The sequence below is a fragment of the Lontra canadensis genome, unplaced genomic scaffold, assembly GCF_010015895.1.
Source record: "Lontra canadensis isolate GAN:19392208 unplaced genomic scaffold, GSC_riverotter_1.0 scaffold546, whole genome shotgun sequence".
Taxonomy (NCBI): Eukaryota; Metazoa; Chordata; class Mammalia; order Carnivora; family Mustelidae; genus Lontra; species Lontra canadensis.
In genome coordinates this window covers 1-57,522 of record NW_022631536.1, presented here as the reverse complement: position 1 = coordinate 57,522, position 57,522 = coordinate 1, and the positions used below count along the sequence as shown (strand labels likewise).

General features: G+C 41.5%; 1 protein-coding gene across 1 annotated transcript; it reads right to left on the bottom strand.

Annotated features, from left to right (window-relative positions):
- Window positions 1–2,318: 2,318 nt before the first annotated feature.
- On the bottom strand, window positions 2,319–49,788 carry LOC116863111 (14-3-3 protein epsilon). The gene is made up of 4 exons (XM_032850615.1): window positions 49,604–49,788; window positions 5,877–6,076; window positions 3,390–3,496; window positions 2,319–2,548 (listed from the first exon to the last, which is right to left on the bottom strand). The coding sequence occupies exons 1-4, from the start codon at window positions 49,665–49,667 to the stop codon at window positions 2,338–2,340; spliced, it is 582 nt and encodes a 193-aa protein (XP_032706506.1). The 5' UTR covers window positions 49,668–49,788; the 3' UTR covers window positions 2,319–2,337.
- Between the last annotated feature and the right edge of the window lie 7,734 nt (window positions 49,789–57,522).

Below are 57,522 nucleotides of genomic sequence, written 5' to 3'. Positions count from 1 at the left end.
TTGGAGCACCACTACTACTACTTTTTAAAGAAAAACAAAAAAAAAAACAAAAAAACAAAAACAAAAAAAAACCCCACTCCCAATGTGGAGCTCAAACTCATGACCTCCAAGATCAAGAGTTGTACACTCTAGCAACTGACCCAGCCAAGCACCCTAGAGCACCATTTCTTACCAGGCTTTTGACAAGCCTATCAGTAAACAATACACAGACCAAATTCTATCCTGAACCACCACCAAAATATATGCATAATAAAAGTATTACCAAGTTCTAGTCAACAGCTCACTTATTTAATAAAATTTTAAGGTAAAAAGATGAAATGTTGAACAGCTCAGTTTAATTCCAAAGACTTTAATGCTAACAGAAGCAAAAAAAAAGGGGGGAGGGTATAGAACCCACAGAAATGAGGTATATAAGCCATTTTACTAGAATTTAAAAGAAACAAAATCAACATTTACTATGTATGGTGCATGATGTACACCAAGTGATGCAGGACACTAAGGAGAAACAGAAGAAAGGAAAGAAACACTCTCAGTCCACAATGAACATCTAGGAATAGAGGACTGACTGATACACAAAACTATTATAAAACAAGTATGAAGTGCTACTCTGGACAAAGTACTTAAGAAACCCTAGAGAGGGCGCCTGGGTGGCTCAGTGGGTTAAGCCTCTGCCTTCGGCTCAGGTCATGATCTCAGGGTCCTGGGATCGAGTCCTGCATCGGGCTCTCTGCTTGGCAGAGAGCCTGCTTCCTCCTCTCTCTCTCTTTCTCTCTGCCTACTTGTGATCTCTCTGTCAAATAAGTAAATAAAATCTTAAAAAAAAAGAAAAAGAAAAAAAGAAACCCTAGAGAATGAGCAAATCAGGAAGTCAAATACGAACTCATCTGAAAGGGAAGGAGAAGAGCATGAATGGAATGCTAAAAATTAAATTCACAGGGGCGCCTGGATGGCTCAGTTGGTTAAAGCGTCTCCCTTTGGCTCAGGTCAGGATCCCAGGGTCTTGGGATTGATCCCCCCATTGGGCTCCCTGCTCAGTGAGGACCCTGCTTCTCCCTCTCCCTCTACTGCTCACCCTGCTTATGTCCTGTCAAATAAATAAATAAATAAAAATCTTTAAAAAATAAGTTAAGCAAATGCTTAAGAGCAAAGGCATGGAGAAGACTTAAATCAAAGTGATGGAGAGCTACACTGGAGAATGACAATGAAAGATCCAATCAATACTATTAGCTAAACAGATAGCTATAACTTCTTCAGTTAAGACCTGTACCTCTTTGGACAAACTCAACTAGGAATTTAGAATGTTTTTAGATAGATAAATAATGGTTTGCATTCAAATGAATCCACCTCATATCAGGAAAATCTCTTTCATGGAGTATCTAGCTCCTATATACTCAGGAAGACTACATACATTATTCCAATTATATGAGGAAACTAAAATAGGTAAATTCACAAAGAAAGAAAGTAGAGATTAGTGGGGGCAGGGGTGGAGAAATCTAGAGAATTACTGGGTTGTGGTTAGTTGGTTTCAGGTGATGAAAAAGTTTTAGAAATACCTTCGTGGTGGCAATTACACAATATTGTGGGTATATTCAATGCCATTCAACTGTACAACTTAAAAATGGTTAGAATGAGGGGTGCCTAGGTGGCTCAGTTAAGCCAATTTCTGTCAACTGAGCCGATTTTTTATTTCGGCTCAGGTCATGATCAGGGTCTTGGGATCAAGTCCCACGTCTAGCTCTACGCTCAGCAGTGAGTCTGCCAGATTCTCTCCCTCTGTCCCCCCATTTACTCATTCTATAATAAATCCTTTTTAGAAGGGGTTAGAATGATAAACCTCATGTTAGAGTTTACAATAATTTTTTTTCAAGTAAAAAGCTATGTACATAAAGCTATCCTTTAAATTTTCTATCTATATCAAAAAATTGGGAATAACCTAAAATATAAATGGGGGAATCAACATACAAAGATGGAGAACTGCTCATATTAAAATAGAAAACATAAAAATACGTACACTAAGAGCCTAACTATGTGAACATGCCTACAAAGACTAAAAGCTAATATTAAAAAAAAAAATCTATTGTAATTCCACTCTCACACAAACAAGTTTAAAATGCAACCTACCAACAAAAGTTTTCCCCGTCAACATAATCCAAAACTGCTATCCTAGTGAACTGAGATAGGGTTGGTCTTAAAATCATCCAAAGCAGTTTCATTAAGAGCTAAAAGAATTCTCTGTTACATGGCCAACGCTGCAAAGGCAATCCCAGGAAACAAGACAATTCTCTTTTGTAACTTTTTTCACTTTCACAGTGAGAGCTTTTGTTTCTCTTCCATGACTTACCTGCAGGCACGGTCGGGGGAATTAAGAATTTCATAGTAGAATACGGAAAAGTTGAGAGCAAGACCTAAGCGAATTGGATGCGTTGGTGGAAGTTCTGTCATTGCAATATCACTAGCAGCTTTATAAGCCACTAGGCTGTTCTCCGCAGCCTCCTTCCTGTCATTTCCTGTGGCAAATTCAGCCAGATACCTGTGGTAGTCCCCTTTCCTAAAACAAAACAAAATAAAACAAACAGAATTAGGAAAAATACTTTTTAAATGAAAGTAAACTTAAAATTTTGTAGTCTGTAATGTGAAATGTGACAGAAATATATTTAATAATTAACATGGATACTTCAATAATTTCACAAAGTCTCTTTCAGCAAAGACTGACTATTCAGTTTTCCTCCTCAGAGTTCAGAATACCAAATATAAGCAAAAACCTAGCGAAATTAACTGCAAAACCTCAAAAATCAGTATGTTTTTCGCTGGCTAAAATTAAACACAAAAAAGTGGTTCCAAAAAAAAATGGCATGGCAGTTTCTTAATTTTGAAATAAAACTTCGACATAAAATGGTAAAACTGAACTCTGTAATACATTGCTACAGCTGGCGGGTAACTCTACACAAAAAACAAATATAAACAGGGACACCTAGGTGGCTCAGTTGGTTAAGTGGCTGCCTTCAGCTTGGGTCATGATCCCAGGGTCCTGGGATTGAGTCCCTCTTCGGAACGTGCTCAACAAGGAGCCTGCTCTGCCTGCTGCTCTCTCTGCTACTCCCTCCCTCTCTGACGGAAAAAAAAAAAAAAAAAAGCAAATAGATAAAACCTAGTACTCTTACACTAAACAGTCTAACCATCTTAAGTGCAACAATAATTGTTCATTAGCAGTGAATATGCAAATGAGCACTCAAAAATTAAGTTTTAAAAATCATCCCTCCCATGTAACTATCCTCCTAACATTAAACAACTATTCTTAAATAAAAGCTGAACACCTAACACAGAAGAAGTAGTAATTCTAAGGGGGCCAACATTTAATCTGACATTTTCCCTTCTAGTATAGAACCTACATTTTATAATAGAAAACCTTGGACTCGCCAGTGTTAGCTGCTGGAATGAGGTGTTTGTCCAGTACATCCAGAATGTCACAACAGATTAACTTTAGCTCAGTCTCAACCTGAAAAAAAAGTCAAAAATTGTTTAAATCTAAGAAACTGCATAAACTATGACATATTCTCCCTCTAGTTTTTAGGAAGAGAGTCATAGTAAACATAATACATTTCTTTATCAAACCTTCTTCCCCACTCTTGATTTTAAAAAGCAGAGAATAGTTGTCTCCAGGCTATAGAAATTATCCTCCTTCTGCATGCGGTTAGTTTAGTGCTTTAAAACAACCAACCAACCAACCACCACCACCATACGGGGCGCCTGGCTGGCTCAGCTGGTGGAGCATGTTGACTCTTGACCTCACGCTGAGTGTAGAGATTACTACTTAAAATTAAAACCCTAAAAACAAAACAAAACCCATACCAACAACCTCATGATTCAGCTACAGACCTGAAAGTAACACTAATTACTACTTACTGAGAGCTGCACACTTCTATTAATTAGCATATAAGGTAGAAACTATCATGTACATGGGGAAACAAAGATTATGGTATTTGGCCAAAAATCACCAATTTAAAGACCTTCAAGAGGGAGAGCTAGGATTTGAACCCAGACAGGCTATAGAGCCTAAGGTCACATTTTTTAAGGGATGGAATAAAAATTCAAACCCAGGCAGTTTGCCTCCAATGTTCACATTCCTAACCACTACTATGTTCAATAGGCATTCACTTTAGTGGCTGAGATCCACAGCAGTTATGGCACCAAAATCTGTATACTACAAGTAAATATTGCTACTTACCTAAAATTTATCACACTTAAAACGCATACCACCACCCAAGACACATACACATCTTGTTCTCTATTTTCCATTAATACACAGTAACACTGCTGAACCTTTCCAAGTTCTTCTTACGCCCTCTGGAACTTTCTTTCCATTGTAAAGAATTCCCCCACTCTCTCTTCTCCTAATCTCATTCTGGTGCTAGGTTAAACTAGCTCTTTCCTGAATAAACTACCTCCCTGTGGCTTTTCAAGTGGCAATTACTGTAGGACTAAGACATCTTCTGAATTCTCCTAGCTCCCCACTATGACTGGCTGCTATTATTCCAAATGGCTCCCCCGTGGAAGCTCATCCTCTACATTCGAATTTCTAAGCCTCTGTCATCAGTGGATCTCTATATGCCTTTCATCCATATTCACAGCCTACCTCACCAATTCCTAGTATCACACCAAGGTATCACACCCATGTTCCTTTCAACAGAGTTCCTTGACCTCAACTACATGACCTTTTTTGTCAATATCCCTAACTGCGTTGCTGTATCCAAGAAGTCTTAAATTATTTCACCACTGGACTGTAACTTCCTTTTTACTTCCTTTATTCCTGTTATTCCTACTTAGGGACACATTAAGACACCCAGCCACTTGAATCTTTCATCTTGCCCCAATTTATCAGTCCCTCTCTTTACTTCCTGCTTCCTTTCCTACTTAGTCCAAATCCCATTCCTGCTGAAGACACCAAACTTTTCTACTTACAATCCATATTCTTGTTCCAACATATCTGAGGTTAACGGACACATTGATATCCTTCTATGCGACCCCAGGTATGTTAATCACTCAGAACTTTAGTTTTCCCATCTATAAAGCAGAACAATAATCTAGTCTTTACAGGGTCATTTAAATAAATACCCTACCATGCACAATTACATGTACTAATAAATATCTCTCCACTCAAAACAGTGTCTAAAAGAGGTAGAGATAATTAATAAATGGAGTTTCTGCTCAGCAGGGAGACTGCTCCCCCCTCCCCGCCTGTCTCTGCCTACTTATGATCTTTGTCAAATAAATAAATAAAATCTTAAAAAGAAAATAGTTCTCTACTTGTGTGGTGTTGAAAACTAAACACCCTCTACAGCTTCCAGAGAAAAATTCTTCACACCTCTTTCCTGAAATATTGTATGGCCTACCATAATCCAGATAAGTTGAAATGAAAATTCATTAAAATAGAAAAATGTCATTACACAGGTACACAACACATGTGCATTAGGCTGTGATCCAAAATGTCCAAAACCGGGGTGGCTGGGTGGTTCAGTCAGTTAAGCATCTGCCTTCAGCTCAGGTCATGATCCCAGGATCCTGGGATGGAGTCCCATGTCACAGTCCCTGCTCAGTGGTGAGCCAGCCTCTCCCTTCCTCTCTGCCCCTCACCCGACTCATGCACTCTGACTCTCAAATAAATAAATAAATAAATAAATCTTTAAAAAGATGTCCAAAACCTGGAGCACTTGGCTGGCTTAGTCAGAAAGAGCATGTGACTCCTATCTAGGGGTCATGAGTTCAAACCCCACACTGGGTGCAGAGATTAAATAAATAAAACTTTAAAATAAAATATCCCAAACCAGATGCCAAGAAAGCATCTTTCTTTAAAGATGCCCAGGATATGATAATCTTACCATTTGCCGATATTCCCGAATCATTTTTAGTTTGTCTTCTCCTCCCTTGTTTTCTTCTTTCTGTTCAATGCTGCTGATTATTCTCCAGGAAGCTCTTCTAGCTCCAATCACATTTTTATATGCAACAGATAGGAGGTTTCTTTCTTCAACTGTCAACTCCACATCCATCCCTGCTACTTTCTTCATTGATTCCACCATTTCTATAAGGTAAAAGTAAAATCAGATCTTACACGAGTAAGTTTTGTTATACAATATTCCTTCACAATACATCTTTTTTTCCCTGTCAAGCTAGCATAAAAAGTCAAGAATCTTAACAAAAATACAATCATTGAAACTAATATGAGTAGGGGTGCCTAGGTGACTCAGTTAGGCACCTGCCTTTGACTCAGGTTATGATCCTGTGATAGAGTCCCGCACTGGGGGCTCTCCTCTTTTCCCCTGCCCCTTCTCTCAAACAAATAAACGAAATCTTTTAAAACACGAGTAAAAAACTAAAAAAACATGTCAAAGAAAACAAAAAGCCTAGAACAAGAGAATCGATAATAAAATATGTATGGAATCAAAACTTCATATACTTCAAAACTGTAATTCACAGTATGGTTTGGAAAGATTTATCTCATTAAATAAGGTGCATTAGGGGGGGCACCTGGTGGGCTCACATGGTTAAGCATCTGCCTCCGGTTCAGGTCATGATCCCAAGGTCCTGGGATTAAGCCTTGCATAGGACTCCCTGCTTGGTGGGGAGCCTGCTTCTCCCTCTCCTTCTATTGCTCCCCCTGCTTGTGCTCTCTTGCTCTGTCGAACACATAAAAAAAAATCTTTAGGGACACCTGGGTGGCTCAGATGGTTAAGCCGCTGCCTTCGGCTCATATCATGGTCCCATGATCCTGGGATCGAGTCCCACATCAGGCCCCTTGCTCGGCAGGAAGCCTGCTTCTCTCTCTGCCTCTGCCTGCCACTCTGCCTGCTTGTGCTTGCTCTCTCTCTGACAATAAACAAAATCTTAAAAAAAAAAAAAACTTTTTAAAAATAAGAGAACTAGGAAGACACCTGCCCATTTCCTAGTACAAATAATTGAGTTGGCAGTTTAGACAAAGATTAAAATGTTACAGGCTCTAGGGGCACCTGGGTGGCGCAGTTATTTGAGTGTCTGACTCTTGCTTTCAGTTCAGGTTGTGACCTCAGGGTGGTAAGACTAAGCCGAACGCTCAGTAGGGAGTCTGCTTGTGTTTCTCATTCCTCTCCTTCTGCCCCTCACCTCTGCCCAAATCACTCTCTCTCTAAAATAAATGAATCTTAAAAAAAAAAAAAAGTTACAGGCCCTGTTACAAAGTTATAATAATTTGTAAGAAAATTATTTTCTTACAAATAATTTCCCAAGTAAATACAAATAAACTGTATTTCCAAGTCATGGGAGTAAAAAGCATTCATATAGGAAGCATACACATTTGAGCATCTGGTTAGTCACAAACACAAACCAAACTTATCTTTGGTTTCCACCCCTCCTTCTTTAGAACGGCACTGTCCACCTCCTACGAATTCAGTTCATCAGCAAAACTTCTGATGGTTCCTATCTGTTACCACTAGGTGGCAACCAAAGAAAGGGGAGCAGATAAATCTTAGCCGATCCCCAAGTAAAGGAAAAAATAGGTAACACAATGAAAGTGAGCGGCTCCGTCATTAGGCGTCTGCCTTAGGCTCAGGTCATGATTCCACTGTCCTGGGATCAAGCCCCACATCTCACTTTCAGCTTGCGGGAAGCCTGCTTCTCCCTCTCCCACTGCCCCTGCTTGTGTTCCCTCTCTAGCTGTCAAATAAATAAATAGAATCTTAAACCAAACCAAACCAAACCAAACAAAAAAAAAAGGGCATCTGACTCTTGATCTCAGCTCAGGTCTTGATTTCAGGGCCATGAGTTCAAGCCCCACACTGGGCATGGGGCCCACTGAAAACAAGGGGCACTCGGTGGCTCAGTCAGTTAAGCATCTGACTCCTGATTTCAGCTCAAGTCATGATCTCAGAATCGCGAGATGGAGGTCTCTCCCTCTGCACCATCCGCTGTGTATGTGTGCACGATCTCTTTCTCTAATAAAATAAATCTTTTTTAGAAAACTTAAAAAAAAAATAAAAACAATGCATGTGAATGCAGAGGAAGAACCAAAAACAGCTCAATGAACACTAACCTATTAATGAAAACTATGCTTTTAGAAAAAACTAAGTGCTGTATTACCATATGGCTCTCCAACTTTACTGATTCAGAATCTTTAGTACTAAGACCCAAGGATCTGCATTTTAATAAGCACCCTTAGCATACTTAACACTCTAAACATAAGCAATACCTTAAGGTATGATGCAGATGGTAACTTTATGATACACTGCTGAATAGTTAAATTATGTGTAATCCCAAGGAAATATGTTTAAAAAACATCATCCTTTCGGGAATATCAGGAAACTAAGAGAAACATTAAAATGGTAAGGTCTTTGGCAAATAGTTTGGTAGTTCCTATACTGTTAGAACACCCTAAGACTCAGCAATTCCACTATAGGCATTATTCAAAAGAAATGAAAATACATCTTCACAAAGACTTTTTACACAAATGTTCACAGAAGCTTTATTCAAAATAGTTAAGATGACAACCCAAAAGTCCATGTATACAATGGAATACAACTCAAGAACAAAAAATGAACCAAGGATTCAAGTAACATGGCTGAGAGTTGCAAAATCATGCTAACTGAAAAAAGTCAGGCCAAAAAGACTGATTCACTTTAAGTTATAGAAAACGGAAAACTATAAAGACAGCAAATAAGTGATTACCAAGGTATGGAGGTGAAGTGAGGGGAGCGTGTGTGCAAAGAAAATGTAAGGAATAACAGAACTGCTCTACTGCAGTGGTTCTACAACTGAACAGATTTATCAAACACTGAATTTTAAAAACAAAACCAAAAACCCACTGAATTGTACAGCCTAAAACTTGAACAACACAGAAAAACAGAGGGAGCAGACCCACCAAGGAGTCAGTCAGAAATCCAAGCATACCTTTTGACTCCCCCTGCCAAAACTTTACTAATGATCTACTGTTGACCAGAAGTCTTGCTGATAATTAACACCTATTTTTTAATGTCATCTGTATTTGTATTATATACTGTATTCCACAATAAAGCAAACTAGGAGAAAGAAATTGTTAGAAAGAAAATCCTAAGAGAAAAAATATTCACGGTATTCACTGAAAAAAAAAAAAAAAATCTATATTTAAGTGGACCCACACAGTTCAAACCCATGTTGTTCATCAAGAGTCAACTATACAGGGACTCCTGGGTGGCTCAGTTGGTTAAGCGGCTGCCTTCGGCTCAGGTCATGATCCCAGCGTCCTGGGATCGAGTCCCACATCGGGCTCCTTGCTCGGCAGGGAGCCTGCTTCTCCCTCTGCCTCTGCCTGCCACTCTGTCTGCCTGTGCTTGCTCTCTCACTCTCTCTCTCTCTCTCTGACAAATAAATTTTTTAAAAAATCTTAAAAAAAAAAAAGAGTCAACTATACATGTAAAAGAGATCATATACAAATACTTTAATAAGGTGGATTTTTCTTTCAAGATTTTATTTATTTATTTGACAGAGAGAGAGAGCGCGAGCGTGCGCGCAGGCAGGCAGAGCAGCAGAGTGAGAGGGAGAAGCAGGCTCTCTGTTGAGCAGGGACCCTGACATGGGACTGGATCCCAGGACCCTGGGACCATGACCTGAGCCGAAGGCAGACGCTTATTTGACTGAGCCACCCAGGCGCCCCAATAAAGCAGACAGATTTTTTAATGTAGTCCTGGAACATTAAGGAAAGACATATTGCAGGCACCTGGATGGCTCAGTCATTAAGCGTCTGCCTACAGTTCAGGCCATGATCCCAAGGTCCTGGAATGGAGATCGGCCCTAAGCTCCCTGCCCACCAGGAAGCCTGCTTCTCTCTCCCTCCCCCTGGCTTGTGTTTCCTCTCTCACGGTCTGTCAAATAAACAAATAAAATCTTAAAAAAAAAAATAAAAGAAGTATTAGGAAGTACAGTAGTAAGACCATTAATTCATTTGTGGAAGCCTGAAAGCGTTCCTTTTTTTTTTTTAATAGTCATGAAAAGAAAGTCTAAATTCAGGGGCAGTGAAGTCGGAAGGTAATTTCAAGCTCACTTCCATACTAGTTTGCATTTTCAAAAACTAACAAATTAAACATTCCTCAGAAGTGAACCAGTGAACTTTTCTAAACTGGCTCTAACAAAGCAATTTAAAAAGTAACCTAGCACACCATTAATCCTTTTAAACTGTAAGACTCTGCAACATTATATATGAAAAAACTATACACAAGTATCTAATACCACCAAAAATTTAACAGTATGTCTCTGGGTACTATTCCAGATAATTTACATTTCCTTCACTTTTCTGTGCTTTAAAATTTTTCAACATTTCTGGGGATGCCTGGGTGGCTCAGTTGGTTAAACGGCTGCCTTCGGCTCAGGTCATGATCCCAGCGTCCTGGGATCAAGTCCCATATCAGGCTCCTTGCTCTGCAAGGAGCCTGCTTCTCCCTCTGCCTCTGCCTGCCACTCCATCTGCCTGTGCTCTCTCTCTCTCTGACAAATAAATAAAATCTTTAAAAAAAATTTTTTTTCAACATTTCTTTTTTTTTTTGAGAGATTTTTTTTTTGTTTGACAGCAAGCACAAGCAGGGGAAATGGTGGGCAGAGGGAGAGGAAGAAGCAGGCCACCCCCACCCCACCTGATGCAGAGGAGGGAGCCCAAGGTGGGGCTCGATCCCAGGACCCTGGGATCATGACCTGAGCCAAAGGCAGACACTTATCAACTGAGCTACCCAGGCACCCCCAAAGTTTTCAACATTCCAACAATATTTTTACAATATGGGGGAAAGAGGAGAAATATATTTAAAGCACTCAATAATACTCCATCCCAGATTAAATTCAGTATTCTCTTCATTTAGAAAGCCAAAAACAGGGCGCCTGGGTGACTCAGTGGGTTAAAGCCTCTGCCTTCGGCTCCGGTCATGATCTCAGGGTCCTGGAATTGAGCCCCACACATCCAGCTCTCTGCTCAGCGGGGAGCCTGCTTCCTCCTCTCTCTCTGCCTGCCTATTTGGGATCTCTGTCAAATAAATAAATAAATCTTTAAAAAAAAAAAAAAGGAAAGCCAAAAACAAGGCAAAAAAGACTATGGTACAACTACAGAAGCAGCAGTTGTCCAGTTTTAGTAAATAACAGCTTTACTGATCTGCAATTCACATATACAATTCACCCATTTAAAATGTAGTGATAGTTTCAGTATATTCACAAAGTTGTGCAACCATTACCACAACCAATTTTAGAATATTTTCATCACTTGAAAAAGAAATACTCCATATCCATTAGCAGTCACTCCCCATCTATCCCCAATTTCCTCAATCCTAGGTACCCACCTACTTTCATCTCTATGGATTTATGTCCATTCTGGACATTCCATATAAAAAGAACCATATACAGGCATTCGTTGTTTTATTATGCTTCACAGAATTGTATTTTTTACAAACTGAACATCTGTGGCAACCCTATGTGAAGGAAGCCTATTGGCATCTTATTTCCAATACCATTTGTTCATTTCATGTTTCTGTGTCAAATTTCAGTAATATAAATGTTGTGTTCTGACTGTTCCACTGACCTGCCTGACATTCAGTGCCATGTCATGTCTCCCCACCCTCCACTGTCCTCTCCCTCTTTTCCCTCGGGCCTCCCTATTCTGAGACTCTACAATAGTGAAATTAGCTCAATTAGTAACACTAAAATGGCCCCTAAGTCAAGTGAAAGGAAGTTTCACAGATCTTATACATCAAAAGCTAGCAATGATTAAGCTTATAGTAAGGAAGGTGTGCTGAAAGCTGAGACAAGCCAAAAGCTAGGCCTCTTAGGCCAACAATCCTCCAAGTTATGAATACAAAGTATAAGTTCTTAAAGGAAATGAAAAGTACTTCACCAGTTAACACAGGAATAGAAGCAAACAGCCCTATCATTAACAGGGAGAAAGTTTCAGTGGTCTGGACAGAAGATCACACCAGCCACAACATTCTTTTAAGACAAAACCTAATCCAGAGCAAGGCCCTAACTTTATTATATGAAGGCTAAGAGAAGTGAGGAAGCTGCAGGAGAAAAGGTCAGGACAGCAGAGGTTGATTCCTGAGGTTCAAGGGAAGAAGTCATCTCCCTAACAAGTGAAAGCAGCAAGTGCTGATGTAGAAGCTGCAACAAGTTATTCAGAAAATCTAGTTAACATCATTAATGAAGGTGGTTACACTAACAGATTCTCACTGTAATAGAAACAGCCTTATCTAAGACTTTCAGAACGGAAGAAAAGCCAACGACTGGCTTCAAAATTTCAAAGGACAGGGGTGCCTGATGGTTCAGTGGGTTAAAGCCTCTGACTTCAGCTCAGGTCGTGATCCCAGGGTTCAGGGATTGGGCCCCGCATCTGGCTCTCTGCTCAGCAGGGAGCCTGCTCCCCCCTGCCTTCTCTCTGCCTGCCTCTCTGCCTACATGTGATCTCTGTCAAATAAATAAATAAAATCTTTAAAAAAATTTTTTTTTTCAAAGGACAGGCTGACTCTCTTGTTAGGTAGGAGCTAATGCAGTTGGTGAATTTAAGTTGAAGCCAATGCTCACTGACCATTCTGAAAACCCTAGGCCCTTAAGAATTATGCTAAATCCAGGTGTCTGGCTGGCTCAATCTGTAGAGTATGCAACTCTTGATCTCAGGGTTCTGAGTTCAAGCCCCACACTGGATGTAGCAATTATTTATAAACACAATCTTTAAAAAAGGAAAAAACAAGTAAGACTAAATCTACTCTACCTGTGCTGTTTAAGGGAACAAAGCCTGGATGACAGTGCATCTGTTTACAACATGGTTTACTAAGTATTTTTAAAAAATCTATTTATTTTGGGGGGGGGAAGGGGGAAAGGGAGAGAGGGAATCCCAAGCAGACTCCCTCCCAAGTGAGGAGCCCAACATGGGGCTCAATCCCATAACCATGAGATCACAACCAGAGATAAAACCAAGAGTCAGTCGGCTTAACCAACGAAGCCACCCAGGCACACCAGTTTACCGAGTATTTTTTTTTAAGCCCACTGTTGAGACATAATGCTCAGGAAAAAAAATTTTTTTTTCCTTTCAAAATATTACTTCTCAATGAAAATGCACCTGGTCACCCAAGAGCTCTGATGGAAATGGACAAGAGTAATATTTTCACATGCCTGCTAACACAACATCCATTCTGCATCCCGAAGATCAAGGAGTAATTCTGACTTTAAAATGTTGTTATTTAAAAAATACACCTGAGGGTGCCTGGGTGGCTCAGTGGTTTAAGCTGCTGCATTTGGCTCAGGTCATGATCTCAGGATCCTGGGATCAAGTCCCACATTGGGCTCTCTGCTCAGCAGGGAGCCTGCTTCCCTCCCTCTCTCTGCCTGCCTCTCTATCTACTTGTGATCTCTCTGTCAAATAAATAAATAAAAATCTTCAAAAAAAAAAAAATACACTTGGGAAGTGCTTGGCTGGCTCAGTCAGCAGAACATGCCACTCCTGATCTTGGGGTCACGAGTTCAAGCCCCACACTGGGTGTAGAAATTACTGAGGAAGGAAGAGAGTAAGGGAGGAATTAATTTTGTAAGGCTACAGCTGCCATACATAGTCATTCCTCTGACAGATCTAGGTAAAATAAACTGAAAAACTTCTGGAAAGGAATCATAATTCTAGATGCCATTAAGAACATGACTGATGGAAGGAGGTCAATATATCAGCATTAATAGGAGTTTGTGAAGATGATGATTCCAACCCTCCTGGATGACTCTGAGGGCTTCAAGACTTCAGTGGAGGAAGTTAACTGCAGATGTGATAGAAACAGCAAAAGAACTAGAATTAGAAGTGGACCTAACCTGCGGCACCTGACTGGCTCAGTCAGTACAGCATGAGGCTCTTGATCTCGGGGTCATAAGTTCAAGACCCATGTGGGATATAGATATTACTTAAATAAATATACTTTAAAAAGTGGACCTAATTAAAACCAAAATAAGATACATCACCTGTCAGAATGGCTAGTATCAAAAACAAACAAACAAACAAAATAAGAACAAGAAATAACAAGTGTTGGTAAGCATGTGGAGAGAAAGGAACCCTAATGCACCTTTGGTGGGAAGGTAAACTGGTGCAGCCACTGTGGAAAACAGTATGGAGATTCCTCAAAACATTAAAAACTGAAATACCATGATTGAGTTATTCCACTACTGAGCATTTACTTAAAGAAAATGAAAACACTAATTTGAAAAGACACATGCACCCCTGTTTATTACATTATTATAACAGCCAAGACAGAGAAGCAACTAAATGTCCATCTACAGATGGATAAAGAAGATATATGTGTACAAATGTACATACACCCCTAAATCCTTACAATGGAATATTACTCAGCCATAAAAAAGAATGAGATCTTATCATCTGCAACAACATGAATGGACACAGAGGGTATTGTCCTAAGTGAAGTAAGACAAAGACAAATAACATGGTTTCACCGATACATGCAATCCAAAAAACAAATGAACAAAAAAGCAGAAACAGACCCATAAATACGGAGAACAAACTGGTGGTTGTCAGAGGAAAGGGATGTTGATGGATGGGCAAAAGAGTGAAGGGGAGTGGGAGGTATGGGCTTCCAATTTTGGAATGGGTTAAGTCACATGGATGAACGCTACAGCACAGGGAACACAGTCAGTGGTGCTGTAATAGTGTTGTATGGTGGGGCATCTGGGTGGCTCAGCTGGTTAAGCATCTGCTTTGGCTCAGGTGCGATCAAGCCCCACATGAGGCTCCCTGCTAAGCATTAAGTCTGCTGCTCTCTCTCCCTCTGCCCCTCCCCAACTGTGTGAACGCTCTCGAGCTCACATGCATGCTCTCTTGCTCTCAAATAAAGTATTTTTTTTGTAATATTTATTTATTAGGCAGGAAGAGCGAGCATAAGCAGGGGGAATAGTAGACAGAGAGAAGCAGGCTCTCCACTGAGCAAGGAGCCCGATGTGGGACTTGATCCCAGGACCCTAAAATCATGACCTGAGCTGAAGGCAGATGCCCTACCAACCAAGCCAAATAACAAAATTAAGTGGGCCTGAAGCTGACCTCATGATAAAACTAAAAAACAAGAAGTTAGGTTGCTTTTTATGAATAGAGCAAAGAAAGTGTTTTCTTGAGATGAATTTACTTAGACTTGGTTAATAAAGCAGCGGCAGGACTTAAGAAGCCCGGCTCCCAACTTTCAAAGGATTTCTACCCTGTGTAAAATGCCAACAGCATCCCGTACTACACAGAAACAGCTCCTAAAAGAAAGTCAATCGATGCAGAAAAACTTCATTGCTGGCACACCTGCCCTAACCTTCAGTAACCACCACCCTGATCAGTCAGCACCCATGAACACAGAGGAAAGACCTTCCATCAGCAAAACTCTGATGAAAACTCACTGAAAACTCAGATATGGTTAGCATTTTTAAGCAATAAAGTATTTTTAATGAAGGTATGTAAATTTTTTTAGACATGATGCTATTGCATACTTAAAAGACTACAGTATATTGTAAAGGTAACTTTTATAGGCACTGGCAAACCAAAAATTTCATGACTCGCTTTATTGCAATGTTCACTTTATTGCAGTAGTCTGAAACCAAACCCTCAATATCTCCAAGTATGCCTGTAATATGTTGTCTTTTATAACTGGCTTCTTTCCCTTAGCATGTCTCCATGTTCACCCAGAGTGTAGCACCTAACAATATACTTCACATTCTACATGGATATACCACATTTTATTTATACATTTACCAGCTAATGGATATTTGAACTGAATTTTCACTTTTTGGCTATTATGAATAATACTGCTATGAACGTAAATTTATGCAAGTACGCGTTCAGGTCTCTTGGTATATATGTAGAAGTGAAACTGCAGGGTCATCACAATAACTTTTTGAAGAAGGAACTGCCAAACTCTTTTTCACAAGGCATGCACTATTTTTACATTCCGACCAGCAATACAGGAAGATTCTAATTTCTCTAACTAACATTTGTTAGTTTCTTTAAAAAGGTGTGGGATAAGTGTCTGCCTCAGGCTCAGGTCCTACACCTCAGGGTCCTGGGATGGAGCCCCACATCAGGTTCCTGCTCAGCAGGGAGCCTGCTTTTCCCTCTCCCGGCTCCCCCTGCTTGTGTTCTCTCATGCTCTAATTAATAAATAACTAAAAACTAAATCAATGAATGAAATCTTTTTTTTTAAAAAATCACCTTAGTGCATGTAAAGTTATATACGTCATGATTTTGATTTCTGTGATGGCTAATGACATCAATTATCTTTTCATGTGCAATGTATTGGCCATTTGTGTGTTCTTTGGAAAATACTTGGAAAATATTCAGACATTCTGCCTTTTTAAACAATTATTTATTTGAGAGTGAGTGAGTGTGTGCATACACACGGGGGAGGGACAGAGGAGAGAGAATTACAAGCAGACTCCTCAGGAAACTGGATGTGGGACCATCCAAGGACCCGGATATGGGATCATCTCAGGACCCTGAGATCATGACCTGAGCCAAAACCAAGAGTCACCAGGCACCCTGCTTTACCAACCTTTTAATTGGCTTATTTGCCTTTTTATTACTGAGTTTTAGAAATTATTTACATTTATTTAATTAATTAATTTATTTATTTATGAAGGAAGATGCAGAAAGAGGAGGGGAGAGAATCTTATGCAGGCTCTACTCCCAGCATGGAGCGTGAGGTCATGACCCTGAGATCAAAATCAAGAGTCTGGTGCTTACCCAACTGAGCCATCCAGGGGCTTCGGGAGTTACTTACTTTTAAAACCCTAAATACTCCTCCTCTTAGTCCCTCATCTTCAGGAATTTCTCCATTCCTAAGGGTAGTAGATTAAAGGACAGGAGTAGCCTAAGTCAGAAAAGGAAAGCACTTCCTACGATCCCCTAGGAATTCTATACCAATTTGCACAAAATACAACTATAATGAAGCTCTTATGAAAACTCTGGTGTCATCCTTATTACCCTTTTAACACCAGCAACAGAAACATGATTCTAACTATAACTTATCCCAAAACTTTATATGAAAGCTCAGATTTACCCAAAACTGGCCACACCCTCAAAACCACCATCAGCAGAGGATTAATACAATTATATTCACATAAAATTCTCAACGTAACTAGTATTTCATAAAATCTTTTTTAAAAGATTTTATTTATTTATTTGACAAGAGAGGACACAATCAGGGGGAACAGCAGGCAGAGGGAGAAGCAGGCTCCTGACTAAGAAGCCCGATGCAGGGCTCGATCCCAGGACCCCAGGGGATCATGACATGATCCAAACTCAGACGCTTAACTGACTGAGCCATCCAGGCACCCCTCATAAAATCTTTACAATAACTATTTTATCAATGTAACCTAAGCATTTCTGGGATGGAGGATGGCTGTCAAATCTGTTTGCCAACAGGTATGATCACAACTTAGATGAACCAGAGAATGGAGAGTCAACGGCTACATGTGGATGCACAGGCCGTTTGTTACATAAAGTCTGTGCAATAAAATTTCACAGGGGACTTCCAATCAGTTTGGGGACAATGGGTGGCTGGTTGAAAATCACCATTTACAAGAATTCTGAAATTTATAATATCCACAACTGAAAAGACATCTTAATCAAACATACTAGTTTAGTTCCAGGTCATTTCCCCTTCACTGTGTAACAGCCCTAGTTAGACATCCATTACGTTAAACCAGCTTGCCCCTATTCATTACTGGACTATCCTGCCAGAAGGAGAGTCCCATTATTTTTCATCCTGACCTTAATTTAGCTTTGGTTCTTGGTTTTGCTCTTTGAAGCATTTGTGTAAATACATTCATTCAATAAACTCATTGAATGAGTTCAGGCACTGTTCCAAATACTTGGCATGTATCAATGCATTTACTCTTCTCAATGAAGCTTTGAAGTAGGTAGCAGTATTATCCCCACTTTATGAGGAAACTGTGGAATATGAAAATTAAACTTGTTCAAACATCACAAATTCGGGGTGCCTGGGTGGCTCAGCGGGTTAATCCTCTGCCTTCAGCTCAGGTCATGGTCTCAGGGTCCTAGGATCAAGCCCCGCATGGGGCTCTCTGCTCAGCGGGGAGCCTGCTTCCCCCTCTCTGCCTGCCTCTCTGCCTACTTGTGATCTCTCTCTGTCAAATAAATAAATAAAATCTTAAAAAAAAAAATCACAAATTCAGTAGATTACAAATCCAGACAATCTGACTCCAGAGCTGTACTCTGATTTAATCACATTACCTCAAATCAGAGTATCTGAATTCCTCTGAATGGGGGATTTTTTTTTTTTTAAATTGAAAGTGTAACTGACAGGATACTTTGCTTTTACTTTTTAAAGATTTATTTATTTATTTTTAGAGAGTGAGAGGCAGCACAGATCCAAGCAGGGGGAGGAGCAAAGGAAGAGGACCTCATGCAGATTGCCCACTGAGTGAGGTGCCTGCCATGGGGCTCCATCTCAGGACCCTGAGATCAGACCTGGGCTGAAACCAAGAGTCAACCAAGAGTCGGACACTCAACCATCTGGGACACCCACCCAGGTGCCCCAGGACCCTTTGCTTTTCTAAGAACAGATGCAATAAATGCTTGCAATGACAAGAGACACAAGCTTAGCGCATTAAAACATGGTTTAGTCCCATTTAAAGTTCCCCTTTTCCACCAAGTTAACCCTCCAGAACAACTATCTCCAAAAAACTTAATGCCAATGCCTACTAGAGCAGATACTCCCGTGCCAATAGTATTTCCACATCAACATCCCAGTAAACAAGATTCTCCCAAAACGGTCTCTGACAGCTGGTAAAGCAAGTCTCTGCTGAGACTCAATACTCTTGTAATATTATAAAGACAAAGTACAAATCTACACAGGGTTGTGTTTCCACCTATTAGACTGACTTTAAGTTACCACAAAGCCTAATTCTACAGTTCCTAATGCGACCCAGAGTCAGGATGGAAGCAAACTGTTCAGAATCAGTCGTGGGAAAATGAGCAGGCACAGTACTGGCTGACAGAATTAATGTACCTTGTACTCAAGAAGCATACAGGCTTATAACCGTAATTACATCCAACACAGAAAAAATACTGCTGTTACAAATCGTAATCCTGACTTTAAAGACAAAAAGAAAAAAATTAAGGCTGAATAACTTGCCTCAAGCGACAGAGCTAGTAAGTGGTAAAACCAATTCAAACCCAGACAATCTTTCCCAAGTGCTCACAGAAACAAATTCTTAAGTCCAAGAACACTGAGAGTAATCACCCTGAGAGAAGAAAAGAAAGGGGTCAGAGCACCAGACACTGATTTAAAAAGGTTTTATCACTCAAAGTTCTAGAGGGATCTTTGGTTTGCTTTATGTAAAGGTCAATCAGTTGGCCAATGACCCTTCCTCTGCATCTCTCTGAATCAAACTCAAACATCTTTTTCTGTAAAGCCCTCCTGTGCCTTCCAATCTGTGTTCACATTTCTCTGTATTGAGGATCAATGCTTTTCTCCCCATCAAATATTACCTTCCTAAAAAAAATTATCTAAAAGGGCATCAATAGTGTCTTCATCTGTATATTCCCAAAAGAGCACAGTATCAAATGCCACAAAAGGCACATAAACATTTGATGAAAGAATAAAGATGGTTAAGACAAATTATGTTAAATAAAAGACTGACAAATATATTCTGGTGGGGTTGAGTGAACAGGTTAGAGGTAAATGAATCTTTAAGGATTCCTCTCTGGGTAAGACCAAAGAGTCTACAGTCCTTTCTCAGCAGTTTCAACAGACCTATTTTTCCTGCACCCAGTATAATTTAGCAGAAAATTTTGTTATATTTGTCCCTAAAGAAGTCCCCTGAGACCCAAGACGACCTGAGGCCTGTCCATTAAATATATAAAGGGAAATTTAATAGTGTCCTATGTTAACACACTTTGGTAAAGTGCCTATACATTCAAATAATATCCCCAATTAACAGGGCACCGGGGTGGCTCAGTCGGTTAACCATCTGACTTGATTTCAGATCAGGTAATGGTCTCAGGATCGCGGAAGAGCACCCTGGGCATTGACCCTGAGATTCTCTCTCCTCTCCCTCTGCCTCCCCCGTCCCTCACTGTTTAAAAAAAAAAAAAAATTAACAAGACTAAACTATATACAGAGATTTGACCTTGAATCCTATACACCAAATGACTAACGGAGAACTAATACCACTTCGTAATTTACAGGAGTCAAAGCATTTAAGGATATTCCAGGAACCTGGTTCAGAAGCCTTACCAATTCCTCTGCTATGGAAGGAGTAAGAAAATAGAAGGCAGAAGGAATAGGACTGTAACTTGTCTTTTACACAGGAAAGTGACTGGCCGGTGTAAAAAAGGAGGGTGGGTGGGAAAATAAGCCCATCAATCTATAACAGAGGGTTGAAAAAATGCCACTTTTCCCAATCAAGAGCCTCATTTAGACCAAGAGAGTAAAGAAAAAATCCTAGGTCTTTCTTTAATAGACAAAGGGGGAGCCTGGGTAGCTCAGTCCTTAAGTATCTGCCTTCTGCTCAGGTAGTGATCCTGGGGTCCTCGGGTGAAGTCCTACGTTGGGCTCCCTGCTCTGCTGGAGACCTGCTTCTCCCTCTCCCACTCCCCCTACTTGTGTTCCCTCTCTCATTGTGTCTCTCTCTGTCAAATAAAATAAAATCTTTAAAACAAATAAATGACTAAGAATGCATACTGGGGCACCCACTGTGGAAGACAGTATGGAGGTTCCTCAAAAAAGGTTAAAAACAGGGGTGCCTGGGTGGCTCATTCAGTTGAGCAGCTGCCTCAGTTAAGGTCATGATCTCAGGGTCCTGGAACAGAGCCCCACTTGGGCTCCCTGCTCGGTGGGGAGTTTGCTTCTCCCCCTCCCTCTGCTATTCCCCCTGCTTGTACTCTCACTCACGCGCTCTCAAATAAATATTTTTTTTTAAATATTTTTATTTATTTATTTGACAGACAGAGATCACAAGTAGGCAGAGAGGCAGGCAGAGAGAGAGGAAGGGAAGCAGGCTCCCTGCTGAGCAGAGAGCCCGATGCGGGACTCGATCCCAGGACCCTGAGATCATGACCTGAGCCGAAGGCAGCGGCTTAACCCACTGAGCCACCCAGGCGCCCTCAAATAAATATTTTTTTAAAAAGGTCTAAAAATGGGGCGCGCCTGGGTGGCTCAGTGGGTTAAGTCTCTGCCTTTGGCTCAGGTCATGGTCTCAGGGTCCTGGGATCGAGTCCCGCATCGGGCTCTCTGCTCAGCAAGGAGCCTGCCTCCCCTTCTCTCTGCCTGCTTCTCTGCCTACTTGTGATCTCTGTCAAATTAAAAAAATAAAAAATAAAAAAAAATCTTAAAAAAAAAAAAAGAACCTTTAAAAAAAGGGAAGAGTAGGAAATGTTTGATTAGATTTATGTAAGAAGCAGTTTTCATTTTGATATTTCTGGTCTCATGAAACCAGTGAGGACACTGGTTTTGTCTTTTTTTTTTTTTTTCGGTTTGGTTTTGTTTTTTAATTGTAGCCTCCACCACACAGAGCTCTAACTCAACCCTAAGATCAAAACCGGAGCTGAGATCAAGAGTCAGACACTTAAGGGGCACTTGGGTGGCTCAGTAGGTTAAGCCTCTGCCTTTGGCTCAGGGTCCTGGGATCAAACCCCACATCGGACTCTCTGCTCAGCAGGAAGCCTGCTTCCCCGCCTCTCTCTCTGCCTGCCTCTCTGCCTACTTGTGATCTCTCTGTGTCAAATAAATAAAATCTTTAAAAAAAAAAAGTCTAAAAATAGTTTTAAAAATATAACTATCCTCCAATCCAGCAATCACACTAGTAGATATTTACCCAAAGAATATAAAAATACCAATTCAAAGGGATACCTGCACCCTGATGTTTATAACAGCATTATCTATAATAGCTAGAACATGGAAACAACCCAAGTGTCTATCACTGGATAAATGGATAATCAAAATGTAATAAATACACACAATAAAATATTATTCACCCTTAAAAAAAGGAAACTGAAATATGCTACAACGTGGATGAACCTTGACATTATGCCAAGTGAAAGAAGCCAATCACAAAAAGACAAATACTGTATGACTCTTCTTATATGAGGTACTTAGTCAGAATCATAAAGTCAGATATTAACAGAAGCTGGAGGGGAGGGAAAACAGGAAGTTATTTTATGGGTATATAGTTTCGGTTTGAAAAGATGAAAAGAGATAGGAGGATAGATGGTGGTAATGACTGCACAGAAAAGTGATGTATTTAATACCACTGAACTGTATTTTTAAAAATGGTTAAGACAGGGGCGCCTGGGTGGCTCAGTGGGTTAAAGCCTCTGCCTTTGGCTCAGGTCATGGTCCCAGGGTCCTGGGATCGAGCCCCGCATCGCGGGGGGCGGGGGGGTCTCTGCTCAGCAGGGAGCCTGCTTCCTCCTCTCTCTCTGCCGGCCTCTCTGCCTACTTGTGATCTCTGTCAAATAAAAAAATAAAATCTTAAAAAAAAAAAAATGGTTAAGACAGGTGCCTGGGTGTCTCAGTTGTTAAGTATATCTGCCTTCGGCTCAGGTCCTGATCCCAGGGTCCTGGGATCCAGCCCCCCATGAGGCTCCCTGCTTGGCAGGAAGCCTGCTTCTCCCTCTCTCATTCCGCTGCTTGTGTTCCCTCTCTTGCTATCGTCTCTATCAAATAAATAAAATCTTAAAGAAAAAAAAAAACTGGTTAAGACAGAGATGCCTGGGTGGCTCAGTCAATTCATCATCAGACTCTGATTTTGGCTCAGATCATGATCCTGGGGTCCTGGGATCAAGCTCTGTTTGGAATTCTCTCTCTCTCCCTCTCTCCATCTGCCCCTCCTCCCCCAGCCCGCAACTGTTCGCTTTCTCTCAAATAAATAAAATACTGGGGCAGCGGGATGTGGGGGGGGTGGTCTTTGTTGTTCAGTCAGTTAAGCCATCTGACTCCTGGTATCAGCTCAGGTCACTGTCCCAGGATCCTGGGGTGAGGCTATATCCTCTGCGGGGGCGGGGTGAGGGCCCTGCTTGGGATTCTCTCTCTCTCCCTCTGCCCCTACCCCCTGCTCACTCACCCTCCTAAATCAATCTATCTTTAAAAGAAATAAATAAGACCTTAAAAAAAAAAAAGTAAAAATCGGGGTGCCTGGGTGGCTCAGTTGGTTAAGCAGCTGCCTTTGGCTCCGGTCATGATCCCAGGGTCATGGGATCGGAGCACCACATCAGCACCACATTCGGCTCCCTGCTCAGCTGGAACCCTGCTTCTCCCTCTCCCACTCCTCCTACTTGTGTTCCCTCTCTCACGGTCTCTCTCTGTATGAAATAAATAAAATCTTAAAAAAAAAAAAAAGAAGAGTTAAATTTTGTTGTGTATTTTAACACAAATTAAAAAGATAAACTAAGATGAATTACACAGCTATGTCCCAAACTCTAGTCCCCTTCTCAATGAAAAGTAACTTGGATGACAGACATGATGACGACGACAGTGCAATCTTCAGCTGACTAGAGACTTGCTGAAAAGAAACTTCTCCAAAGGCTGGCTTGCATGAGGGCAAGTTTCCCAAATCACTATGTCAAATGGAAAGAATGCAAAGCTATCTCAGGGATGAGGCAGAACTACCATGGAGGGAGGGAGAAAAAAACAAGCTACCTCTGTAAATTATAAAACTGTAAAATTCACCTTGGTATAATTAAATAAAATATTTCTATTAAAAGCAGTTCTACGAAAAAAGGAAAATCTACCATACAATTTTAAGTGGCAGTTTAAGACCTGTACATTCCAATAAATCTCCAAAAATCTTGAGTTTATCATGTGAGGATTATTAATTACCACACAGACCCTTCACAAGTAACTAAAAACCTAAAAACAAGAATATAATAGAGAGGACTTACCATCACAGAAAGTCATTTGCACTAGAAGAAAACAGCAAGAAGGAAGAGAAAAAACATCTTTCCAGCATTTTCCCAGCTGCTGCAAAAAGGTATTTTATCCTCTGATGATAAAAAACAGTTGAACTTAGGAGGAAGAGTGTCAATACCTTAAATTCAGCAATGTTCCCATCTTATGATTATCAAAGATACTATTAACAATGGGAAGAGAGATCCCTGCATGAAGATGAATGTATCTTGCACCTTACATAGAAAAAATACTTCTGTCTTCTGCGCTAAAAAGGGAGTAAGTACAGTAGCAAGGGAAAACCTGATGTCTGTGTGGGGGAGTCCCAAATGAATAAAAAACATTAATCCAGACCTGTGCCAGCAAATAAATCAGAGAATTGCTAGACTGAGGGCCAATGGGAGAACTAAAAGACCTAAGAGTCTTTTAAAAGAGCTCTGGCTGGCCAGAGAACTTCAATGTGATGTCTCTTTTTAAATCTCAGTACCAAAAAATAAATAAATAAATAAATCTCAGTACATAGTTCTAAAGAGATGTAGTTTGGAAATTAAGGAATAAAAAGAAGGAACTCCACCAGAGACTTACTCTATACAGAGATTAAGTGTCATGCCCCTTTATGATTCATTCATGTTCTGAGGTTGCCATGGAAGTAAAGTATCCTTCATATAGCATGCACATATTTAACCTAAGTCAAAGGACGATTTTCATCTTCAAAGAAGCTAACACATAATTTTAAACAATCCCCTAAGATTCTGGAAAGCATAACAGCGTGAATGTAATCTATTTAGCATCTCAAAACTGAAAACACAAAACAGGCTGTAAACATGTTTTAAACCTTTTCTAAAGAACTGATAAACCTGGGGGAAGGGGAATATAACCTTAAATTGTGACTGCTAATTCTGTATTCTGAAAGGTTAGGATATGAATGCCTGAGAACCAAATTACTCCCCCAAATTTCAGAGACTTCACACAACAAAGGTTTCTTAAGTGAGGATCTATGCCTCTTGGTGTTTGAGGATTCCTCGACAAAGCAGAAGGAAAAACAAAATAATGAGGAAGGGTTTTCAAGGCCTCTATAGTTATAAAAGTTCTGCTTAAGTTTCACTGATAAGAATGGCTCATGGCCCTTCCACCTAAGTACAGAAGTTGGGAAAAGAGAGGAGGGAGCACTGCAGTGTGTCAAAAGAAAAGAAAAAGAAAAGCCAATGAAACCACACTAAAAAAAAAATGGCTGTCAAGTCAGGGTGCCTGGGTGGCACAGCCAGTTGAGCGGCAACTCTTGGTTTCAGCTTGGCTAGTGATTTCTGGGTTGTGAGACTAAGCCCTGAGTTGGGCACTGTACCAGGTGTGGAATCAGCGTGAGACCGTCTGCCCCTCCTGCTAGTGCTCACTCTTGCTATCTAATAGCCTGAGTGGCTCAGTCGTTAAGCATCTACCTCAGGTCATGATCCCAACGTCCCCATATCAGGCTCCCTGCTCAGCGGAGAGCCTGCTACTCCCTCTCCAGCTCCCTCTGCTTGTGTTCCCTCTCTTGCTATCTCTCCATCATAGATGAATAGAAAAAAAATGGGGGGGCACCTGGGTGGCTCAGTGGGTTAAAGCCTCTGCCTTCGGCTCAGGTCATGATCCCAGGGTCCTGGGATCCAGCCCCGCATCAGGCTCTCTGCTCAGTGGGGAGCCTGCTTCCCTTCCTCTCTCTCTGCCTGCCTTTCTGCCTACTTGTGATCTCTGTCAAATAAATAAAATCTTAAAAAAAAAAAGGGGGGGGCTGTCAAGTCAAACTGAACATTAGTTTAGAGATAAACACAGGAATTGTAAGCAATTAAGTCCACAAATTTTGTCTATGGTTAACAGCAATTAAAGAAACAATTTTAAACTTAGAAGTTATGGGGCGCCTAGGTGGCTTAGTCAATTAAGTGTCTGACTTTGGTTCAGGTCATGATCTCAGGGTCCTGGGTTCCAGCCCCATACCCTGCTCTCTCCTCTCTGCTCAGCAGGGAGTCTGCTTAGCCCTCTGCCCCTCCCCCGCCTGTGTTCTCTTTTTCTAAAATAAATGAAATTTGTTTAAAAAAAAAAAAAAAAGCCTGACATTAAATTGTTTTTATTTTTATCAAAATGTATGCAAATTTTCTGGGGGGGGATGTAAGAGGAACTTACCATCTGAATCTTTACTTAAAAAGGGAATAGCAGGGTGGCACCTGGGTGGCTCAGTGGGTTAAGCCTCTGCCTTCAGCTCAGGTCATGGTCTCAGAGTCCTGGGATTGAGCCCGGCATCGGACTCTCTGCTCTGCAGGGAGCCTGCCTCCCCCCTCTCTCTGCCTGCCTCTCTGCTTACTTGTGATCTCTCTCTCTGTCAAATAAATAAATAAAATATTTAAAAATTAAAAAAAAAAAAGTCAGAAGCTTAAACTAAGCCACCTGGGCACCCCAGTTAAGCATCTGACTCTTGGTATTGACTCAGGTGGTGATCTCAGGGTCGTGAGATTGAGCCCCAACTTAAGCTCCATACTCAGCAGAGTTTGCTTGGGATTCTCTCCCCCACCCCTCCCCTGCTCACAGTCTCAATCTCCCTCTTTCAAATACATTTTTAATAAATAATTTGTCTGCTCAGGTACACTCAAAGGTGGTGGTACCATCATTTTAAAGGCTATTTGCACTGGTATGAGTGTGCTTCCAAATCACTTAAGAGCTCTATGGGATGCTAAAACACAGTCTGAAATTTAACATTACTCAAAACTGTAATCTATAAAAAAAAACACTTAAAAAAAAATTTGGCGACGCCTGCGTGGCTCTGTGGGTTAAGCCTCTGCCTTCAGCTCAGGTCATGATCCCAGGGTCCTGGGATTGAGCCCCACATCCAGCTATCTGCTCAGTGGAGAGCCTGCTTCCCCCTCCCTCTCTGTCAAATAAATAAACAAAACCTTTAAAAAAAAAAAATTTGTTGGGGCGCCTGGGTGGCTCAGTGGGTTAAAGCCTCTACTTCTGGCTCAGGTCATGATCTCAGGGTCCTGGGATCGAGCCCCGCGTTGGGCTCTCTGCTCAGCGGGGAGCCTGCTTCCCTTCCTCTCTCTCTGCCTACTTGTGACCTCTGTCTGTCAAATGAACAAATAAAATCTTAAAAAAAAAAAAAAGATTGAGAGAGCAAGCATGGGGATGTGGGGTGCAGAGGGAGAGGGGGAGAGAGAATTCTCAAGTAGACTCCCCACTGAGCACAGAGTCCAATGTAGGGCTTGATCCCAGGATCCCAAGATCGTGACCTGATCTGAAATCAAGAGCTGGTCGCCTAACCAACAAGGCCACCCAGGCAACCCCCACCCCCAGAAAATAGCAAATAATGTAGAAAGGATCTAAGATTACAATGAAAACCTAAGGTAAGCTTTTTGGGGTCTTGTATCACTTATATTTTCCTGGGAAGATAAAATGCCATTGTAATAATCACTACACATGTTTAGTTAAAATCCGCAAAATATTAGGATAATATGTATGTATGTATGCATGCATTTTAAGTAGGCTCTACCCCCAACCTGAAATCAAGAGTCACATGCTGTACCAACTGAGCAAGCCAGGCACCCCAGCATATGTATCTAAGAGTCGGTTAAGAACTATAAAGCCTGGGGAGCCTGGGTGACTCAGTGGGTTAAGCCTCTGCCTTCCACTGAGGTCGGGATCTCGGGGTCCTGGGACAGAGCCCCGCATTGGGCTCTCTGCTCAGGGAGCTTGCTTCCCCCCCCCCCCCGCCCCGCCTGCCTCTCTGCCTACTTATGATCTCTCTTTGTCAAATAAATAAATAAAATCTTTATAAACAAAACAAAAAATTATAAAGCCTGGCTGGCTTACTAAAGCAAAGGATTCCTGATCTTAGGGTCGCAAGTTCGAGCCCCACACTGTATGTAAAAATTACCTTAAAAAAAGAAGAAAAAGAAGAGTTATAATGAACAATTCGGCAAGGCTTGGAAACCGCTCCTGGGATTTTTCTTTAAGCAAATTTTTTAAAAAAATATTTATTTGTCCGAGAGAGTGAGCAAGCAAGCAAGCAAGCACAAGCAGGGAGAGCTGCAGGCAGAGGGAGAAGTAGCGCTTCCCGCTGAGCAGGGAATCCCACACAGGGCTCGGGCCCAGGCCCGGGGATCCTGACCTGAAACCAAAGCAGACTCCCAACTGACGATACCCATCTCTCACTGGGTTCTTAGAGTTAAAAAGAAGAGTGCATAGGCAAATCTTCTGGCACATAAGAGAACTTGACAATATGTTAAAATGCTTTTCTTTGCTTGTCTATCTTCCAAGATTTAAAAAAAAGGAGAAGGAGGAATCCAGGAGGACGTAAGCCCTTTAGAGGAATGTTAACAATGTGCTTGATGCAGTTATGAGCTACATAAATAGTTTAGAATCTAAACCTAATACAACCTTTTGCATAATCTGACTTCATTTCTTCTTTCTAGGCCAGATACTCCATTCTTTCCTTTTGTAAGATTTTATTTATTTATTTGACAGAGAGATGCGGAGAGAACACAAGGAGACATAGGAGCAAGCAGAGGGAGAGGGAAGAAGCAGGTTCTCTGCTGAGCTGGGAGTCCGATGCCGGGCCTGATCCCAGGACCCATGACCTGAGCTGAAGGTAGCCACTTAACTAAGCCACCCAGGGAAACTCCATTCTTAAGCCTCATATGCTTAATTTCAATACTGTACTTTTGATGCTATATCTGAAAGAACCTCCTTCTCCCACTACCCAAATCTTACCCACCCCAATGAATTCATTCTATCTATTCAATTCTATTACTCAAAGCTTTCCCTGATAACCAGAGCCTGTAATGCCTTCAGTTTTCCTTTTCTGAAATTCCTGTATCACAAAGTTAGCAATAATTTTTTTTTTTTTTTTAAGATTTTCTTTATCTGGGGGCGCCTGGGTGGCTCAGTGGGTTAAAGCCTCTGCCTTCGGCTCAGGTCATGATCTCAGGGTTCTGGGATGAAGCCCCCCACCCCCGTCAGGCTCTCTGCTCAGCAAGGATCCTGCTTCCCTTCCTCTCTCTCTGCCTGCCTCTCTGCCTACTTGTGATCTGTCCCTCAAATGAATAAATAAAATCTTAAAAAAAAAAAAAAAAAAGATTTTCTTTATCTGAGAGAGACACAGAGGACATGAGCAGGGGGGAGAGACAGAGAAGCAGCAGCAGATTCCCCACCCAGCAGGTAGCCCCACAAGGCACTTGACCCCAGGACTCTGTGATCATGACCTGAGCCAAAGGCAGAAGCTTAACCAACTGAGCCACTTAAGTGTCCCTCATTGTTTTTATACACAGTTTTCCTTAAACTAGACTGTAAGCTCTTCTGCATGAGGTATAATAAATTCTTTTATCATTCTTAAGGGGAAACTCCCAAAACTCACTAAAATACCTATTGATTACAAAGCCCAAGACTGGGGGTACCTTACTGGCTTCAGTCAGGTGAGCACCCAACTTTTGATTGCCGCTCAGGTCCCATATTGCACTCACTCTACACTCAGCAAGGAGTCTCTATTCTTCTCCCTCAGCTCCTCCCCCAACTTGTTTGCAGAGGCACCAACTCTCTCCCCCACTTGCTAAAATAAGTAAAATCTTAAAAAAAAAAAAAAAAAAAAAAAAAACACAGAAGCCAGGGTGCGTGGGTGGCTCAGTCATTAAAGCGTCTGCCTTCAGCTTGGGTCCTGATCCCAGGATTCTGGGATCAAGTTCTGCATCAGGCTCCTTGGCAATGGGAAGCCTACTTCTCCCTCTCCCACTCCCCCTGCTTATGTTCCCTCTCCTGCAGTCTCTGTCAAATAAATAAATAAAAATCTTAAAGAAAAAAATACAGAAGCCAACACAGGGGAACAAAATGACAAAAATCAACAAGCTAGAGTAAAATGAAGGGAAAAAACATTAAGAAGACCATAAGGCATGCAGTGCAACCACAAAACAAGATACTATTTTTTAAGTCAGGATAAATCTGATTAGCATTTATAGCTGAACTTTAACCTAAACTTTTTTTTTTTTTAAAGATTTTGTTTATTTATTTGTCAGAGAGAGATCACAAGTAGGCAGAGAGGCAGGCAGAGAGAGAGAAGGGGGAAAGCAGGCTCCCCGCTGAGCAGAGAGCCCGACATGGGACTCGATCCCAGGACCCCGAGATCATGACCCGAGCCGCAGGCAGAGGCCCAACGCACTGAACCACCCAGGCGCCCAACTTTAACCTAAACTTATATGGAGTTGCTTGGCTGGCTCATTCAGTAGAGCACCCAACTCTCAATCCCAAGGTTGTGAGTTCAAATTCCACACTAAGCATGGAGCCTATTTTAAAAATAAAGTTATTTTTAGGGGTGCCTGGGTGGCTCAATGGGTTAAAGCCTCTGCCTTTGGTTCGGGTTATGATCCCAGGGTCCTGGGATCGAGCCCCTCGTCAGACTCTCTGCTCAGTGGGGAGCCTGCTTCCTCCTTTCTCTCTGCCTGCCTCTCTGCCTACTTATGATCCCTGTCAAATAAATAAATACAATCTTTAAAATAAATAAATAAAAATTAAAATAAATTTATTTTTAAAAATAAAAAAAAGTAAAGCTGAAGCTGTGTTAAATATTCATTCTATCATTTGCAAGGCAGTAACTAACTCTTAATACCGCACGCTTGGGCAACTATATCCATAACCATTAACCACTGTCTGTTAAAAGTTTAACAGACAAAAATTAGACAAGAAGCTATGCAGTACTACTACATAGCTTCCAATATTCTAAAACTCAATCCCTAGCAATTACTTAACTGCTGAAAAAAACAGCTGAGACAGGACAGTCTGCAGCAGGGAACATTACAAGGTCATCTAGTCAAACCCAGCTATATAACCAGGACACACATGAAATTTAGAGTACAGACCAAATGCTTAAACTTTTAATAAGCACACTCAGTGAGGCATATGAGAAATAACGATTGATTCCAGTTGTTCTCAACCCCAGCTGCACACTAAAATTCCTTAAGAAGTTTTTCTTTTTTAGAGATTAGATTGACCTTAACCTTCATGTTGTCTGGCTAAAACCATCCAATTTGTTTTTAAAGATTTTTTTTAAGAGGGGGGAGGAGTAAAGAGAATCTTTTTTTTTTTTAAGATTTTATTTATTTATTTGACAGAACGAGAGAGAGATCACGAGTAGGCAGAGAGGCAGGCAGAGAGAGGAGGAAGCAGGCTCACTGCTGAGCGAAGAGCCCGATGCAGGGCTGGATCCCAGGACCCTGAGATCATGACCCGAGCCGAAGGCAGAGGCTTAACCCACTGAGCCACCTAGGCGCCCCAAGAGAATCTTAAGCAGACTCCATGCCAAGAGTGGATCTCACAACCCTGGATCATGGCTTGAGCCAAATCAAAATTAGATGCTTAACCAACTTAGCCACCCAGTTGCCCCCAAAGAACTTTTTTTTTTTTTTTAAGATTTTATTTATTTGACAGGCAGAGATCACAAGTAGGCAGAGAGGCAGGCAGAGAGAGAAGGGGAAGCAGGCTCCCTGCTGAGCAAAGAGCATGATGTGGGGCTGGATCCCAGGAATCATGACCTGAGCCAAAGGCAGAGGCTTTAACACACTGAGGCACCCACGCACCCCCAAAGTATTTCCTTACATTCACAATGTTTGATGGAAAAAAGAAAATCCCATTTTGCTAAATAATGTGTATGTTTCCACAAAAAAATATAATACAGATGTATGCATCAGCCGTTTCAGGAAACATTTTTTCACATCAATGAAATCCAGATATTTCTTAGTGATTTTATGTCAATGGTGTGATTGGCAGCATTTTTCTTTATTAGTGTTATTTAAAATAATAATGCATGTTAAACCAATAGAATGTTGGTGTCTATAAAGTGATGTATGTTTCTGCACTTATACATGCACTGGCACTTGAGCAAAAAGAAAATTCTCAAAGTATATTCAAAACATTAACAATAACAATATTAACTACTGGCAGGGCAGAGTAGCTATCAGTATTTATTTCATGGGGCTGTACAATTTAACTTTCTTACTTTTTTTTTTTAAGATCTCATTTATTCACTTGAGAGAGCGAGGGAGGCAGAGCAGCAGAGGGAAGCAGGCTCCCCACTGAGCGGGGAGCCAAACACGGGGCTGGACCCCAGGATCCTGGGATCACCACCTCAGCCGAAGGCAGTCGCCCAACCAACTGAGCCATCCAGGCACCCTAACTTTATTACATTTTATTTTAGATTTTGTAATTCAAAAATTTAAAGTATACATTTCATATTTTAAGTAACATTTAAAATACTTCAATACATGAAGTTTTGTAGTGAAAAAATTATGCACTGCACCTTCATAAATTGGTGGTACTGTAAAATGAAAAAATCCTTTCAGAGAACAGTGAAAGCAAAGAAGCCAAAAGCTACAGGTTTATTTACTTTGACGAATAAATTCCACTCCTCAGAATCTCTCCTAAGCAAATAGCCCAAATTACAGGAAAATCTATTTTGGATAGAAGTATTTCACTACAGTTATCACTAGCAATATACTAACCAAAAACTTAAAGTAGTTTTTTAGTGGATAGATCCATAGCCAATAAAAAACATTTACAAACAGGGACTCCTGGGTGGTTCAGTCGGTTAAGTGTCCAGCTCTTGATTTCAGCTAAGGTCACTCTAAGATTGAGTCCCACGCTGGGCTCAGCACTCAGCTAGGAGTCTGCTTGAGATTCTCTCCCTCTCTCTCCACCCCTCCCCTCTTAAATGAGCACTCAGCTTGCTCGCTCTCTCTAAAATAACAAATTCTTTTTGGGGCACCTGGGTGGCTCAGTGGGTTAAAGCCTCTGCCTTCAGCTCAGGTCATGATCCCAGGGTCCTAGGATCGAGCCCCACATTGGGCTCTCTGCTCAGCAGGGAGCCTGCTTCCCCCCACTCCTCTCTCTGCCTACCTCTCTGCCTACTTGTGATCTCTGTCAAATAAATAAATAAAATCTTAAAAATAAATAAACAAAATAACAAATTCTTTTTAAAAAAACTTTACAAATAGTTCATATAAGAAAAATGTCCATGATACAAAACTAAGTAAAACCAGGGGCACCTGGGTGGCCCAGTCAGTTAAGTGGCTGCCTTTGGCTGCGGTCATGATCCCAGGGTCCTGGGATTGAGCCTCATGTCAGGCTCCTGGCTCAGTGGGGAGCCTGCTTCTCCCCTGCCTGCTGCTCCCCCTGCTTGTTGTGCTTGCACTCTCTAACAAATAAATAAAAAATAAAATACTTATTGCTAATATATAAACAATAAACAATAACTCCTTAAACTAGGTAAAACCAGTGGTACCTGGCTGGCTCAGTTGGTGGAGCATAAGCATGCAACTCTCCATCTCAGGGTTCTAAAGTCAAGCTCCACGTTGGGCATACAGCTCACTTTAAGTAAGTATTTCCAAATGTAAAAAATAGTAAGTGCAAAATTAAGTAAAACCAGACATAAAGATGTATAAAAAATAAAACAACAAAAAAAAAACCCCACAATGAAACAGAACAAAAAACTACTGTGCAGAAAACACCAGTTAATACAGGTTTTCTTCCCACCTTTGATTTTTCACAAATATATAAATACATCTAAACTGGAAAAAAAAAATACAGAAAATATTCTGAAAAGATACGTAAGCTGGAAAATATCCAAGTGGCTCAAGTTAATTTTAATGCAATTTAGCCAGCTACTATTTTTAGTAATGACTGTCCTCCTAAATTCCTCTGCTTCACAAGTGTCAGTAAACTTAAAAAAAAAAAATCAGGGGCGCCTGAGTGGCTCAGTGGGTTAAGCCTCTGCCTTCAGCTCAGGTCATGATCTCAGGGTCCTGGGATCGAGCCCCGCATCGGGCTCTCCACTCAGCATGGAGCCTGCTTCTCCCCCCTCCTCTCTGCCTGCCTCTCTGCCTACTTGTGATCTGTCTGTCAAATAAATAAATAAAACCTTAAAAAAAAAAAAAAATCAGTTTCAGATTTTTAAGCTTAAAAACCTGAACGTCAAATAAAAGAGAAAAAAGTAATTTTGATTCTTTAAATCCCATCTTGATTAGTGAAATAAATCTATATGATCTAGACTTGATCTGAAGGTCCCTAAAATAGGCATAAAGAATTCTTTTAATCTAATTATCTTCAAAGCCATACAAAACTAAAATAAAATAGACTGCTCTACATATACTAGCGTTCCAAAACTCTTTCAGCTTTTAGAAGCGGAGGACAGAAAATTGGGAAACAATGTTAATGCAGTCTGATAGGTAAGAATAAAAGGTAAAGGGCCGCCTGGGTGGATCAGATCAGCTCAGATCAAGATCTCAGGGTCCTGGGATCGAGCCCCACAGAGCCCCACATCGGGCTCTCTGCTCGGCAGGGAGCCTGCTCCCCCCCCCACCTGCCTCTCTGCCTACTTGTGATCTCTCTCTGTTAAATAAATAAAACCTTTTAAAAAAAAGAAAGACTAAAAGGTAAATTTGAAATGACTAAAGAAATATTGGTAAGGGGCACCTGTGTAGCTTAGAGTTAAGCATCTGCCTTCGGCTTGGGTCGTGGTCCAGGGGTCCTGGGATCAAGCCCCACATCAGGTTCCCTGCTCAGTGGGAAGCCTGCTTCTCCCTCTCCCACTTCCCCTGCTTATGTTCCCTCTCTCGCTGTGTTTCTGTCAAATAAATAAAAATCTTAAAAAGAAAAAAATGTTGGCCAACAGCACTCTGAAACAAGGAAGGCTAAAATCAACAAATTTCTAAGCAAGCTGCAGCAAAGATGTCTAAAAGATGAAGGTATAACGAACCATGTTAATGGTGTATTATCTGTCAATTACTGGGAAGAGGAAAAATAACAGCATCTAGTCTAGTAAAAAACCAAGGTCCTCGTTGACCATTCCCCAGCACCCCCAAATTACATGCTTTAAAAGTCACATACCGGGAGGCGCCTAGATGGCTAAGTCAGTTAAACGTCTGCCTTCAGCTCAGGTCATAATCCCAGGGTCCTGGGATAGACCCCCGCACTGGGATCCCTGTTCAGTGGAAAACCTGCTTCTCCCTCTCCCTGCCACTCCCTTTGCTTGTGCGCGCGCGCGCGCTCTCTCTCTCTCTCTCTAATAAGTAAAATCTTTAAAAAAAAGGTCACACACTGAAAAGGTACATGAGGAGAAGGTAGAGGGCCAGGGGCGCCCAGCTGGTTCAGTCAGAACACTTGATTCTTGATCTTGGGGTTCCAAGCCCTGCTTTGGGTAGAGATTACTTAAATAAATAAAACTTAAAAGAAAAAAAGAAAAAGTAAAAAGCAGAGGGCCATATTGCTGTATCATTAAGTTCCCAGAACTACTTTCCTAGCCAGCCCTTTATAAAGCTTTTGTCTTGGATATTAAAAAGTTACAAGCAGTGGTATTTTTCTTATACTCGACATTTTAATTTCTCTATGCCTTGATTAAATAACATTTGAACATATTCAATGACCATGTTGAAAGCTAGAAGGCTAAGAAACATGTCAAGGATTTCTAAGATTTCAAAGCTAGAAACAAAGAATCTCACAATGGGGGAGGGGAAAGAGGGAGAACACCAGTTATTTAAAAAGGCGGCGGGGGGGGGGAGGGGGGGGCGCGCTCCTGGGTGGCTAAGTTGGTTGAGCAGCTACCTTTGGCTCAGATCATGGTCTCAGGCTCCTGGGATGGAGGCCCACATCAGGCTCCCTGCTCAAGAGGGGGAACCTGCTTCTCCTTCTCCCCCTGCCCCTCCCCCTGCTTGTATACTCTCCCCCCTCTCTCGAATAAATAAAATCTTTTAAAAATAAATAAAATAGTAAGATAACTTCCAAACTTATAAATGAGATTCTACTGGTTACAGTCAAGGAAGCATATTACTACTGCATAATCTAATAAATCCAAATATCTTTTTACAATTGTAGTTTACCAACTGCGAAATATATCATTAAGACCAATTTTCTTCTGAAAGTGAGCACCAGGGGCGCCTGGGTGGCTCAGTGGGTTAAAGCCTCTGCCTCCGGCTCAGGTCATGATCCCAGGGTTCTGGGATCGAGCCCCACATAGGGAATCTCTGCTTGAGGGGGGGCGGGGGGATCTGCTTCCTTTCCTCTCTCTCTGCCTGCCTCTCTGCCTGCTTGTGATCTGTCAAATAAATAAATAAAATCTTAAAAAAAAAACAAAGAAAGAAACTAAGTAAGTGAGTGAGCACCATGGTCTTTTCCATTCTCTTTATTCTGACAACTAGCCAAAAAGGATAAATTCTGGGCTGCCCAGCTGGCTCAGATGGTGGAGCATGCAACTCTTGATCTCAGAGTTGAGAGTTCTAGTCCCTTCTTAGGTTCAGGGACTACTTAAAACTAAAATCTTTACAGGCACCTGGGTGGGTCAGTTGAGTCAGCATCCAACTCTTGATTTTCGCTCAGATCGTCTCAGGGTTTTGAGATCCAGCCCCAAGTCAGGCTCCCTGCTTAGAAGGGAATCTGCTACCCTCCCTCTCTCCCTCTGCCCCTACCCCAACTTGTGTACTCACTCTTTCTCAAATAATCTAAATAAATAAAAACAAAATATTTTGGGGCAACTGGGTGGCTCAGTCGTTAAGTGTCTGCCTTCGGCTCAGGTCATGATCCCAGGGTCCTGGGATTGAGCCCTGCATCGGGCTCCCTGCTCAGCAGGGAGTCTGCTTCTCCCTCTCACTCCCCATGCTTGTGTTCCCTCTCTCGCTGTGTCTCTGTCAAATAAATAAATAAAATCTTTTTTTTTTTTAAGATTTTTATTTATTTATTTGACAGAGAGAGATCACAAGTAGGCAGAGAGGCAGGCAGAGAGAGAGGAAGGGCGGGGAGAAGCAGGCTCCCTGCTGAGCAGAGAGCCCGATGCGGGACTCGATCCCAGGACCCTGAGATCATGACCTGAGCCGAAGGCAGCGGCTTAACCCACTGAGCCACCCAGGCGCCCCAATAAATAAAATTTTAAAAAATCTTTTTCTTAAAAAAATTCATTTTGAGAGGGGAAGAATTTTATGGGCCACCTTTTCTCCAAAATTTTCAAAATGTATCTGCAGTACCTGTTACACAGCTCCAGAAGTTGTACTGCACAGTGACCCTAAAAGTGATTCATCAAAAGAACTGTAGGGGCAACCCAGCAATTGCACTACTGGATATTTATCACAAAGATACCAATGTAGTGATCCAAAGGGTCATGTGCACCCCCATGTTTATAGCAGCAATGTCCACAATAGCCAAACTATGGAAAGAGCCTAGATGTCCATCGACAGATGAATGGATGAGGAAGATGTGGTGTATATTATACACTATGGAGTATCAGGCAGCCATCAAAAAAATGGAAATCTTGCCATTTACAACGTGGATGGAACTAGAGGGTATTATGCTAAGCAAAATATGTCAATCAGAGATAGACAATTATCATATGATCTCACTGATATGAGGAATCTGAGAAAAAAGACAGAGGATGAAGGAGAAGAGAGGAAAAAAGGAAGCAAGATAAAACCAGAAAAGGAGTCAAAGCATAAGACACTTAATCTCAGGAAACAAACTGAGGGTTTCTGAATGGGAGGGGAGTAGGGGAATAGGGTGGCTGGGTGATAGGCAATGGGGAGGATATGCACTGTGGTGAGCACTGTGTGTTGTATAAAATTGAAGGATCTCAAGCCTGTAGCCCTGAAAGAACAAATTATATGTTAATACTAATTAATTGTTGGGGCACCTGGATGGCTTGATCAATTAAGCATCTACCTTCAGCTCAGGTCACCATCTCAGGATCCTAGGATCCAGTTCTGGATCAGGCTCTCTGCTCAGCAGGGAGTCTGCTGCTCCCTCTCACTCTCCCTTTGTGCCCTCTCCCTCTCAAAAAATTAATAAAATCTTAAAAAAAAAAACAAAAAAACTACAAACAGGAGCGTCTGGGTGGCTCAGATGGTTAAGTGTCCAACTCATGATTTCAGCTCAGGTTGTGGTCTCATTGGTCGTGAGATGGGACTCCATGCTCAGTGGTGAGTCTGCTTGGGATTCTCTCTCTCTCTCTCTCCCCCTCCCCCCTCCCTCCCATTCCCACTCACATACACTCCTTCTCTTTCTCAAATAAATAAATAAATATTTGGGGGAAAAAACCCAGTAGCTGGGAAGTTCAGTTAAAAAACTGCCTTCAGGGCGCCTGGGTGGCTCATGGGGTTAAAGGCTCTGCCTTCAGCTCAGGTCATGATCCCAAGGGTCCTGGGATCGAGCCCCGTGTTGGGCTCTCTGCTCAGGAGGGAGCCAGCTTCCTCCGCTCTCTCTCTCTCTCTCTCTCTGCCTGCCTCTCTGTCTACTTTGATCTCTGTCAAATAAATAAATAAATAAATAAATAAATAAATAAATAAATAAAATCTTAAAAAAAAAAAGAAAACTGCCTTCAGCTCAAGTCATGAACCACGAGTCCCAGGATAGAGTCTAGCATCAGGCTCCCTGCTCAGTGGGGAGTCTGCTTCTCCCTCTTACTCTCCCCTTCTCTTGTTCTCTCAATTCTGTCAAATAAATAAAATCTTAAAAAACAAAAACAAAACAAACAAAAACCCTGCAAACAGGACAAATTTAATTATCCTGAAAAAGAAATAAAAGACAACAGACCCAGAAAACTAAAATACGTTAAAATCAATTACCAAAAAAAAATAAACCAGCCAACACAGAATTACAAAATAACAACAACAAAAAAAATTACACAATTACAAAAAAGCAAAACCAACCTCAGAAAATATTCATGTACAGTACCTCAATAACCCTGGTACTTCCTTAAAACCTTAATGTCTTTTGGGGTATATTGAGGCCTCACCTTCCAGACCTTCCAACCACTACTTAACTTAGGTTGTACCATAGAAAATGATCATTTTTGTAGGTCAAAAATGACTGAAACTGAGGTAACTTCCAGTTATAAAAAAGTCACCATGATAAAAAGTACATACAGCATAGGGAATATAGTCAAATATACTGTAATAACTTAGTATGGTTAGAGACAGTTAACTACACATGTGTGCTGAGCACTGCACAATGTACAGAATTATTGAATCACTACATTGTACACCTGTACATCATATGTTAACTACATTTCGACTAAAAAAATGATGGAAACTGGTAATTTCATATTGTTCAACCTTATAACTCATTCAACACAAGTAGAAATATAAATGCAAATTTGGAGAACGCAACTTTTCTATTCAACAAACCAGTAGCTAAATTAGCTGGAGTAGAATCAAAACTGCATAGATGTAATCCCAGAGCTGAATTTAGATTTCATAGCTCTCCATCCACTACTCACAAGGCAAATATTTTTTTAAAAAATCTACCTGCAAATTCATAAAATAACTTTCAGAAATTTCTTAATATACAGATGGGAAAAACAAGCCCTGAAAGTAACATGTCTAAAAGAAGAATAATTGAGATAAAATCTGGACATGAGAGGCGCCTGGGTACCTCAATGGGTTAAGCCTCTGTCTTTGGCCCAGGTCATGATCTCGAGGTCCTGGGATCAAGCCCCACATCAGGCTCCCTCCAGGAAGACTGCTTCCCTCCCCCCCAATACCGCCTCTCTGCCTATTTGCGATCTCTGTCAAATAAATAAATAAAATCTTTAGGGAAAAAAAAAAAATCTGGACAGGACAGACCTTCCCTAAATTTAATTACTTCTGGTCCAGTGTTTGTTCTACCATCTCTTTTTGCCTCTTCACTGGAAAATATACTCAATCTGCATACCCTTCTGTCTCCTTCGTGTGAAAGAAAATGTTACAAAGAGACATGAAGTCAAAAGACCATTCGAGGCAACTTTTAAGTTATAAAATTAAAATCTAGGGGCACCTTGGTGGCTCAATCGTTAAGCAGCTGCCTTTGGCTCAGGTCATTTCAGGGTCCTGGATCAAGCTCGGAATTGGGCTCCCCGCCCAGCAGGAACCCTGCTTCCCCCTCTCCCACTCCTCCTGCTGGTGTTCTGTCTCTCACTATGTCTCTAACAATAAATAAATAAAAATCTTTTTAAAAATTAAATCAAATTAAAATCTAAGGAACAGAAATAGAGCTTCAAAAGCAGTTTAGACTAATGTTTATTTTACACAAGTATGGAAGTCTTATCAGCCTGGGAGTAAAACAGATGCATCCCAGTGATGTTACCTATTACCTGTCACCTTTCCTAAAATTCTTAATCCTTACCTGTAAAATGGGTGTTGTATTTACTATGCAGGGTTTTGTTTTTTGGTTTTTTTGAAGATTCAGAGAAATAATAAGAACCTGGCATATATATAGTTGTTAGTAGTAATTATAGAGTTTTATAATCATAAAGTCCATGAAAAAAAATTTTTTAACTTTTTTTTTAAGATTTTATTTATTTATTTGACAGAGATCACAAGTAGGCAGAAAGGCAGGCAGAAAGAGGAGGAAGCAGGCTCCCCGCAGAGCAGAGAGCTGATGCAGGGCTCAATCCCAGGACCCTGAGATTATGACCTGAGCTGAAGGCAGAGGCTTAACCCACTGAGCCACCCAGGTGCCCCTAACTCTTCTTTTTTTAAAGATTTTATTTGACAGAGAGAAAGGGAGAGAAAGAGAGACAGATACAGCTAGAGAGGGAATACAAATAGGGGGAGTGGGAGAGGAGAGGCAGGCTTCCCACCAAGTGGGGAGCCCCATGCAGGGCTCAATCCCAGGACCCCGGGATCATGACCTGAGCCTAAGGCAGACACGTAACAACTGAGCCACCCAGGCGCCCCTAAGCATCCAACTCTTGATCTCTGCTCAGGTCTTGAGTTCAAGCCCCACGCTAGGCGTGGAGCCTATGAAAGGAGAAGAGAAGAGAAGAGAAGAGAAGAGAAGAGAAGAGAAGAGAAGAGAAGGAAAGAAAAAGAGAGAAAGAGAAAGAAAAGAGAAAACAAGCACACTTTCAAGTTTTCTATAGTCTTTGATATGGGACAGGGACCTGCATTAGGTATATATAGTGCATTATGTCCAATACCACTGTTGTTACTAATTCAAATTAACTCTATTACACATACTAACAGAAGAATAATTCTAAAGTGTTTATAACATTCACTACAATGTAAGCTCCTTGAAGAAACCCTTTGTCTATTTTGTTTAATGATGAATCCCAAGTGTCTGGAACAGTGCCTGGTACATAGTTGGATCTCAATATGTATACTTGTCAAATGCCTTTGGAACTTACTTTTAATACTCTGAATACTAAAACTTTTCAAAACACAATAATCTCGACATTCAAGCACATACTATTTTTTTCTTCTGGTACCACCCTAAACAGAACTACCTCTCACTGTAAAATTTACTTCCCTAGAAACAGGAAAAAAATTTGTTTAAGCCTTCTAAAGAACTTCCAATTATCCTGTTAGGTAAAAAACAAGACAACCTTCTACCCAGATTCTATAATTTTGACTGCAAAAATGTACCTCTCCCATCAGTCTCAATATTGGGGGAGGTGCGGAATTCCCTTACCCCATCAAAACAGGAGATTTCTCCTTTCAGAGTTTAGGACGATATTCCCTCAGGCAGTTAACATGTTTAGCTGTGCTAGAAACAAAAAGATGAGGTGTGGGGCGCCTGGGTGGCTTAGTGGGTTGGGCCTCTGCCTTCGGCTCAGGTCATAGGGTCATGATCTCCGGATCTTGGCTCAAGCCCCGCACCAGGCTCTCTGCTCAGCAGGGAGCCTGCTTCCCCCATCTCTCTGCCTGCCTCTCTGCCTATTTGTGATCTCTGCCTGTCAAATAAACAAATAAAATCTTCAAAGTAAAAAAAAATTTTTTTTAAAGATGAGGTGCAAAGAAAATAGAGGTAGAAAGTAAAAGATTGGCCAGGTAAGTTACCTAAGACACTGATATACTGGGGAAAAAGGAAAAAAGAGCTCAAGGTCTAAATTTCTTCTCATAATTTCTATAGAATTAGAAGACACAAAAAAGAAACATTAACATTTTGTTGTGAAATACATGGGGAGAGGGGAATGAACAGAAATAACCCTTGTACTGATACACTTTAAGAGGGAAGTTATACTATTTATTCAGATTTATTACCAATTTGACTTTTCCTAAGTCTCTGAACAGACAAAAAAAAAAAACATCATCAAAATTTCAACAGTTTTAAAATTGTGAGGAAGAAGTCTATACTGCACAGAAAGAAATTTCATTAATGAATTCCTTTTGGAAAATCTAAAAATAGTATCATAACTGTCAGATATTTTCTTGTCAAAGAGCACAAGATGTTTTGAAATTTTCATGGTAGTACTTTCATAAAGTTTTACTATGTAACATAAAATTTAACCTATTAACAACAACAAAATCAATTAAGGGGTGCCTCGGTGGCTGTCAGTTAAGCATCTGACTTCAGCTCAGGTCATGATCTCAGGGTCCAGCTACTTGCTCAGTGGGGAGTCTCCCAGTCCCTCTGCCCTTCCCCTCCCTCTCAAATAATTTTTTTTTAAAAAATCAACTAATGAAAGAATCAATTAATCACACAAACTTAAGCAGAACACATTTCTACAAAACAAAGGTGTTCACAATAACTTTTCCAAAGACCTCAACCGACTAACCACCAAGGATTAAGTAGTATTAACTGGTAACATTTTATTAAATCAGAACCCATTCACTACCCAAGGCTTACCATACATCTTTAGAATCACAATTCACAAAATTGGCTCTAGGTTCCTAGTCAGTAATCTGAGACCGCTAACAAAAATATTTTAACCCTGAATTACTTTATATTTTTATTCTATGGAACCTTTCATTCCAAATCCACATATAACAAGTGTTGTATCTGCCAGGGACACATGCATATTCTCCTGAATATTAACCTGAAATTAGTATCAAAAATACTACATAGCAGCTCAAAATGGCCAAATTATAGATTATCTTGATTGGATTTAATTTAGCCACATTCACTTTCAGGATATGAGTATTTTCACATCTGAATTACAATTAAGGATTTTATTTTGAGAACTAACTTTTCTTTATGCAAATATAACTTGGGTACTAAAATGACAAGAGAATGCTTGCTAGGAATAATTCAAAAATCGTAGGTCATGGGGCACCTTGGTGGCTCAGTGGGTTAAGCCTCTACCTTTGGCTTGGGTCATGGCCTCAGGGTCCTGGGAGCGGGGAGCCTCCTTCCCCTCTCTCTCTGCCTGTCTCTCTGCCTACTTGTGATCTCTCTCTCTGTGTCAAATAAATAGAATCTTTAAAAAAAAGGGGGGGGGGCGGGTAGGTCATCTTCTAATACAACCATAGTGTATCAGTAGCAAAAACATACACTTCCATCTTTCACACTGGAAAGAAGGAGTTTTTCACAATAAGTAATATTACCTGGCCAAGTATTATACTCTGCCCTTTACTAAACCCTTTAATTTCAATACAACCCTGTAAATCAGCAGGCAACGCAAGTTACCGGAATCGCCATTTTATAAGATAGAGAATCCAGATGATTCCAAGGCCTTTGCACTACTGCATCTGCCAAAGTATGAAATAGCCATAACCCTTAGTATAAAGTGTCTCCTTCAAATTTTATATATAAAAAAATACTTATCACTTTAGCTGAATAAAATCCTGACCTGATCACAAGGCTACCAATGACAGATCTGCCCAACTACTGAGCTAGATCACTGGAAGAGGGGCAATAAATTCAAGATTAAATTTCAAACAAGATAAACCAGGATCATGGCCATGTTTCTAAAACAGAATTCGGTGTTCTAAACAAAATAGTCCTAACAAGGTATGGGTGAGACTATAAACACATATCTGGGGAAAAAGTTCTGAGTTTAGGGACAAATACTGCTTCTAAGTATTTTTAAACACTCATCTAGCTCAAGGTAGACATACATAAAACCAACATACTTGGCCTGGACACTATCAGTCAGGTTGACTAGTTGGTATGCCAGCAAGCTCTATTTTCAGCAACTATCCTTGACTTTTCAAGTTCCCAACTGGGGGAGAGGGGAGGAGGAAATCTTTTACTTTGCCTTTGATTTCTCTTATGTTCTGCCAAACGTTAACTTCATTTCAGAAAGGGGACTTGAATCTAAGATACTTCTGTGGTAGAGGGGATGGACAAAGCTTAAGAACTTTTGTATCAATCTAGGGGCTCCTGGGTGGTTCAGTCGTTAAGCGTCTGCCTTCGGCTCAGGTCACTATCCCAGGGTCTTTCCTGAGACTGAGCCCCGTATGAGGCTCCCTGCTCGGCAAGAGGCCTGCTTCTCCCTCTCCCACTCCCCCCTGCTTGTATTTCCTCTCTTGTGTCTGTCTCTCTCTCAAATAAATAACTATCTTTAAAAAAAAAAAAAAAAAAAAAAAAAAGAACTTTTGTATGAACCCAAATGAGATGAGTAGAACAAATGGTCATAAGTATGATAACCATAAGGCAAGTTTGCAGCTCAGGACAATCCTAGTTTACGCTTGCTATCCCAGCACTATTATGAACTGGTACCCCTTCGTTTCAAGGCATCCTGATTCGAATGATAAATCTTGATGACCCTTTAATTATTATGGCAGTTATTACGACCCAGTTATTATGATGTAACCTCATTAACATGTTTTAGTTTTTATTTAGTTATATTTAGTTAATGAGCTTAAAACATACAATTATGTTGGCAAACCAATTTGTCAACTAGGGTATATCAGTATTTAACTGTACCAAATTGTTACGTGACCACTTCAAAAACAGACAAAACTTTTTGTTGCTGTTCCCCACTACCCCTTAACAGATTCTTTTTGATAGTTATCTAGGTTAATATTTGGAACCTCTGCAAATTATTTGCCAACATTTCCCCCTCCTGAAAGTGTTATGACTATACCATTAACTAAAAGGCTGCATCCATCAAGACAACGCTGGGGGGGTGGGGATTGCCTTTAAAAAAGCAATTTGCAGAAATGCACGCATTAGCCATACCCCAGCACAGACACCATGACAAACCAAGAAAACAATATGCAAACACACATTTTGAGATTACCTAAAATCCCTCATTCTAACTTAATTTACTGTGCCTTAAAATGAGATTTTTTTTTTAAGCTTATTATTTTTTTAGTAATGGCTACACTCATCCTGGGGCTGGAACTCAGGACCCCAAGATCAAGAGTTGCATGCTCTTCTGAGCCAGCCAGGTGCCCCAAGGTGGGATTGTTCTGGAAGTACAAGGTTTCTTCAGAAAAGCATTAAGATATTTTATCTACTATTTATGATGGATACCAGTCATAAACACCAAGACATATTATTTGAAGTAACTGCTAAAGAAATAGGCACACTCCCAAGGTACTACCTTACTTAGTTACACATAGGTCTTTTGTCAGTGGCTTAGGAAAATAAGAGTACTCATCTAAAGGTCAGCAGACAAGTTCTGGCTTTGCCATTTACTAGCGTACCAGTCATGTGGCAGAGAAAAAAAAAAAATCACGACATCTCAAATTCACGTTTCTGAACCACTAAATGGAAGTAACATTATCTAGTTCACTGATACCTGAAATAGGTAAAAATGTCTGTGAAAGTGGTTCCTGAGTGAAGTTCTATATAAATGCGGCATTAAATAGTTTAAAAATTTAAACTTTACCCTACTCCTGTCATTATTGCTTAAATACACAAATGTAAGGTAAAAAGGAAATCTGCTGCAAATTCAGCCTACAGGCCTTTTTTTTAATCATGCTTTCAACTTCTTAAAAGTATTGGTAACTCATTTGTAAAATTCAGTACATTAAGTTACCAGACTGAAAATTCACTTGCTATACCAGGTTAAAGTCAGGAAATTTTTCCAATATTTCATATTCCCTTGACCGAACTATTAGACAATTATGATAAGCCTGCTTGTTTATATAAATTTTCAGTGTGTTTTCTTGTACTTACTGAATCCAAATTTTGCTCAGACTATGTGTTCTACCTCATATAATTCAAGCTGAGACCTTTTCACATAAAGGTGAAAAGGATACCTAGGTATGTGCACAGTAGTAAGCATTTACTCCCATCATCTCAGATTACAATTTCATTATATTCCATAGTTTGGGAAGCCAATAAAATAAACTGAAATTTGCTCATTACACACAATATTGTATGGAAGTCTAAAGTAGGGGTGCCCAGCTGGCTCAGGTGGTGGACCATGTGACTCTCGATCTTGGGGTCAGTGACTTCAAGCTCCACATGTGATGTAGTTTACTTAAAAATTTTTTTAAGTGCTTAAAGAAAAACCCCTCTAAACACAATGGAGCATTTGCTTTAATGAGCAGAGTATCCAATTCAGCTTACGTTTAGGCAGGAGAAAAAATATATACGATAAAGTTAACTCCATTAACTGAAAATGCAGTAATAAAAATTACTGGCCTAAGTAAAGAATTGACAGCAACCTGTTTTAAACTCATTACTAAAGTTAATTTGCTGGAGTGCCTGGGTGGCTCAATTGCGGTTAAGCGTAGGGATCTTGGTTTCAGCTCAGGGTTGTGAGATCAAGCCCTGCACCAGGCTTCTAGATGGCTGTGGAGCCTGCTTAGGAGTCTCTCTCCCCCCTCTCCTTGTACCCCTCCCCCTGATCACACCTTGCTCTCACTCCCTCCCTCTCTAAAGTTAATTTACTATTTACCTATTTTCCCCATAACATGTATTAAGGAGTTATTTTAAAACATTTCCCCACCTTTCACTGACTACCAAAATAAGCTAGAGATAAGGCTCTGGTGTTTTAAAAGGACAGCTCTCAATAAGTAGACTCAAAATAAATGCCTTCCTAGTATCGATGCATTCAGAGAGAGAATGAATAATCAACAGCAACCATCAAAACTTTACTCTTGCCCCACATGGAGCAATCATCACAGGGAAAAGGTAAGGGAAGGACAAAGCCAGCAACTACCTCACAAACCCAAACGTACTTTATGCTGACCCCCTCGAATTTGAAAAACGTGAAATCTTCTCTTTTCTTTACCAATGGGGTTTATATATATATATATATGAGAGAGTAAGACTTGGTTAAGGAATGTTAAAAGGTAATAGATTTGACTCATACAGCTACAAATGTTGTAAAAACTATCCCTTAGACTTCAGACTTATTAAGTGATGAGAGGCTAGATTTAATCTTCAAGATGAACAGTCCTAGCCTATCTGGAACCCACCAGCAGCCTTTTCCTGAACACAGCTTAGCTCTTCCTCTAGTACCATTAAATGATCCATATAAATTGATTCCAATTCCCCAGGACATAACTAAATAATGCTACAAATAAGTATTAAGGTCAACAGACTATGCAAAATAAAAGATACTGCAGGAAACAAGAAAAGCTGATATTTACATCCAAGTACCCAAAACCAAATCATTCAAACTCACTTTTCCTATCTTCCACTCCCACACCACATACTGTTCAGTGACTAAAACTATGGGAAATTTTAGTCACCACAAACAAAACTCAACTGTTGTACCCAATGAAAGAATGGACACAGGTAGAGGCTGATTCCTGATGACTGCCTTTCTTTTCTTCCCTTCCAAAAAATTCCTATCTTGTGCCCGACAGACAGTGGAGTTCCTCCCCACCGGGTAGATCCTATTTCCCTCCCGCTTTCTATCCTGAAGAAGATACAATTAACGATGTGGCTCTCTCTATACAGTGCTATGCTGAATAACTAGTAAGGGTTTCATTAAAATTCCTCAACACTCAAATCCAAAATATTACTACTAAACCGTCATTCACTTGGAAGCTACAACCATGAGCTTCCAATTCAGTTTTTAAAACAAATTAAAAAAAAAAAAAAAAGAAGAAGAAGAAGAAGAAACCAACAACAAAAAACCCTTCCTCCACATCCTTTTTGGTTATCCTAGCAAGCTGACTCAAAACCTAAATTCTCACAGACCAGAAAGCATTCAAATATAATTTCAGGTTTCCTCCCAAGGAGACTAACAGATTAAGAGAGGAACCCACTGGGGGCATAAGGGGGGAAAAGAAAGAACTTTCACTACCAGCACACCTACATTGTTTCACTTTTAAACACTGAAATAAAGACAAATCCGACCTCGAGCTGTACTTCCCCATCTTATTTTCCTCCCCCTCCCAAGAATCTTGTTCAATACAAAGAGACATTTAAGGATTTAAAACACAAATTTTAGTGCACTACACCCTTCTTCAATTTGAGTCCCTAGCCTAATTTTCAAATTCCTGAATCCTAATGTACGATACACTGGGACTACCCCTGTGGCTATACACATGACCAACCAGGCATTCAAGGAAAGCAAGGGCCCTACAAAGCATTTTGAAAAGTAAGTGGCTTCAGTAATTACGAAAAAATCTGAACATCGATGGCACTGGATTCCAAACTTCTCTCACCCTGGAGAGCCTCTGAAGCACAGAAGCCACATTTAAGAATTTTTTTTTTTTTTATAATACTACAGTTTAACAGATATGGGGGTAATTCAAGTACCTAGGTCAAAACTAAAGGTAGTGGGGGGGGGGGTTAATTTTAAAAAGCAGCCTGAGAATCACTAAAACGGACACAATGGACATTTCGATCAAGTTCTGAAAAAAAAAAACTAAAGAACCTAGAAGGCAAAGAAGCAATGAACAAAGAACTGTTCAAAACTGTACACAGAGCCATTTATTTAAAAGAGAAAAAAGAAAATAGGATCTGCCGGGATGCCCTATGTTCAAAATCCAAAAACCCAAGCATCGGGTGAGTGCCTGGGATAGGTTACGATCCCCAACGAAGTACAACAAACACGCATTCCAATCCCGGGGAGTGACCAAGATACAATTACTAAACCTTATTTGAAATAACTTTATTTTCCCACAGGTCTTTCCATTTATCATGATGGTTCGTGTAAATAGGAAAATCAACATTTTTACACACTGGTAAACTGAGACACGGGCATTTGTGGGATTCAGAGTCATGGTCTCCTTGTTCCCTGTTCAAAGCTCTATCCGCCAGAACCTCCAGCTAACGGTGCCAGAAAATGATTACAAGAACTTCGAGCTCTCCAGGATAAGGCCAGGAAAGGGACCGTGAGGTTTTTCTAGACCTCCCCAGAAGAAGGCGAGGTTGAACGGAAAGCCTTAAAAACCCTCAACACAAGGTGTGTCGGCCTACAGAAAGGAAATCCGATCGCAGCATCTCAGCTGGCCTCCGCTCAAGGATGAACTGCAGTGATTCCCACTCTGTCCTTCCCCAACCCTCACCCAAGACTGCCCTCCACCACAAACCCAAAGCAGCCCTCCGCTCGCAAGGATTCTCCTTTGTGAGACTCCACAGCCGCCGCCCCACACTGGGCCTCCGGGGACAAGCCACCGCCCCCACCCGCCATATTTCTGTGAAAGGCGCCCGTGCAGCTCCTGGTGCTACTCTCCCTAATGTGGAGAGTGTTTCTTCCCCCCCCCCCCATCACCCCACCCAATTGTTCTCCACATCCGAAGACGGCCCAGATGCTCCCTTGGGGCTCGCTCGCCCGGAGATAGCACCCGCCATCTCCTCCCCCCCCCCCCCCCCCGGGCCCCCCCCCCCCCCCCCCCCCCCTTTTCCACCCAACCCCCCCCCCCTTTCCCCCCGGCCTCCTGGCCCGCGAGTGTGTGTAGCAGAAGACGCCAAAGGGGTCAAATTCCCGGGTCTGGGGCCTCCCGCCGCTCCGGGAGCCCACAGGGCATTTCCTACTTTCCGAATCCACGTCCCCGGCCAAGCTCGGAGACGATGCCGCCATTTTGTCTCCTGCTCCCGGCCTCTGTGGGCGGCGGCAGAGGGTCCGAGAATTCCAGCCCCCTATTGCCCCCCCAACTCACCGTCGTATCGCTCAGCCTGCTCGGCCAGCTTCGCCTGGTACACCAGATCCTCCCGATCATCCATAGCGGTAGCGGCTCCGGCAGGGTCTGCGCGACGGATGGAAGCGGATAGAGTCTCCGACTCTCTCAGCCTCTCGCTCCGTGTCCGGGCAGCAAAAATGGCGGCGCCTCAATCCGGGACTTCCGCCTGCGCACGCGGACAACTGCTCAGCTCTATGGCAACCGCTCCCTGGCAACTGGCGCGGGGGGCGGATCCGGGAGCTCAGAGCCCGAAGAGGCTGGAACCAGCTAGCGGTCCCTCCTCCGTGGACTCCGAGGGCGTTGGAGGGCTAAGGCGGGAACTGCGACGGCTGGGAGGGAGAGCAGCCCGGAGACAGAGTCGGGGGTGGGGGGAGCTGCCTGGACCAATTCTGAAGAGAGTGAGCGAGGGATCCTGAGTGTGCGGAGGGCCCACGCCTAGACCTGAGGGCAGAGAAAGCTCTAACGGTTTTTGTAATGGCAGGCCTTCCTCACTGAAACCAACTTCTCTACCTAACCTGTTTTCCCAGCCAAGCCCAGTCCTGGGCCTTTTTCACACCCTTTTGACACGGGGTAAAGAGTGGGAGTCTGCTATAAATGGTAAGGGAAGGGGCCTCGCAGTTTTCGCACCTCAGCTCACATAGAAGATTTTGCAGTCTGCTCCCTTTTAGCCTTCCTTTTCACCCTAGGTCTGCCATGGATAGGAACAAGGAAGTTAGAGAAGTCTAGTCTGGACTGCAAGTTGTGAAAGAGTGGGACCAAGATTAATCGAGATTGAAGAGGCAGAAGTGAGAAAGAACCTGGCCTGTTTTGCTTCCCAGTGGATCCCCAGCACCTTGTACCCAATAAAGTATTGGTTGCAAGGCTGGAGCTCACGTTAAAATACAAACCATGTGGTGGGGTGTGCAATAGATGTGGAATAAAAACAAGGTTGGGGGCTTCTGGTTGGCTTAGTCTTTAGAGCACGCAACTCTCAATCCCGAGTCCTGAGTTCAAGTCCCACATTGGGCGTGGAACCTATTTTTAAAAAAACACCACCACCACCAGAAAAAAAAAAAAAAAAAAACCCTTAGGTTGTAACCAAATTATGAAGAACCTTAGATGCACCTTATTCTGTGGGCACAAGGGAGTTATGTTTCTATGATTTTGCATGGAGGTTGCCATCATAGATAGACTCTGAAAAGATCAATAAAGATTGCACAGCAGTCCTTGCAGAGCTGCTGCCCCAGAGCCATCTGTGCCACCCAGCGAAGGATAATGCCACCGTGTCCTCCGTCAAGGCTCTAGATGGGGAGCCCTTGGGCCCTCCTCCTTCAAATTGTTTGCAGTCAAAGTTGCAAAGACAGCAGAAAACTTTCGTGCTCTGAGCACTGGGGAGAAAGGATTTGGTTATGAAGATTCCTGCTTTCACGGGATTGTATGCGCCAATGTGATGATTTCACACACCATCAATGGCAATGGTGGCAAGGCCATCTATGGGTAAAAATTTAATGGTGAAAATTTCATCCTGAAGCATATAGATTCTAGCATCTGTGCGTGGCAAATAAAGGACCCAACACAAAGTTTTTTATCTGCATTGCCAAGATTGAGAGATTGGAAGGATGGCAAGCATGTGGTCTTTGGCAAGGTTATTGTGGAAGCCATTGAGAGCCTTGGGTACAGAAATGGCAAGATCAGCCGATGATCACCATTGCTGACTGTGGACAAATCTAACAAATTTGACTTGTGTTTTGACTACCACAACATTCCTTCTGTAGCTCAGGAGAGCACATCTTCCACACCCATCTGGTTGAAATATCCTATCTTTGTGCTCTCATTGCAATTCTATAGATTACATACTTTCTTTACTCCCTTCCAAGTCTAGCTGGATTGCAGAGTTACATTTATGATTATAAAATAAAAACTATACGAAAAAGATCACACAGTCGTGATTAAAGAAGAGATTAAATTATCAGGCTATAATAATGCGGGTAAAAGGTAATACACGGTTGTGGTGAAAATGGGAAGGAAAGGACAAATAGGAATAGTATTGCAGAGAAAAGCTGCAAGAGTTTGTAACTGGGGGCACCTGGCTGGCTCAGTTGGTAGAGCATGCAGCTCTTGATCTCAGGGTTGTGAGTTTGAGTCCCATTCTGGGTGTACAGATTACTTAAAAATTAACATCTTAAAAAAAAATACTTGGGGCGCCTGGGTGTCTCAGTTGGTTAAGCGTCTGCCTTCAGCTCAGGTCATGATCCCAGGGTCCTGGGATTGAGCCCCGCATTGGGCTCCTTGCTCAGCAGAGAGCCTGCTTCTCCCTCTGGCTGCTGTTCCCCCTGCTTGTGCTTGCTCACTCTCTTTCTCTCTCTCTCTTGCTTGCTCTGTGTCAAATCTTTTTTAAAAAATCATGAAACAGGGCGCCTGGGTGGCTCAGTGGGTTAAAGCCTCTGCCTTCGGCTCAGGTCATGATCCCAGGGTCCTGGGATGGAGCCCCCCATCAGGCTCTCTGCTCGGCGGGGAGCCTGCTTCCTCCTCTCTCTCTCTCTCTGACTGCCTCTCTGCCTACTTGTGATTTCTGTCTGTCAAATAAATAAAATCTTAAAAAAAAATCGTGAAACATAGTAAATAAGATTTGGAGGGAAAAAGCTTATAGCTGATCAGATATGTAGATTTTGTGAGGAAGAACAAAAATTAAAATTGACTTTCCATCTTCCCACCCTGAGTTCCTGGGATAATGAGTGGTAGTACCATTAACAAAAAATAAGATTGATGGGGAAAGTTGCTGATGGATGCCACAGAAAGACATGAGTTCCTTTTAGCACGTTTTAGTTCTAAGGTTCTCACAGATCACCCACAGATCATAGAAACTTGGAATTTGAAAAGGCGACTGGCCTTCCAAACTGAAAGGAGGCTGCCATGGAAGCAGCTGGAGAATATGTGCACGTAGAAGACCAAACAGACCTTGGAGAATACCTACTTTTGGGCGCCTGGGTGGCTCAGTGGGTTAAAGCCTTTGCCTTCAGCTCAGGTCATGATCTCAGGGTCCTCTGCTCAGCGGGGAGCCTGCTTCCTCCTCTCTCTCACTCTCTCTGCCTGCCTCTCTGCCTACTTGTGATTTCTGACTTCAAATAAATAAATAAAACCTTTAAAAAAAATTTTAATGGTAAAGGTGAGAAAACATCTGGGTTCCAGTCCTAATTCTATTCTATAATATGTGCCCTTCAGCAAACATTGTGTTCCTCTGTAAGTTAAAGAACTGGAGACTGTATGATAGGCTACAAAACAAATTTAATAAATGTTAAAAGACTGAAATCATACAAAATATCATTTCCTATCACAATGGATTGAAACTAAAAATAAAAACTGGAAAATTAACAAATATGTGGAAATTAAGTAATGCTGTTAAATAATAATGGGGCAAAGAAGAAGTCACAAGGGAAATTTAAAAATACCTTGAGATGAGTAAAAGCCAAAACACAATATACCAAAACTTCTGAGATGCAACAAAAATGTGCTAAGAGGGAAATTCATAGCTGTAAATGCCTACACTAGAAAAGAAAGATTTCAAAGTACTAAACTGTTATTAAACTTTGTTTATAACTTTGTCATTAAACTTTGTTTAATAAATAACTATTATTAAACACCTTAAGGAACTACAAAAAGAACAAACTAAACCTGAAATTAGCAGAAGGAAATAAACATAAAGATTAAAGTGGAGATGAAATAGAAAATAGAAAAAAAAAAAAACTCAACCAAAAGCTGGTTCTTTGAAAAAGGATAACTGAAAAACCATTAATTAGATTGACTAAGAAGGAAAAAAAAAAGCTCAAAATTAAAATCAAACAAGGGGCACCTGGTGGCTCAGTCGGCTTAGCATTGACTCTTGATTTCAGATCAAGTCATGATCTTGGGGTGGTGGGATTGAGCCCTGCATCAGCCTCTGCGCTGGGTAAAGAGTCTGCTTGAGATTCTCCCTCTGCCTCCTGGACTTGCTCTCATGCTCTCTCTCTAAAATAAATAAAATCTTAAAAAAAAAAAATAGAGGCAGTGGGGTGGCTCACTATGGTAAGCATCTGACTCTTGGTTTTGGCTTATGTCATGATCTCATGGGTGGTGAAATGGAGACCCACATAGGGCTCTGCACTCAGCAGGAAGTCCGCTTGAAGATTCCCCCTGTCCCTCACCCTGCTTATCCTCTCGTTCTCCCTCATTAATAAATAAATCTTTTTAAAAAGTATAAAATCAGAAATGAAACTGGTGACATTACTACAAACTTTACAGAAATAAGGATTATGACTATTATGAACAATGGTATGCCAATAAACTGGATAACAAATGGACAAATCCCTAGAAACATACTGAGATGTTGTGATATAATTAAAACAAAAACAAACACATAAAACCAAACATATTTGGCCTTTATGCTTGATTCCTGGAATGGAGCTCCTCAAACTCTTAAAACTTCCTGAACTGGTGAGGAGCTTCTTTTGTTATATGTAATAAGTCCCTTTCTATTTTTTTTTGAGATTTTATTTATTTATTTGACAGAGAGAGATCACAAGTAGACAGAGAGGCAGGCAGAGAGAGAGGGGGGGAAGCAGGCTCCCTGCTGAGCAGAGAGCCTGATGCAGGACTCGATCCAGGACCCTGAGATCATGACCTGAGCCGAAGGCAGCGGCTTAACCCACTGAGCCACCCAGGCGCCCCGCTTTCTATTTTTTTTTTAAGATTTTATTTATTTGAGAGAGAGAGAGAGAACACAAGAGGAAGGGAGAGGCAGAGAAAGAAGGAGAGTGAGAAGCAGACTCCCTACTGAGCAGAGAGCCTAGCATTCTGCCCTACCCCAGGATGCTGGGATCATAACCCGAGCTGAAATCAAGAGTGGGACACTTAACCAACTAAGCCACCCAAGCATCTGGAAGATGTAATTTTTAACCCTACCCACACTACTCCTGATCTCTAGGGATGGGAGAGGCTGGGAAGGGAGTTAATCACCAGTGGCCAATGATTTAATCATGCCTTAAATAATGGAAACGCCATAAAAAAAATTTTTTTTTCTTTTTTAAGATTTAAAGGAGGAGCCTGACATGGGGCTCATCCCAGGATCTCAGAATCATGACCTCAGCCAAAAGCAGACACTTAACGCACCAAACCACCCAGGAGCACCTCCCCACTTGTTTTTTGTTTTTTTTTTTTTTCTTTTGAGGAGAGAGCAAGGGGAGGGTCAGAGGGAAAGGGTGAGAATCTTAAGCAGGCTCCATGCCCATTGTGACCTGAGCCAAATCATGAGTTCATGACCTCAACCAAAGTCAAGAGTTGGATTCTCAACTGACTGAGCCACCCAGGCGCCCCCCAAACAATGGGGTTTAGAGAGACTCCACATTGGTGACTATATCCACATGCCAGGAGGTGGATGGCATACCCTAAACCACAGAGGCTCAGACGTTCCTGTGCTTGGGACCCTTCCAGAATTTACCTTATGTGCTTCTTCATCTGGTTGTTTGTATTCTTTATAATAAACCAGTAAGATAAGTAAAGCATTTCCCTGAATTCTGTAAACTACCAGAGCAAACTATTAAACCTGAAAAATCATGATAATTCACAATTTGTAGCCACGTTGGACAGAAGTGTAGATAACCTGGAGACCCACTATTTGCAATTGGCATCTGAAGTGCGCAACAGTCTTGTTGCTGTATTTAGTTTGCTATTATTTTGATGAAGATTTTTTTTTATTGAGAGAGAATGAGTGAGAGAGAGCATGAGAGAGGAGAAGGTCAGAGGGAGAAGCGGACTCCCCAAGGAGCTGGGAGCCCGATGTGGGACTCGATCCCAGAAATCCGGGATCATGACCTGAGCTGAAGGCAGTCGCTCAACCAACTGAGCCACCCAGGTGCCCGATTTTGATGAAGATTTTTGCAGCTATTCATAAAAGATATTGACCTGCAGTTTTCTTGTCATGTCTTTGTCCAGCTTTGGTGTTAGAGGGCCAGGTAAAGCTGATGTAACAAAATGAGGTAGGATGTGTTCTTTCAGCTGTTTTTTGGAAGAGTTTAAGAAGGTTTGGTGTTAATTCTTCTACTACTTTTTTTTTAAGATTTTATTTATTTATTTGACAGAGAGAGAGAGATCACAAGTAGGCGGAGAGGCAGGCAGAGATAGAGAGGAGGAAGCAGGCTCCCCGCTGAGCAGAGAGCCTGATGTGGGGCTCGATCCCAGGACCCTGGGATCATTACCTGAGCCGAAGGCAGAGGCTTTAACCCACTGAGCCACCCAGGCACCCCAATTGTTCTAGTACTTTTTAAAAAAAAATTTATTTTTTAGTAATCTCTACACCCAGTGTGGGCCTCAAAGTCACAACCCTGAGATCAAGAGCCTCATGCTCCTCTGATTGAGCCAGCCAGGAATGCTGGTATTAATTCTTCTTTTTTTTTCTTTTCTTTTAATTTTTTTGAGGATTTTATTTATTTATTTGACAGAGAAAAACAGCCAGAGAGGGAACACAAGCAGGGGAAGTGGGAGCAGGGGGAAAAAAAGCAGGCTCCCCACTGAGCAGGGAGCCTGACGTAGGACTCTATCCCAGGACCATGGACCTGAGCTGAAGGCAGACCCTTAACGACTGAGACACCCAGGTGCTCTATTTTAATTGTTTTGAAAATTTTTACTTATTTATTTGAGAGAGAGACGAAGATAGCAGCAGAGAGCATGAGTTAGCACAAGCAGGGGAGAGGGAGAAGCTGACTCCCTGGTAAGCAGGGAGCCTAACGCTGGGCTCTATCCCAGACTCTGGGATCATGACCTGAGCCAAAGGCAGATGCCTTTTTTTTTTTTTAAGATTTTATTTATTTATTTAGAGAGAGACAGTGAGAGAGAGCATGAGAGAGGAGAAGGTCAGAGGGAGAAGCAGACTCCCCACGGAGCTGGAAGCCCAATGCAGGACTTGATTCTGGGATTCTGGGATCATGACCAGAGCCGAAGGCAGTTGCCCAACCAGCTGAGCCACCCAGGCACCCCAAAGGCAGATGCTTAATTGACTGAGCCACCCAGGTGTCCCCAGATTATCTATTTCTTGAATGAGTTTTGATAGTTTGCTTGTGTTATGATCTATTTTTACACACAGCACTTCCTTTTTTTTAAAAGATTTTATTTATTTATTTGACAGACAAAGATCACAAGTAGGCAGAGAGGCAGGCAGAGAGAAAGAGGGGGAAGCAGGCTCCCCGCTGAGCAGAGAGCCCGATGTGGGGCTCGATCCCAGGACCCTGGGATCATGAACTGAACCTAAGGCAGAGGCTTTAACCCACTGAGCCACCCAGGCACCCCCCAAAATAAAATAAAATCTTTAAAAACAATGACCTTTCATGGTAATAAACTAGGAATAGGAGGGAACTTCCTCAATATAAAAAAGGCGATATATGAAAAACCCGCAGCTAACAGCATACTCAGTGGTGAAAGACCATGAACGAGATAAAGTCCTCCCTTTCCCCAGCGACTCAGTATAGTACCGGAAGATTTAGCCAGAGAATATAGGAAATACAAAGATTTAAAAGGCACTCAGACTATAAAGGAAGAGGTAAAATGATTTCTGTTTGCAGACTTGGCCTTATAAGTAGAAAACCCTAAAGGTTCCAACAAAACAAAACAAAACAAAAACTGCTGGAACTTTTTTTTTTTAAGATTTTATTTATTTCGCAGAGGGGCGCCTGGGTGGCTTAGTGGGTTAAAGCCTCTGCCTTCGGCTCAGGTCATGATCCCAGGGTCCTAGAATCGAGCCCCACATCGGGCTCTCTGCTCAGCAGGGAGCCTGCTTCCCCCTCTCTCTCTGCCTGCCTCTCTGCCTACTTGTAATCTGTCTGTCAAATAAATAAATAAAATCTTAAAAAAAAAAAGATTTTTATTTATTTGGCGGAGGGAAAGAGGGGGAG

What these genes read in the sequence shown, in the direction of transcription:
- LOC116863111 (XM_032850615.1), bottom strand. Translation starts at nt 49,667, where the DNA reads ATGGATGATCGGGAGGATCTGGTGTACCAGGCGAAGCTGGCCGAGCAG. An exon ending in GCAGGCTGAGCGATACGACG is followed by an intron (nt 6,077 to 49,603) that starts GTGAGTTGGGGG and finishes TTTACCTTATAG; the next exon opens with AAATGGTGGAATCAATGAAG. An exon ending in TTCGGGAATATCGGCAAATG is followed by an intron (nt 3,497 to 5,876) that starts GTAAGATTATCA and finishes CTTTTTTTTCAG; the next exon opens with GTTGAGACTGAGCTAAAGTT.